This window comes from Camelus ferus, chromosome X (assembly GCF_009834535.1).
Source record: "Camelus ferus isolate YT-003-E chromosome X, BCGSAC_Cfer_1.0, whole genome shotgun sequence".
Taxonomy (NCBI): domain Eukaryota; kingdom Metazoa; phylum Chordata; class Mammalia; order Artiodactyla; family Camelidae; genus Camelus; species Camelus ferus.
The window spans coordinates 46,039,319-46,110,305 of NC_045732.1; the positions used below are offsets into that span (position 1 = coordinate 46,039,319).

At 51.4% G+C, this 70,987-nt stretch overlaps 1 protein-coding gene and 1 long non-coding RNA gene across 2 annotated transcripts in view; both read right to left on the reverse strand.

Moving 5' to 3' along the window:
• Window positions 1–13,660: 13,660 nt before the first annotated feature.
• LOC116661977 lies at window positions 13,661–35,473 on the reverse strand. The gene is made up of 3 exons (XR_004317939.1): window positions 35,300–35,473; window positions 15,204–15,314; window positions 13,661–14,186 (listed from the first exon to the last, which is right to left on the reverse strand). It is a non-coding gene; the product is annotated as an uncharacterized LOC116661977 (long non-coding RNA).
• Window positions 35,474–64,775: 29,302 nt separating this feature from the next.
• EFNB1 (ephrin B1) overlaps window positions 64,776–70,987 on the reverse strand; it is a 12,952-nt gene continuing 6,740 nt past the window's right edge. Inside the window, exons 2-5 of the mRNA XM_032474488.1 lie at window positions 67,899–68,176; window positions 67,051–67,143; window positions 66,718–66,846; window positions 64,776–66,607 (exon numbers count right to left, since the gene is read on the reverse strand). Of these exons, the coding sequence (XP_032330379.1) occupies window positions 66,192–66,607; window positions 66,718–66,846; window positions 67,051–67,143; window positions 67,899–68,176 (916 nt within the window). The 3' untranslated portion in view covers window positions 64,776–66,191. The remainder of the gene's footprint in view (window positions 66,608–66,717; window positions 66,847–67,050; window positions 67,144–67,898; window positions 68,177–70,987) is intronic.

The following is a 70,987-nucleotide window of genomic DNA, read 5'->3' on the forward strand; positions in this document are numbered from 1 at the left end:
CCTGAGCCACCTGCCATTTGAGCCCAGAGTATAAATCGGCTAATCGGTTTGAGACTTGCACATCCGCTAATGAATTTCTCTTTATTCCCAGAAGGTTATCTCCGGAGCTGCCTCACTGGCAGGGGGCCAAGCAGGGAGTTCCTGGGGCTTGGGGCAGCTCTTTGCATCCTCCAGCCCCGCTTCTACCCACGCAGCCCCTTTCGGCCCCTCCCAGCCCCTGTCCTCCATGCCGCTTGCTGGGTCAGAGAGCTCACAGGGAGAGGGGAAGAGAGGGGATCAAAGGCAACCAGTGCTCCAGGGGCCCCAGACAATGGCTCCCAACCTGGCCCCTCTCTTTTCTCTGTGCCACCCCAATGCCCAGCTCAGCGGCTTTTCTAAGTCTCTCTGAGAGGCTCATAGGAGTGATGGATAGAACACTGGCTATGGGCTGAGGCCAACCTAATTAGGCTCCATCCCTGCTCAGCCTCTTGTCTCCCGCATGGTTTTAAGGGACTAACACAACCTCTCAGGGCTTTGGTTACTCCATCATGGAGACCATTATGCCTGCCTCATGGGGTTGTTTGAGGATTCAATAAAATCATGTCAGAGAATCCCCGAGCCTCCTGCCTGGCACATAATAGGTGCTCAATTCGTGAACCTTATCTCTGTCTTCTCCTCTAATATCATCCAGAGAGAGGGGCCAGCCATTCATGGCCTCCAAGAAGGAAATATCAAAACTGGAAGCTGGAGGGGAGGTGTAGCTCAGTGGTAGAGCACATGTTTAGCATGCATGAGGTTCTGAGTTCAATCCTCAGCACTTCCATTAAAAAAAAAACCTAATTATCTCCCAAAAATTAAAAAAAAAATTTAAGACTTAAAAAAAAAAGGAAGCCAAATGAATCTGGGCAAGAAATGAAAATCTTTCTGTTCAGGCCTGCCACCCCACCTCCAGCTTTGACTTTTAATGTCAAAGCAGCTCCCCCTCCTACCTGCCTGGACTTCAGAAGAGGCTGTGGGCCCCAGAGGTGAGGGCTGGATGGACTGACCTCTTCACTTCCAATGCATCTTGTGGCCTCAGGACTATGGGCACAGTTCTCTGAGTAACTCCTGGGCACACGGAGGGTACCTAGGCAAGGCCCCAAGTCACCACTCTTGGGGAGAGAGCTCCTCCAGTGTCAGGAGGTTACGGACGGCCACAGCAAACTGAGGCCTCCCCATCAGACCTCAGGCCCGCCACTCCCTGTTCGTGAGCTCAGCTCCAGGGTTGTTTCCAGGTGTGCCTGGTGACGCTGCTGCAGGAGGGGCAGGGGTCAGGCTCCCCAACTAAGCCTCAAGCTATGCAGTTGATGTGGCTAAAAATGTTTTCAAACCTTTGGCTTAGAATAACCTCTCGTGGGTCCTTTCTGCTGTAACATGCTAAGATCTGATTAGGGCCTTGCCAGGAAGTTCATCTACTTATCTAACCTCTACCTTATGCATCTTCCGCTTCTGCTCACCCATAATCTTCAGAAAAGCTAGACTAGAACTAACTCATCTTCACATCCCATCCAGCAACGTGGAAGAGATAGGCAGTATGGACTAATCCTTTCTCCCTTCCTGCCCTCAGTGTCTCCATCTGTACCATGGGAAGAAATGGATTCCATATTTTCTGAAGGCCCTCCCACAATCAAATTCCTTGTGCAGGCAAGAGAGCCAGTCTGAAGGACTGGCAGGAGCTCCATATTAGATGCTGGCTCTGTCTTTATAAAGCTAAATTGAGTAGCTGGTTCTGAGTCAGGAGAAGGTGAGCCCAGTTCTGCCTAACCCCAGCCTCTGATGGGCCAGCCTCCCCTCCCTGTGACTCTCCCAGCAGGTGCCGAAGTCAAATGCACATTCTCCAGGGTGTTGATAGATACAACCCAGGCCCACAGAGGGCTCTCTGCAGCAGTGCAGCCCAGTCTAGCCCTGCTCTAGCCAGAGGCCCCACCAAGCCAGGGCAGCATGAGAGCCCAGCTGGTCCTCGGTCCCTGAGGAGAGAGATCTGCTAGAGGAAAGTGGTGAGGACTGCAAAAACAAGGAGGTCAGAGGAGGAGTTCCCAGCTCCTCCATAGCTAAATGCACCTTCCTTCCACCTACGTCCATAGAGACCTCAAGACAATCAGAGCTGACAGGGGATATCTAGTTCAGTCCCCCATAGTACAGATGAAGAAACTAAGGCCAGAGACAGGGGGAGGGGCTGCTCCAGTCTCCTGACCTTCCTGCAATAATAATAGCTGATGTTCACGCTAGAATTTCGGTGGCTTAAGTCCTGGCATATGCACTGAATCCAGGCATGCTCAGTGAGGTCACACAACAGGGCCATGAAAGAGATTCTACTATTACCCCCATTTTATGAATGAGGAAGCCAGGGCTCAGAGAGGAACTGACCCGCCCAAAGCAAGGCAGCCTGGAAGAATCTGGCTTTGAATCTAGGGTCATCTGCCACCTAGTTTACATTCTTAGTCATTATTGTCCCAGGGCTCCTCCTGGATTTATTCCCACCTCTGTTCCTGCCAGGTCATGGACCTGCTGATGCACCAGGTGCCAACAGAAGTCTGGCAGGACCTCAAAGCTCTCCAAGCTCAGATCCCTATCTTCAGGGTGGAGTAAGGGGCAGTGCAAAGAATATTTAATGATACAGAGAAATGCTTATAAGTTAATAATATACGGGAGATTCAGGGTACAAAAAAGAATGGCCAAAAGAAGACATCCAAATGGACAACAGGTATATGGATAATGCTCAGTATCACTCATCATCAGGGAAATGCAAATCAAAACCACAATGAGGTATCACTTCACACCTGTGAGGATGGCCATTCTAACAACCACAGCAGAAAATAACAAGTGCTGATGAGGATGTGGAGAAATTGGAACACTTGTGAATGGGTGCAGCGTTGGTGGGAATGTTAAAGTGGTGTAGCTCCTGTAGAAAGCAGTATGGGAGGTTCCTCGAAAAATTAAAAATAAAACTCACATATGATCCAGTAATTCCACTTCTAGGTATTTATCCAAAAGAATTGAATCAGAATCTTGAAAAAATATTTGCACCTCCAATGTTCATAGCAGTATTGACAATAGCCAAGACATGGAAACAGGCTACGTATGCATCAACAAATAAATGTATCCAAGCAACTGTGGTAGATACATACCATGGAGTATTATTCAGCCTTAAAAAAGAAGGAAATCTTGCCATTTGCAACAACATGGAGGAACCTGGAGGACATTATGCTGAGTGAAAAAGCCAGGCACAGAAAGACAAATACTACATGATTCCATCCATGTCATGTATCAAAAGTAGTCAAACTCTTAGAAAGAGAAAGTAGAAAGGTGATTGCCAGGGAGTGGGGGGGGAGGGGAAATGAGGATGTTGTTCAGTGGGTATAAAGTTTCAGTTATGCAAGATGGGAAAGTTCTAGAGATCTGTTGCACGATGTAATGCCTATATTAACAATACTGTACACCTACAAATTGGTTAAGAGGGTACGTCTCTGGTTATGTGATTTTACCACAATTAAAAAAAAAAGAAACAGAATGGGCAGTGTGATCTCTTGTGTAAAAGAGGGGATTGTCTGTATATGTGCAGAAGAATAAGAACTACTTGAAAGAAAGATACCTAAAAGTTAACAGTGGTTCTTCCTGGTTAGTGGGATTAATAGGTAGTTTTCTTGGTAATAGTCTCTTTGGTTTTCAGATTTTCTAAGGTGTATATGTATTGCTTTTATCATGCTCCTCTCCGTCCTCAGAATGAGAAAGACAAAAAGAAACAAACCAGCCAAGAAAACTGGCAGATGCTTTGGAGCCTGACACACGGAGGCTCGTGGCCGTGCCTCCACCAGCCATGTGACTGTGGACAAGCCTCCAGGCTCTCTGAGTCTCAACCGCCTCCCCTCTGGGATGCGTGTAGTATCGTATTTCCTTGTCTTTGCTGTAGAGCCAACTTATATTTTCTTTTAATCCTTCAAGGGAGATCAAGAACAAAAGTGGAGAAACTGGCATCCTTAGCCCCAGACAAAGCCACCAGGATGCAAGCAAGCGCTGGTGTGACCATCAGTCTCAACCAGAACTGCTTTCTCCTGCTAAACTAAGAGAAAGGGGAGGATGTCGCTGGGACGTCTTTACGGTTTCAGTTTACCAACATGGAAAATGAGCACTGTGAGCAGGTCCGACCTCAGGACCATGGGGCTGGGGACGGGGGAGCTCCTGGGCTGGGCAAAGCCTTCTGCCCCTCCATGGGATCCACCTACTGGGCCACAACAGCCCTCCCCTCCAACTCAGAATAAAACCTGTGCCCTGCTGGAGTAGGAGTGGGAGGGGAGGGGAGGGTGGGCCTCAAGATGAGGTGGGAGGAGGAAGCACAGAGTGCATTGGAAAGGACCTGCATGGAGCGACCCTCACTTCTGCTGAACCCTGCCAGCCAGGCAGATGCTCTGTCATCTTTGATGCCATGCATGCTCCAGGTCCCTGGTGCCCTGGGCTTCAGCTGTGTAATCTCTGTGGGTCGCTCTCCGCCAGCACCACAGGACGACAGGGCTCTATCAACCCTCCTCAAACTGCCCCACTCACTGCTGGGAACCAACACCAGCCCCTACTACCTTCCTTTACTTTGTGATGGAACCTTCAGTTGCTAGAGTAGGGGGCAACTCTGTGCCCCATGGTGGCCAAGCTGCCAGGCTGCCTAGAGGAAGCACAGCCATTAGGGTACCGAACCCCGACCCTGCAACCCTCCAAACACCTGTAAGCGGACTGGCAGGGCCTCTGCGGTGATTCTGGCAGTCCCTCCTCCTGCAGGCAAGCTAAGCTCTCCTCCACCCGCTGGAGCCTCCCTCTGCTCAGGACCAAGCAGGCCTTCAGAGCTTTCTTACATCCCCCACTCTCAGACACCCAGTTGTGTTCCCTTCCAGAGACTGAGAATCTAACTTTTTAGCCTCTCTCCAGGGGGAAAATATATATATATATAAATAATAAATAATATATAAAATATAGATATATATATATATATCTCCACATGGAGAAATTCTCTGCTGGCATGTTTCTGGACATTGAAGGATCTCATTTTCTCCTGCTTTTCCTTAGATGAATTGTAGAACATTAGAGCTGGAAGAGATGATTACATTCAACTCCCTGACCCCAGCCCTCCCCAGCCACATCCATTGTACAGAAAGACCTACTGAGGCCCCCAAAAGGGAAAGGCCCCACTCCAGTTTCGAAGCCAAGTGGTGGTTGAGCTGGAACCAGAATCCAGAGCTCCCAAGTCAGGCCCTTTCCTTAGCCCAGGTGGCCTTCCTCACCCTCAGCCCTAGGGCCCCCCTTCTAGGGCACTCTCAGCCCTGCTGTGAAGCAGCAGGAGGCTGGGGAAAGCCCCGGGGCTTCTCCTGGCCAAGGAAGTCAGCGACTCTGGCATGCTGACCCCATCTCATCTCTCTCCCCTACCCCGAGGGGCTCAGTCCTGCCCAGCGCAGGTCTGCACCCCCTAGTCCTCCACTTTCCTTCTGCACCTCACACCTTGGTGGGGAGGCAGCTGGAGGAAAACTGAGTTGCTTTACGCCTCTGGTTCACAGCAGCACTGACAGTTGCCCTTTCTCTCCACCTCAGCGCTGTCTCGCAGGCTCTCCCCACCTCTCTCGCTCTCTCTCAAACATACAGTATCGCTCTCCCCCAAATCTTGCTGTCACCTTCGTCTCAGTCTCCCTGTCTCTGTCTCACATACACAAACACACGCTGCCAGTCTCTCCCCATTCTCAGTTTGTCTGCTTTGGTACCCTCTGCTTCTCCATATCTCTTCCACTGTTTCCCTTTCTTCTGCTCTCCCGGTCTCACTCACTTGCTGGGGATGGGGCAAGGGAGGGGCTCTCTCTCGGTCTCCTGATCCATTGTGTACTCTCTCTGCATTCCTCTTTCTCTCTCTCTCTTTCTCTCTCTCTCTCTCCATTGTTCCATGAGGGCTGAGGATGACCATGGCCTAATCCCTCCCTGGAGTGAGCAGGGGCATCTGGAACAGGTGCAGGTGATGCTTTCAGAGCCCCAGACTCCTGCCTGGGGTGGGGGATCCAGCTGAATGAGGGCAGGGAGGAGGCGGCACTAGGCTCAGCTCTGCTTGGGAAACCCCCTCCCCCATGTCAGGCCCTTCCTGAGTGGAGTCCTGGGAACCGTCACCCCAATTAAACCCCAGGGCCTACCGAGAGGGAATAATGTGCCTGGCACTTTGTTGGCCCCCAGAGGCCTGGGAGTTGGTGCCATCCACTCCCCACTTCACAACTGGGTGAGGGCTCTGATAGCGTCTGAGTGGACCATCCCTGGAAACCTCTGGCGGGGGTGGGTAGAGCAGAGAATCTTCTGCCTGCTTCATAGACAAGATCCCCGAGTTCCAAGATGTCAAAGGACTTGGCCCAGAACAGACAGCCAATGATAGGTTTAGAGCCAGGGTAGAAACTGCTGAGCAAAGATCAGTGGCTCTGAAATGTCCTGCTCGAACTCTGCTTGGACCAAGGAGTGAGCAGGAGCTCTCTAATGCAAAGGCTTTGTCAATAAACACTGAGGCCCCACTTTGAGTAAGAACCCAGGGAAATGCAAGAACAGACATGAATACACTCTAATATCTGGCAAGAGTTTGACTGTTTCTGAAGCACTCTCTCATTCGCCACCTTCTTAATAACCAAAGTAAGTGGCGATTAACCTTATGCCCAATGTCAGCTAGGGAGTAGATAGCAGAGAGAGGGTTAGAGCCATCCTACAACCCTCAGTCCTGGGCTCTGTCTGCCACCCCCGCCCCTTGGCAGCCAGAAGCCCAAGCAGCCCAGACCCTCTGCCACTGGGAAGGTTGGTGTTGGCCATGGTTGAGGTTACCCTAGGGCCAGCTCAGGCTGTACTCACAGAACAAATCTCGGTCCATCTCAAGCAGGCAAAGCCCAGTGGGCAGGGTAAGAGGGCGTTCTCATTCCAGGACCCAGACCCAAGGAATTGGTCACTGCAGTCTCGCTTGCAATTCTGAACGCAGCCCAAACTGGCCTAGAGCTGGCAGAGGAGCTGCTGTGGGGAAAGGACAGAGGCCTCCTCTCTGAGACCAGTGCCAGGGAGAAGTCCTGCCATGGCCCAGAGACCCCTGGCCTTGATTCCTGCCCCCATCCTCAAACTCTGGTTTGTAGAAAAAAAGTTACTTGCTTACTGCTTCTTACTCCCCTCACTGTAATGTCAGCTCCATGAGAGCAGGGCTTTTCGCATTTTGTTCACAGCTCCATCCCCAGTGCCAGCAACAGTGGCTGGCACATAGCACGTACTCAATAAATCACTGAGTAATTATTCAATGAATAAATAAATATGTTCAATATATGCATATAGTAATATGTTGCTATAATGAAAAACCATTAGCAGATGAATATATGTATGCATCTGTGTGACTGAAACATGCTAGAAACCAGAAATTGACACAACACTGTGAACTGACTATACGTCAATAAAAAAAGAAAGAAGAAAGAGAGAAAGAGAGAAAGAAAGAGAGAAAGAGAGAAAGAGAGAAAGAGAGAAAGAGAGAAAGAAAGAAAGAAAGAAAGAAAGAAAGAAAGAAAGAAAGAAAGAAAGAAAGAAAGAAAGAAAGAAAGAAAGAAAGAACTGAGTGAATAAATGAACAAATGTTATACAAGAAGCCCTATAAGTAGGGACAGGGAGGGTTTCATAGCCAATGATTGGCCCACCTCCTTCTCCTGGGCAGAACAGGAGAGGGCAGCCTTTTAGCAGAGTTCAAACTCTGCCCACTCCAGAGCACCTAGCACAGCTCAAAGGAGAAGGTGTAAGACCCCACCTTCTCCTGAAGGCTCGGACCAGCCTAGAAGATGAGGAACGAGGGACTTCCTGGGTGTTCCCACAGAGCACAGTCAACAGCACACCCTGTCCTAACTCATAGCCTTGTAAGGTGTCTGGCTGAGCCCATTCCACAGTGGAGGAGACTGAGGCCTGCAGAGAAGAGTCAAGGAGCAGACCAGGGTCACTCTGGGTTGGTGTGGAGCAAGGCTTGGAGGCCAGGGCTCCTGGCTCTCCTGCTGGGCTCCGGTAGGAGTCAGAGAAGAGAAGGAAAAGGCAGGAAGGATGCCCTCAGGACTCCCCATCCTGGGTGCCCTCACTAGACCTACCATCTTTGGCATATTTGCCACCCTCTATTTAAGACCTGTATCATACTTCTCCCTCCCTTAGCAGCTGTCATAGGGGCCAAAGTGGCTGTGACTAAGGACTTCCATTTCTGCCCAGGCCCCAGGCTTGACCTTCTCTTGTCCCAGCCCTAGCCACACATCCACACTTTCCCTCTCCCCTCCTCAGATGGAAACCCTATCTCCCCTCACACTTGCTCCCTTTATATCTCTCCGTTTAGTTTTATGGGGCGGCTATGGCAAGAAAGAATTGGGGAAGGGGGTGCTGCGGCTCAGAGACTGTCCTTTATTAGTTCTCTCTTCACGGGAAATGAGGGGCTGCAGCTGGCCGGCGATATGGGTGGGGTGAGCCGGCCTCTGGCTGCTGGGAAGACTGCACATCTGGGGGTGGAGGCCTGGAAGGGAGGCTGAGATGAATTACCTGTGTGTGCTGGGGGAATCAATTGGGCATGCGGGCACGCTGCCTGCCCTGCTGGAATTAGGGAGCAGGGCTGAGGGCGCCAGCTGGAGACCCAGGAGCAGGCAGAGTCCCATAGATGGGGCAGGGGGGCAGGTAGTGTCAGAGCCTTAGGGAGAAAGCCCTGCCTCCTTGAAAAAGAGAGTTCTTCTCATACTCAGAGGATCATCTCAATAAATGGAGCCTGCCCTTCTCCGTGGCAGTCTTCTAGCCACACCATCAGACCCCGTATTCCCCATTTCCCTGCCCCCCTATCCCAAAGCCACTTCCAGCTAGGCCCTCCCATCTCTGTTCCTCTGCCCAGGTGGCGTGGGTGCTCCATGATGCATCCTGGCTCCTTGCCCGACACACGCATGAGCACACACACAGAGGCACAGACACATACGCACGCATTTTCGCTTTCTTTCTCTCAAAACATTCCTCCCTTCCTGCCCCATTCCAAGACCCTCATCGACAACTCTGCCACTTATTAGCTGTATGTGACCTCGGTTTTCCTCACCTGGAGAATGGAGCTAATTCTTCCAAAACAGACCGTTTTGAGTTTTGGAAATCATTAAGAGGTACTACGTGGCCCTCAGCGTGTGTCCATTGCTGGCCATGGGGTGGAATGGGCAAAGCCTGGGCTTTGGAGTAGACAAGAACAGGGTTCAAATAAAATGTCTGCAACTTTACTAGTTGAGTGAACTTAGATATGTCACTTTTGATCTTCCTGGACCTCACTTTCTTTATTTGTAAAATAGGAATAATAATACTCACCTTGTAACATGGCTCAGAGACTCTATAGTGAACAAGTTGGGAAGAGCAAGCCCTTTCACAAGTTGGGAAATGTGCTGCCAGGAGGTAGGGCCCTGTCCCCCTGTCCTGATGATCCCTTCCTCCCTGCCCTCCCACCTGGGGTCCTGAGAGGCCTCAACAGGAATGTGTCTCCTTAGATTCCAAGGCACCAGGAGAGCTAGGAGGCAGCTAGGGGTCAGGAAGCCAGGTGGGCTGACTGGGGCCTGAGCCTTGAAGGTGGCTGCCTGCCTAACTGCTGGGGACAGTGGAGATAGCCTCATCCTTCCCACACCTCCCCACCCCTGCCCCCATCTCTGCAGCCTTGAGTTTGTTCAGGTCCCTTGCTCTCCAGGAGGCAGCCTCCTCTCTGACATCATCTGCAGTCAATTCCCCTGAGGGCCATCCCAATTTTCATTTCCTCTCACTAATCCTCACACACAGTCCCTTTGCACAGCCGGAACAGCCTCTGTCCCGGGGCTGGCCCCGCTCACCAGATACTTGTTGCAGCTCACAAACCTAGGTTTCTCAGCTGAGAGGGCCTTGCAGAGTTCATCATCTCCCGTCCTCTTCCTCCAAGGCAACGATGGGGATGGGACATGGTAGGGGCGGAAGGAGGAGAGCCAGGACCCCTCCCACCCATCCAACACCTCTGTGGTAATTAGAAAAGGGCATCCCCTGTTGGCAGATGCGGTGGGCACCAGTGTGCACATGATTGGTAAAGAGAAGGCAGACTGGATGTTAGCCCCCATTCATACCCTGGGTCAGACACCCTTGTGCAGTTTGCAACCTGTACAACCATACATGGTGACTCTGGAAGACAGCCTGAGCCTTAGAATGCATGCTCAGAATGCCTAGACTGGGCTGTTTTAGAGACCTTGCTGCAGAAAAAGCCAGGAAGATTATACTAAGTTCTGGAACAGTTCAAGAGATGGAAAGGCACCAAAGTAACATCCTCTGTTCACTTCATGGCAGGCTGCGTCTGAAACAAACGTGTGGACAACAGGGCCGTCTCTGGGTTTCTGGCGGTTAGAGAGGGGATGCAGGGATAAAGGCAGGCTGCAGGGGGTCAGAAATAAAGTTCACAATGAGAACCAAAGAAGTAAGCCCTGGGGTTCTGTTTGGAGAACAGGAGTCAAGGGTTGAAGTTCCGGCAGTGTGGTTAGGGTTGAGGATCAATGGAAGAATGGAGAGGTCGGTGCTGTCGGTCTGAGGAGAGGGCGAGCCAGCCATCCTGTGTCAGGTCAGATCACTATTAGAGTCGGGTCAGTGGGTGGTGGCCTACCAGGTCTGCGTGAGAGCGGGTCCAGTTTTCCCAGTCCAGCAGTGCCCGTTCATCTGCCTCCTTCCTTCTAGCCCCAGGATCCCAAGGTTGTAAACAATCATTAGGACATTAGAACACACCGGTTTAGCACTTTCCCATTCCAGCTCCCCTGTGCCTTGCAGGGAGAGAATCTCTAGCCCTTTCAATCTTTACCCTGGCAGAGCTCCGTTCATCTTTCAAGCCTAGTTCAAATGTCACCTCCTCTGTGAAGCCTGCCCTGAACCCCTGCCCTGATATCCTCTCAGTTCTCATGGCTTCTTGGACTCCGTCACCACACAGATCACACTGCACTGTATCTCTCAGTTTTCGGTCTGTCATCCCACTTGACTAAGGGCCCCTGAGAGCAAGGCCTCTGTCCAATTTGCCTTTGAGTCCCCAGGGCCTGGCACTGAGCCTGGTGCTGGGAGGAGCTTAAGAAATACATAGCAGCTGGATGAATGAAGCAAAACGAATACGCGTCCACACACAGGTCATAGGTTGCTGGGTCTGGGAAGCGCAGTGAACTTGACAACTGAGTCAGGGAGTAGAGATCCCTGACTGTTCTCACCGCAGGCCTCCAGGCCATGTCTGATCAGAATGAAGACATGCAGCAGGGGATGGGGGATGGGATGGGGCAGTGGCCTGGGGAGGGTGATTTCTGCTCATCCTTGGCCCATTCTCCTAACTGTTTTCCCTCCATCTGGCCTCGAGCTCTGGACAAGCTCCAGGAAGCCAATGCAGAGGCTAGCCAAGTGACATCTGACCCACCCTTCTGGTGGGCACCATGCCAATGTCCTGTCTTGCTTGTGATGTCAGAACACACCCAGCTGCCCCTTCTTCTCTGGCCATCTCGGAGGGCTCCATCTCTCCCAGTACTCGAGTTCCTAAAGGGCCCTGACTGGGGGCCCAAGCCCTGCTCTATACGGCCCCTCCCACTCCCTTCCTGCCAAGCTGGGATTGAGACAGCCTGACCAGGCCAAGAGAACTGAGGCCAGGCCCCCTGGCCTCTTGGATTCTTGATGTAGCTTTGCCACAAAACTGATGGATGACTGTGGTCCAGTGTCTGGCCCCTGCTGACCCAGTATTGTCCCCGCTGGTGTGTGAAGGTCCCTGAGAGGGACAGCGCCTCCTGGGAAGGCCAGAGGGAACCCACTTGGGTGCAGAAACATGGCCTTCACCACACCCGGGGCATCTGGAGAGCTTTTAAGGAAGGGATCAGGACTGGGCACGGATGGTCCCACAGGCGGGACTGAGGCAAGCAGCGTCCGGCGCCCATCCGTCCACCCGCCACCCGCCTGCCCGCCCGAGCCTGCACCCGCCTGGCCACAGGCTGAGGAGGCATAATCATGCTGGGCTATTTCAGACCTATTATCTCAGCTCAGCTTCTGCTTCCTGAGCAGGCCCCGAATTAGCCTGGCGCTTTGTTCTCAAGTGCATTTGTCAGATCGCTTGGCCTGTACCTCGGGAAGGAGGGAGAGGAGGGAGGGGAGGGCCGGGGCGGAGAGGGGGCGGAGAGGGAGCCGGAGGAGGAACTCGACGCTAATTAAGTCTCATTAAAAAAAAAAAAAGACGACAATGAGGAATAAGGAGAAGAAGAAAGAGAAACGAAGTGAAGGGGGAGGGAAGGCTTGCTGAGGAAGCAGAACAGCCGCCGTGAGACACACACACACACACACACACACACACACACACACACACACACACACACACACACACACACACACACAGAAACGCCCAGGCACACACACGCCCACAAGAAGACACACAAACACACAGAGCTCTCCTTCCTGGCAGCCTGCGCCCCTCTTCCCAACACTCAGCCCTGTCCTGGCCCAGCCTGGCCAGGATAGAAGTAGGCACAGAAACCTGGGCCTCCCTGCCGTCAGTGCCCAGGGCTGCTGGGCTCAGGATGAAGCCCGGCCCTGCTTCCAGTCCTGGCTCCACAGATCAGGAGCTCTGTGGTCTTGGTCAAATCCCCTCTCAGGCAGGACCTCCGTGTCCACGTTTGTCACAGGAGGTGAACCCTTAGGCCCACTTCGCAGGGCTGGTGGGATGAATCAGGAGCCCTCTGTGCAGAGCCTGGGCACAGAAGGGCTCCTCTGCTCAGGCATAGCTCCCCCACCACTGGCCTCTGCCTCTGGCCAGTGCCCTCCCAGGCTCAGACCCAGCTGAGCTGTTCTCAGAGCGGAGGTAGCAATGCCCCATGGCTGGGGGCCTGCTGGCCAACCTGCGCTCCTGCCTCTGTTGGCCTGTGCCCCATCACCAGCTGCTTTAATGGAGTATTGCTTGGGCAGGGAGGCCTCTGTGTCTCTACAAAGGTCCCAAATATTCCTAATGAACTAACTCTAACTTGTGCTCTCTCTCTCTCTCAGATTCTTGGTCTCTTAATAACCTACCTCTCCCAAGGCATCCCCCTCACTGGCTGACCTCAGCCCTCCCATCTGCAAGACAAAGTGACCTGCACTCCCCAACCCACCCCGGGACAGGGGCTGCCTGCTGTCTCCAGGCAAGAGAGTACTTCACCCTACCCAGAGGGAGGGGGCCTTTGCCAGCTCCCAGCGGGTCTTTCAAAGATTTAACTTCAATCTGTGCCTTTGGGGCTGGCAGTGACACTCTTCCTTGAGTTCAGAGGCATGAATTAGATGCCATTTCCAAAGCTCTTGTAGCCAAGCATTCCTAAAAACCAGCTTGGTGGCAAGAACCTTCATTTGGGAGTCAGATGGTCCTGGATTCAGATCTCTGCTCTGCAAATCACTAGTCATGGGACCCTAAGCAAGTTACCTCTCCTTTCTGAGCCTTGGTTTCCTCCTCTGTAAAATAGGGTTCATTTCACAGGTACCTCGTAGTATGCCTGCAAGGATGACATGAGATCATGTGCGCAGAGCACTTAGTACTGCGCCTGGAACATGCTAAATGCGCAACATATTGGGCTATGTTTTAATTGAGATGTAATTGACATAAAACATCATTAGTTTTAGGTGTACAGCATTATGATTTATTTATATACATCTATATTGTGAAATGACTACCACAATAAGTTTAGTTACCATCCATCACCACAGTTACAATTCTTTTTTCCTTATGATGAGAACATGGTGGGCTATTATTATTACCTGCCCCCACTTCCATTTCCCCAAATCTCCCCTACTCCATCTGGCCCAGCCCAGACCCAAATACCCTCAGAGCAGCCCAGATACTCCTATGCCTGGTGGGGCAGAGGAGGCGGAGGGAGTCCCCAGTCAGGGGAAGTTGGGCCAGGACTGCAGGGGTCCATGTCACCCCCAGGCACGTCTTGGGGATCCAAGATCACAGGGGCCTGGGCACTGAGGTCAGGGACCGGGGCTTCAGCATCAGGAGTAGTCAGCTCCGGGAGCAGGAATGGGATGGCATGGGGTCTGGTCCCCTGGCTGCCAGTCTCAGATTTGCCCACGACTCCATGTGCCCTTGTCTGAGTCCCTGCTTCTATAGGGGTGTCAGCTGGCACCCCTTCCCCCAGCGGTGAGGCTGCAAGAGCTCCAGGCTGCAAAAGAGGAGGTCACTGTTAAGGCTTCATCTGGGCTCAGGGAAGTCAGCTGGCAGGCCCCAGTCCCACCGCCCTCCCCCCGCACTCCTCCACTCCCCTCTCTGACAGAGCTTTTTCTCGAAGCCACTTCTGCAGTGCACCCTTCAAGCCTTCCCCCCCCCCCACATTCCTGTGCAAGCCTTCCAGCAGTCCCAGACTGAGCTGGGGGCTCGGGTGGGATATGCACTGTGAGCTGAGTTCCCATTGTCCACAAATCGGGACCAGCTGTGAGCAGCCTGAGAGCCCCGGGCTCGTGGCCACCCCCACTCCCACTATAGTTACAGAAGAAGGGAGTGGAGGGAGCCCACCGCCTGCCCGCCTGCCCGGGGCTCCCCCCCGCCCCAACACACACAGCATGATCAGCTCCCTAGCCAGAACAATCAAGCATTATGAATAAAGATGTGCAGCTGGACAGAGAATTCCTCCACACCCACCTGGCCCACCCAGCAGCTCCCAGCCTCCCTCCCCCAACCAGACCCTCTCCACCCAGGGGTACCCCAACCTGGCATGCGTTCATGCAGAGACCAGTTTCTAGGGGCACAGGACTACCTCAGTCTGGCACTGCCTTCGAAAGAGCAGCCTGATCCTCTGGAAAGAGGTTGCTTGACCCTGTCACGTCATAACTTGGGTGGGCTTGTGTACAAAGCTGCTATGACCTCGGCCATCAGGACTGGTGGGGAAGGAGGAGGCCAGACCCTGGGGAAGCTGAGGCCAGGAACTTGATTCCAAAGCAGGAAGCTTGATCCAATGGGGTGTGGACCCTGATCTTAGTAAGCTCAGTGTTGGGGCAGGTCCAGTGACAAGAGGCTAGGGGGTGGGTGACGGTCTGTTGGTAGCAGAATCATAGGATTCTAGATATTCTGCACTAACAACAGCCTTCTAGTCAGGTCCTGAGCACACGGGAAATTGCAACCAAGGCTTTGTGTGGGAAGTGGGCTTTGGACAGAGCATCAACCCTGGGAGAAAGAGACGTACATGTTCCACTGGACAACATCGTAGTTTGGACCCATGTCTTCTTGGGGATGGCATTGAAGCCACAATGGACATGTTTGGCTCAGGATTCTCTCCAAGCCCCAGGCACTACAGCTGATAAAATAAGAGAAGTTTCAGATCCTTTCCCATCACACTGCCCCTCTCTCACTCCCACCCCTATGTCTTGCCTCTATCCCAACCTCCATTCCCTATGCCTAGCCCCAAAATCCGGTGGGACTGAGGTGGCCCAGGTCAGAATTAGCTTCAGACCTGAGGGCTGGGTCTCTAGGTCTATGATCTCAATCCCGGCTGTGCAATGAAATCACCTAGGGAGCTTTAAAAAGTCCCTAAGCAGCAGAGCATGCCCCAGACCAACTGAGTCGAGATCTCTGGGGATAGAATTCAGTCATCCATCACTATAAAGTCCCCCAAATGAGTCTAACTGTGCAGCCAGAGTAGAGACCACTGTGCCAAAGAAGAGCAGTTAAGAACAGGAGATCTGTATGGGGAGGGTGTGGCTCAGTGGTAGAGTGCGTGCTTAGCATGCACGAGGTCCTGGATTCAATTCCCAGTACCTCCATATAAAAAATAAGTAAATAAAGAACAAGAGTTTGAAAGCAGAGACAATCAGAATCCCAACCCTGCCACTTCCTTGTGTAGAAGATTACCCAACCTCATCAAACCTCAGCTTCCTTATCTGAAAAATCTGACCTCCATGATTGTTGTGAGGATTACACAAGAAAACACACACCAAAGATCTTAGCATGGTACTCAGTAAACATCATGATTAGCCAGAAGGGCTGATTCAGGCAGAAGCTGACACATAAATCGGAAAGTCATCCCTCTTCATCCAGAGTCTTGTAAACTTAAGTTACAGGTTGGCAATGTCAATGGTGGCAAATCCATCAATGGTGAAGGCATAAAGTATCAGGATGGAGGAATTAGAAACCATCAAGTCCCATCCACTCATGTTACAAAGATGGAAACCAAGGTGTAGGAAGGGAAGGAGACCAGAAACCTGGTCTCCCAACTCTTGGGTCCATGTGTGTGCTCAGGTCAATACACGTTTATCTACTATGTAGATAAGTACTGGGCACTGTATTGTCATGGAAGAAGCATGGAGGAGAATATGTTGGAATCCCTGCTCTCAGAGGGCTCAGAGCTGGGCTTGTAGATCTGTCAATTACAAAGGATGGGAAGTGGTCAGTTCCATCTATATAGAAAGTTCTCCACTTCTCTCCAAAGAAGACTTCAACAGGCAGAGATGGGCCATGGAGGTGTTTCAGGCAAAGGAGACATGGGTAAAGACATTGAAGGTTTTGGAGCAAGGGTTAACCTTTCTAATCTTTAGGAAGAAGAACTTAGCTTTTGGGTAGAGGCTGGAGAAAAAGGTAGAAGCAGGGAGGGGACTGTAGCTCTAGCTCAGGGTTCAACTGATGACGATAAGATTCAGTCCTGGGGTGGAGGGTATACAGTGATAGAGCGCGTGCTTAGCATGAACAAGATCCCGGGTTCAAACCCCAGTACCACCATTAAAAAAAACCAGAGAGACACACATTACTATATTTAAAATAAACATCAAGGACCCACTGTATAGCACAGAGAACTATATTCAGTTTCTTGTAATAACATATAATTGAAAAGAATTTGAAAAGAAAAAATACATATATGTGTACATGTATAACTGAATCACTCCGCTGTACACCTGAAACTAACATTGTAAATCAACCACATTTTAATAAAAAATTTTTTAAAAAAGATGCAGTCCTTCTGTTTCTTCTCCAGTCCCCACCCCTCAAGGCTGATAACCTCATCTCATTATGCATCGAGAAAATGAGCACCATCATACAGAAACTTCCTTTTATCCCCATAAATTCCACAGCCCCCTTGCTCCTTCTTCCTCCATAACGGTGGAGGACAAGGCCCTTCTCCTGTCTCAAACCAGCCCTTCAAACTGGACTCCAGAGCCTACCCTTCTCACCTTCCCAAGGCTTTTTTGGGTAGCTCTTTCTACTCTCGGTTTCATTCCCTTTAACAAAGGCACGTGTTCCATATCTTCATTCTTAACAAAAGTAAAGGGAGGGGAGGGTAGAGCTCAGTAGTAGAGGGCAGGCTTAGCATGTGTGGGGCCCTGGTTTCAATCCCCAGTACCTCCATTAAAAATAAAATAAAGGGTTGAGGGAAGGGAAAAGGAATATTTTTTAAAGACAAGACTTTCCTTTGATCCACATCTCCCTCCAGCTCTGGCCCCACATCACTGCTTTCCTTCCCCAGAGGATTCTACCCTCCCCTCTAGCTCTGCTTCTCCACTGTCCACTCATCTGTCAACCACTGCATTCTGGCTTCTACACTCACCTCTTACTGAAATCACTCTTATCAAGATCACCAAAACCTGCCAGATTACCAGATCCAGCAGACATTTCTTGGAGCTGACATTACGACAGGCCGGCCAGTGCAGTGGTTAAGACAGGGCTTCTGGAGCCAGCCTGCCTGCATTTGAACCCTGGCTTTACTGCTACCCAGCTGTATGACCTTGAGAAAGATACTTAAACTCTCTGAGACTCAATTGCCTAATCTGTAAAGTGGAGGCGAGCAGCACAGCACCACCATCGTTGGGTGGATGTCAGGATTCAGTGACGTCATACCTCTTCGGCAGCTGCACCCAGGGCTCCACATGAACTGGCTCCATCCGTGGCCTCTATCTGACCTGACTTCTCAGCAGGCATCCTAACCCTTATCCTAATCCTAATCCTCCTCCTTCTGTAAAAAGTATCTTCTCTCAACTCTGGGACATTACACTCTCTTGATTTTTCCCCCACACCTCATGGGCCCCTCTGTTCACCCCTCCTCTCTCCAAATTCCCCTCTCCTCTCTGTACTTTCTTCCGAGGTGAGTGCATCCATTCCCACAACTTCAAATGCCATTTATGTGCTTCTTTCTCCCCAGTGTTCATGTCCATCCCAAACCTCCCCAATCTCCAGCCTCATTTTTTTAAATTGAAGTGCAGTCAGTTTACAATATTGTGTCACTTTCTGGTGTACAGCATAATAGTTCAGTCATACAGATACATACATGTATTTCTTCTTATATTCCTTTTCATTATAGGTTACTACAAGTTATTGAATATAGGTTACTACAAGATATTCCCTGTGCTTGTTGTTTATCTATTTTATATATAGTAGTTAATATCTGCAAATTTCGAACTCCCAATTTATCCAACCTAATGTAATCAATCACCTACTTGTTAGCTTCCCTTGAATGCTTCAAGAAAAATCCAAATTAAACATGTCCAAAGAAAATGTCTGCAGTCAGCCTGAAGCCTGCCCCTCCCCTAGTCTTCCCATCTTTAGTAAATGGCATCATCTACTAGTTGCTCAGACCCAAGCCCCAGGAGTCCTCCTTGATTCTTTCCTTCCCCTCACTCCCCAAATTCAATCTGTCAACAGATTCTGTTCTACCTTGAATGTATCTCATCTATCCATGTCTCTCCACTTGCCCTGCCATCACCATTTCTCTGACAAGGACACTGGACAGCCTGTCCCTTCTTCTGCTCTCTCTCTTATCCTGCTACAGCCCAGGCTCCTCACCATGGCCAGAGTCACTGGGTTTTTTTAATTATTTTTTTTTGGGGGGAGGGAGGTAATTAGGTTTGTTTGTTTGTTTGTTTAAATGGAGGTACTGAGGATTGAACCCAGGACCCTGTGCATGTTAAGAACGTGCTCTACCACTGAGCTATACCCCTGCAGAGTCGCTGATTTTTTAAAATGTATTATCAGACTATATCTCTCTCAAATTTCAAACCTTGTGGTGGGTTTGCTTGGAATAAAATGCAAGTTTCTTACTCTGGCTTACAATCCACCCCCTAAGATGTGGTCCCTGCCTCCCTCTCTGACCACATCTTGTCCCACTGGCCCCCTCCTTCTCTCCACACCAGCCACACTTATCTTTTCTGATCCTTAATATACTCAAGCTCTTCCTGGCCTCAGGACCTCTGCAGTTGTTGGTCCTTCTGCTTGGAAAGTTGACTCCTCAGCGCTTCAAACTGCTGGCTCTTTGCCAGCCTTCAGGTCTTAGACTAAATATCATCTCCTTAAAAAGGTCTTCCCCGAACCCCCTTACCTAAAATAGCGCCCCCCTATTTTTCTCTATCTCAGCCATGCATTGATTGCCTTCATATCTCCTTCTGTATTTATTCATTTGTTTCTTCACTGTTTCCCTCACTGGAATGTAAGCGTCATGAGGGCAAACACCTTGACTGTCTCATTCACTGTGGTTTCCCCAGAATCTGGCACGGTGACTGTCACTGAAAATGCAACAATTGCTGAATGAATGGATGCATGAAGCCAAACAGAAAATGGGCCTAGAGAGGAAGGGATACATTGGAGAGATACTAAGGAAAGTAGATGTGATAAGGCTTGGTGATGGATTGGAGGTGGTGGGTGAGGGGAAGGAAGGAGACAGTGATGACTCCCAGGTTTCTGGCTCTATTAACTGAGTGATTGGTTGTACCATTTATGAAACTGGGCCATATGGAAAGGGACCAGTTTGGGGGAAAAGAGGATGCCGGCAGCTTGTTGCACTGAGTCTGAGCTCCCTGTCTGACATAAAATGAACATGCCCAGTAGGGGCCTTGTGACTTGAACTTCAGTCTGGAACTAAAGGAATGATCAGGACTAGAGATAAATAATGGGACATGATCAGAATGACTGGAAGTGGGAGAATGGACTTTACTGCTCTGGAGAGAGCAGAGAGAGAGAAGACCAAAGACAAAAGCTAGAGCCAAGCTACCCATGTATGGCAAGAGTAGAGACTAAAAAAGCCACATGATGCAAGAGACCTGGAGCCATTTAGTGTCTCCAAAGCCAATGGAAGAGAGAATGGCAAGCAGGAAGGGACAGGTGGCAGGGTCAGATGTGAGACTGGGAAAAGGTTATTGATTTGGTGACAAGGAAGCCACTGGTGATCTTTAAAAGGGCAAAGTCAAGCGAGAGGGTGAGAGGACGTAAAGCAGTAGACTGAGGAGAGTGGGAGGTGAGGATGCAGAGATACTGAGGGTAGACAACATTTCCAAGAAGTTTGGCTGAGAGGGGAAGGCCAGAGAGAAGATGATAGCTTAAGAGGGAGGCCGGGTCAAGGGAGGGTTTCTTTGAAGGATGGGAGAGTGCTGAAAATCCTTGTAGGCTGAAGAGGAAATAGCACTCAAAGGAGGGGGAGAGATGGAGATACAAAAGAAAGGGAATAATTGATGGAGTTAGAGGTTAGGTATGGAGCAGAGGCTAGACATATCTTCCTAGGAGACAAAAAGGAGAGAGAGGAAGAGAGGGAGGGAGGGAAAGAGGAGAGAGAGCGACTGGGAGGGAGGACATACAGAAAAAATCTGAGATGGACAACCTTTGTCTTAGCAAAATTGGAAGCCAAATATTGGGAGGGGTGTAGCCGTGAGGCTGGAATGGAAGAAAAGTGGAAGATGGGAATGGCAGTCCCCATGGGATGAATTAAAGGACTGGAACATCAGCATCAGCAAGAGCCTCCTGTTGAGGCTGGCAAACTTAGAAGGGCTAGGAGCTAACTGGCCAGGACTGGGGACAGTAGCAGATGGTGTGCAAAGCTGGAATGGCTTCACATCATGAAGGTCATGGCTGGCACAGGGTCTAGAGTAGACAAATTAGGGAGGTGAGGGAGGCCTGAAGAGGACTGAGGACTGGGAGAATATGGTTGTGGATGGGGATGAGGGACTAAAATGCTCAGGAGTTGAGGGGACCAATTTGGTTTTGTTTGTTTGTTTGTTTGTTTTTCATTTATCCAACAAATGGTTACTTAACTGCCCAGTCCCAAGTACTGGAACCAAGACCAGGCTCAGAAGGGTTGAAGGAGCCAGTTATCTGAGGGGTGGGAGTAGAGGGGCTGAAGATTGGAAATCTTGGGGCTGAAGCCTTCCCAAGTAATGGCAAGGCTTGGGATGTTGCCAAACCAGTGTGAAGCTTCTACAGAGAGGATGTGTGGATGATGCCATGGAGGTTGTAGGATGGCTGCGGGCCAGGCGGAGTGGACATCCATGAGGATGCTGAAGCCAGTGGGGGAGGCAGCAGGTGCCAGGGTGGAGAGAAAGGTCTGGGGACTTGGTGGTGTGAGAACTGAAGACTGACCAGTGTTTTCTGGTCAGCAGTGGGGCTGAGAAAGAGGAGAGGGTCTTCTAGTCAATAACATATCTTTCTTGGGAAGAGGGGGAATTTAAAGTAGGCACAGGAGCCCGGGCCATAAACAGCCATTGCAAACCTGGACAACACCAGTCTCCCTACTGCTCCTCAAAGCCAAGCTGGGAAAAGGTGAAAGCAGAGCATCCACTGGAGAGAGTTACCAAAGGGAGTTGCAGGTTTCAGTTCTGATCTGAGGGTAAAGGGAGTTTTTTGGAGAAAAGATGGAGGTTGGTGACTTTGTTTCCAATACAATGGGCTTCCATGGAGAACACTCAAGGTTGTTGGTGGGGTAAGATCAGACTTGGAAAGGAGGATGTGGGATTGGGGTGGCACCTGAGAGAGCCCTCTGTTCTTGGAACAGTCACCACAGGGGGTAGATGCAGGGGTCAAGGGAGAGGTCCATCAGGGAGGTAATACTGACCTCTGGGAGTATGACCACAGCAGCTGGTCCACCATCTTCCCAGCAGAACCAGATGCAAGAGGCAACAGAGAATAGGGCTGGCTGGGTCCCCGAGGCAGACCCACACCAAGCGTGTCAAGCCTCCCACATTTCCCTGGAGGTTTCTCAGCTGAACCAGCCGCTTGACTTCATTTGTCAAGAAGTTGGCCCAAGTAGCTCCTGAATAGAACTGAGGTCGGGTTTTGGTGGTGTTGGCAGAGCACCATATTGGCACAGAACGGCGTACGTTCTATTTGGTTGCTTTTCTCTCTGAACCTCATCACTTTCTTCCTCACCTGAAAAACCAGAGTAAGAATGCTTTCCTCACAAGATGGCTATGACAATTAACTGAGAGAATGCTCTGAGAAGTTTTTGTAAACCTTTTAGTCGCTGCAGAGATGTCAGTCAGGAGCATCTCATTACCACTGAGAGGAGGGCTATGGCCCCAAGGCACTCTGATGAAGGCCAGTGGACCCATTAGCTTGTCTGGCTGTCCAGTGGCCCATCTTCCTTCTTGTCAGTACAGGAAGCTGTCAGTGAAGGGCCTGTGCCAAGCTGGGAACCTGCTGCTCCCGGGCAGGTAGGAATCCAATGGAGAAAAGGATGGGAAACGAGAATGCTGGGGAGAGGGAAGCATGTATTTGGCTACCATCTAACCCTGTCCCCTGGGGACTCCAGGACCTGTAGGATCTGATTTCTTGCCTTTTTGGCTATTTGGGGGCCTCTGGCTGGCCAACTAGATGCTGGGCAGGAAGTCCAGAAGACCAGCCTGAGCTGGGAGTGATTTCTACAGGGGACCCTGAGGAGCTGGGAGAATGCAGTGGGTGGGAGAACACTGGGCTTAGCAAGGAGGGGCCTGCAGCCCTGGGTGACACCACGGGGGAGGGAGGGGATGTGAACGAAAGAGCTGAGCTGGAAATTGGGGAAATCAAACATAAACCACCTCAATAAACCTGTCAAGGCCAACAAACTCCCTCTTTTGTTCCCATTGCCTGAACTGTACTTGGCTTGGAAGGGGACAGCAAATTAACTCTGGTTCTTAGGCTGGGCCTCTGGCACCACACTGCCCAGGCTGGAATCCCGGCTCTACCACTTACTAGCTGGGAGACCTTGGACAGGTAAGTGAACCTCTCTGTGCCTCACTTTACTCATCTGTAAAATGAGGGGAGGGAGTTGTGGGATTAAAGGACTTAACATTGGTAAAGCAGTTAGAATGATGTCTGCCATATAGTAAGCACACTTAATGTTTCTAGAGCTCTACAGTCTGGGCAGCAGAGGTTTTACAGAAAAGGCATTGGACTTGGATTCTGACCGATCTGGGGGCAAATCTTCCTTTTTTTTTTTTTTTTTTTTTGACGTATTCAAGCCACCATATATTCTTTTTCTTTAAAACTGAAGTATAATCAGTTTACAATCTTGTGTCAATTTCTGGTGTACAGCATAATATTTCAGTCATACAGATACGTATATTCGATTTCATATTCTTTTTCATTATAGATTACTACAAGATATTGAACATAGTTCCTGGTGCTATACAGTAGGTCCTTGTTGTTTACCTATTTTATACATAGTAGTTAGTATCTGCAAATCTTGAACTTCCAATTTATCCCTTCCCACCCTCTTTCCCCCCGATAATCATAAGTTTGTTTTCTGTCTGTGAGTCTATTTCTGTTTTGTAAATAAGTTCATTTGTGTCTTTTTTTTTAGATTCCACACATGAGTGATATCATATGGTATTTTTCTTTCTCTTTCTGGCTCACTTCATTTAGAATGACATCCTCCAGGTCCATCCATGTTGCTGCAAATGGCATTATTTTATTCTTTTTATGGCTGGGTAGTATTCCATTGTATAAATATACCACAGCTTCTCACTTGACCTCTCTGAGTCTCAGATTCCTCACCTTTAAAGCAGCGGGTGGACTAAACTCTTAGCCCACAGGATGGTCTACAGGACTAGATGAAGAAATGCCCATGGTTGTGACTGGCCATCCCCAGTACTTAGTAGGTGCTCAATAAATGACAGCCTCTGGAAATTTCCCAAACATCTAGCACCATTTCCCAGAAACTTCCTCAGATGCCTAAATAATCATCAGGACAGTGCAGGATCCCTTCCATATGCTGCAGCCTGCCTGGTTCCTATCTTTGTGGGGGTTGGGGAAATCCAAGGGCCTGACACTTTTCTGCAAGAGCTTCCTGCTTCGTGCATCTTAGCGCAACTCTAGAGTCTATCAGAACCACCTGGAAGGCTTATTAAAACACAACTTGCCAGCTTTACCCTTAGAGTTTTTGATTTAGTAGGACTGGAGCAGGGTCTAAGAATTTGGATTTGTAACAAGTGCTGCTGCTGCTGGTCCAGGGAACACACTCTGAGAATCCCTACCTTAGCACAGCAGCTATATTGTATGCACGGAAGGCCTGGGGAAGTTGTGCAGCTGCAGATTCAGATTGAGTGGGTCTTGGGTTGAGCCTGGGATTTTGTATTTCTAAGAAGCTCCCAGGTGCTTCTGCTGCTGCTCCACTGACCACACTTTGAGTGACAAGTGCTTGACTCTGAGTTTCTTACCAGCCTTTCCCAAGCAAAGGATTGGCAGGTAAGCGGAGGCAGACAGACCAGGGAAGGGGAGGTTCACGCTCACAGCCAGAAGTTCAGCCAAAAGGCAGTAGAAGAAAGAAGGTGGCAATATAGTGGTTTTGCTGGCAAGGTGAGGACAACAGTGAGGGCAGCTGGGCTGGATTCTGGGAATGGCAAGTGACCTGCATTTAAGGAACTAACAGAAGTGTGCATGCATGCACACATGTGCAAGTGCAAGTGAGAAAGAAAAAATTTTGAAAGAATTTGATATATTTTTTCAAGCATCCAAGTAGTATCTTGGGAAAAATCAAAACTTTGTTGGACTTCCTTACACGTACTTTACGGGTTAGTATTGTTTTTAATTTTAATTATATACAGCCAGTGGGGGGCAGGGGCTGTGCAGTCTGTTCAGAGCTTAAATCCTCTAACGGTCTTAAAACTCAACTCTGGTGGCCACTGAAGTCTCTGTCCCAGAGCCTTGGGGCCTGAGGTTGTGGCCAGGCGTGTGTTCTGCTGGCTCTCCTTAACTTCTCCCCAGGATCTGCAGAGGAGATTCAACTTTCTTAGATGGAGTACAAGTCATCATCAAAGGGGATTCAGGATTCTTAGATGAGGTGCAAGATGTCCCACCAGAATAAAGAGGGTCCAAGGGACTGGAGAGATATCAGCGTCACTGGATTGAGGAACAAAGGAAAGGCACAGGTTCTCCATGGACTCTCCAATCAGCACACACCCACACCAGCAACCCTTGGTCACCTGCACCTGCCAAAGGCAAAGAGGCTTAAGATTCCAAGTTACACCAACCTGCACGTGAAGTCTAGTCCTACCTCTTCTTAGCTGTGTGACCCAGGACAAATACCTTTCCATTCTCAACCTTGGATTCTTTTCAGTAAAATGGAAATAATAACAGTTCCCACCTTTAAGGGCTCTTGTGACAACTATAATAGGGTGTTTAGAATAAGGCCTGGGACATCGTATGCCCTCAAAAATGGTGCTGATTATCATTATCTAATAGTCATCCTAGTTATAGTAATGGCACCATCTCCATAGAAACAGAGATGAGTTTGGGCACCAGGAGACATCAGTTCAAGGAGACAAAGGGGCAGATGTGAGAGGCAAGTTGTGTTCAAGACGTGTCTAGAAGGAGCCTGCCAAGATTGCTCAGGGACACCTCCCACTGTCCAGTCCTGCCAAGTCATGTGGGGACGGGTGACACCATCAGCCAAAACCCAGAATGAGTCCTGAGTGACCTGGAAACCCCAGTGATGGAACAGAAATCCTTGAGGACACAGGGCCTATTTTCATCTCTCTTCCTAGTTGAAAGTTGTTAAAACAGAGCTCTTTTTCCAAAAGAGCACATCTGTATTCAGATGTACTTGGGAGTTCTGAATCATCTGAATGGTTCTCATCGTCCCCAGGGCACCAATGTCGGCTACAAGGATGGCTTGAGAGGGTGATGAAAGGTGGCCTTCTGGTTCCTGCCTCCACCCCACCCCAACCTGTGCCAGCCCATTCAGGCCAGCGCGTCCCCCCTTAGCGTCAGCAGGAACCCCTTTCACCAGCTTCTTCAGACCTTGAAAGATTCATTCTCCCAAACACAGAGAACTGAGGGAGTAACAATTTATTTGTCTTCCTGGTTTTATCACACAGACATCCTGGGCTGCCAGTCGAAGCTTCTGGCTAGCATGAGACTGGCCAAGAGCACATGGAGCTGCCCCTGGCATGGCAGCCCAGACCCGGGACAGTCTTTCGGAAGCTCTGCGGCTGATTCTCAGATGCCTCTCCAGCTCTTCTCTTCATGGACGCTGGCTTGGGATGGGAACCATGGATCATGCCCCATCCCTCCGTGTCCCAGAAATGGCCAGTGACTAAACCAAAGGTGCCCAGGGATTTCTGGGAAAAAAAGCCAGGTCCCCAGCCTACCAGCTCTGTCTTAGAGCTATGTTACTGGATTTCCTCAAACTTTCTCCAACCTTTCTCCAAGTGTGTATGCAGTGCCTATTAAATCAGTCTACTTGGTCTGGTCAAAGCCCTCCTCCCGCTTCCTCCAGGCCCTCCGTCCTGCACCACAGACCCCTCTCCCCTCCAGCTTCAGGGCCTAATCCCTAGTGTCCTTTTCACATCCACACCCTCCCCCTCCCTCCCAGCCTGTTCTCCAAAGGAATGGGCCTCCTCCAGCCTTCCCATCTCCTGCTTCCCACCTCCCTCACCCCCAGCCCTATAGAGTGTCATAAATTCTAACGAAACCCCATCAGGGGAAGAAAAGGAGCAAAAAGTGCCTAATTGGCAGGGGCCTCGATGCTCTTGGTCCCTGTGGTGGGATTGATAAGGTTCCTGGGAAGCGGTAGGGGTTTGGCAAGAGGAGGGGGGAGGCTGGGGGCCTGCCTGCCAAATGTAGCCAATTAATGTCAGTGCTGCCTTTCATGCCAGCCAATTAAGTCCCACATACTTGTCACCAGCCTCAGGAAGGGGGGCAGGGAGGGGCGGGGCAGGGGGTTTCAAGGGAACAACTAATTTCCCTGCAGCCAGAATAATGCAGCCTTCAGAATGGGGAGAGGGTGCAGGGAAAGCTAGAAGGTGGTCAGGGGTTGCAGGGGGCAGGCGGCAGGGGAGGGGGCAAGGTGAAGAACACTGGGGCTCTGTGGGGACTTTGTTCGGAGCCCTGGGAGAAATGGAAGATGGGATTGGCTTCAGGGACCAATCACTGCTGGGAACTGGGAAGGGAACGCACTTTCTCACTTTGTGCCCCGTGCAAGCAGAGCCAGGCACTTGCCGGTTATGTTGTTGAGTCTTCACAACTCCCGGGCAGCTCAGAGAGGTTACGGAAGCTGCTCAAGACAGAACAGTTGTAAATGGCCAGAGTAACGTGCTATTAACCTGGCAAGGTCCATGGTAAATATACCTTAAGACCCTTGCAGAGCAGGGCCAGTGACTTAAGCATCCAGGAGCCCTTGCCACCCACCTCTTCACCTTCACCAACTAGGCAGAGCGTTCTAATTGAGGGCAGCACAGCCCAGGCTACCAGACAGCAGGCTAGGGTGGGAGATGGTGAGAGACCTTTCAAGACAGGGATAAGGACAGGGAACAGTGTCTCAGTGAAGGAGTATCACTGTGAAACTAGATATCCCCACTGTTAGCTCTCCAAGGATGCAACCCGCTACAGATAGGAGGGACATTTCCAGATAGTCAGAGGTACCGAGGTGGTCTTGGCAGCTCTTCCCTTGAACATTTGATGGTTAGGGAAGTTGCCTGTCTTGCTGGCTTGGGGGAGAATTCTGAGAGCTCCTGAAGGAGAGTCCAAGAAAAGCCTGGTCATGGCTCAGGAGCAGGCTGGCAGAAGGCTTCAGGGACAGGGAGAAAGAGGCCCCACAGAGGCCCCTGGGAGTGAGCAAGGCTCCTGGGGGCAGCCCCTGGCTCAGCATCAAACACTCACCCTTGGGAGCCAGTCTGTTCTCATGCTTCCCTCAGGGAGAAAGTGGCTGAATGAGACAGAGCCGAGTGCTGATCTTGGCTCCACCACCTGTGAGCTAAGTGATCTTAGGGGAGTCCTGGCCCCACTCGAAGCCTCAGTTGTTTCATCTGTGAAATGGGGAGAAGCAGAATACGGACCTCCAGGGCTGTGGAGAAGCTCACGGAAGAGACAGTTTGGGAAAGGGTTGGAACCTATGACTGACAGGCCAGGTCAGAGATGCTTCTGAGCAGGCTGTTGGGGTCAGGGCAGATGTGCCCAGGAGCTGGGCCACGCAGTGCCACCAGCTGCCCCTCTGCCCTGGGTGCAGGCAGAGGCACCACAATGCGCGCATTGTCATGCAGATGATTTGCCAGCCCGCCCACCCCCAGTGGGCCCACTAATGACCCTGAGAGCTGGTTGGAGGCTGGGGCAAGCTAATTACATGGCCCCAAGCCCGCCAAGACCCAATAATTACACAGCAACTTGTACAGAGAGGGTGGTTAATTGTGTGACAAGCTGTGAGGGGAGGGCTAGGGCGCCCCTCGAGCTAATGAGCTTCCCCCAGAGTCCATGGGGCAGGGCCAGGGTGAGGGGATGTGGCACACAGGCCCGTCCCATTCCCAGCCCCCCATGGCGCCTGGCTCCCGGGAGGGTGGCAGGGCGTGCCGGAGGGAGGCGAGCAGTGATTAAGAGCCAAAGCTCGCCTCGGACCTGTCTCCTCTTGCCAAGTCTTGCTCAAAGCTGCACCTGGTCAGGTTCTGTGGGCCTGCTCAATCAGGAGCCATCCCCCTCTCCACACCTCCATCACCCCAGGGTGACTTCAACTCTTCCAAGCTTCTTTCCTGCCCCTGTCCCCGACTGGTTGGCAGACTGGCCATGGCCAGGAGTCAAAGACAGATCTGGGAAATCCTTGACCATCAGAGCTAGCAGGATCCTCCAGGATCCACTCGCCTATCCGCAATCCAGCTCTGGCTCCTCACAGGGGTGAGAAACCAAAACCCAGGTCAGCCAGAGTCCTGGCAAGCTGGTGAGCCACTCTCTCACCTGCCCGACTGAACTTGTTTCTTTTTAATTCAAAGCAGTCCTAGATACTCTGAAGGCCTTGGAGTCAGCCAGTTCTCTGTTCAAATTCAGCCCTTTCACTTTTGAGCTGCATGACTTTGGGTAAGTCATTTGATCTCTCTGAGCCCAGGTTACCTACCCCACCTAGAAAATGACAAGGTTACAAGGATAAAACAAGTTAATTCCAGTGAAACCTAGAGCTCAGTGCCTGGCATCATGTGACCACATCTAGTGTCCTCCTTGTGCAGGTTCCTGACATCCCACCTGAGACCGAACACCACAGAAGAGCCTGAGGCCCCCCACCAACTGTCCCCACCTCCTTTCCAGGCCCAGCCCCCACCTCTATACACCAGAGGCCACCCCAACTGCCCGAGCCCACCCCAACCACCAAATCTTCCCTGAATACTTCTTTCTTTTCCCTGAGACTGGAGCAAAACTGGAGAGGTTTTTGCTCTCAGGGGTGTGAGGGCGGGGGGTAAATTATCCCATCTCTCTCCCCTTCAGATGTGGCACCCTGTGGGTGTAAAGCTTCAAGGTGGAGAGAGGCCTGGGCACCTCCTTCCTCCAGAGGCCGGTTTCTCAGACGACCTCCCCCTCTCTAGCCCGCCCCTCAGCTCCTGACATTTTTGGACCCCCCCAAAAAACAAGCAGGAGACAGAAGCATTGAAGTGGCTGCTGACAAGTTGGAACAGCTTAACAAATTACTACTAATAAACTACTAGGGGCAAGAGGAGGGGAGGCCGGAAGCCAGCCTGCTCCCAAACAGCACCTCCATCTGTGCCCTGGTAGGCCCGGCCACTCCCAGCACAGCCAGAGGCTTTCCCACAGGAAGGCCTCCACAGGGAGCCTTTCCAGTCACCCCATCCCCTCCAACACCAGCCCTGAGATCTCAGGTTCCTCAGGCCTCAGAACCATGGGGCTCCCCAGGTCAGAGGTCCTCACCTTTACCGAATCCCAAGGCCCCAACCTCACTCAGCCAGGGGAGGTAGCAAGACCTGAGCGCTCTCATCCCCAGGCTGTCTGGTTCAGGGGCTCAGGTTGGAGGCCCCCGACTTATTTGCTACCCGGCCATCCTACCAGCAAGTGTGTGGGCAGGATTCCCTCTGTGGGCACAGCTCTGGCCGCTGACTGAGACAAATCATCTCTTCTCTTGGCCTCGCTTGCTTTCTTGTCTTTCACACAGAGGCTGCCAATCCCCCAAGGCCCCAGAGAGCCCTCCGAGGGCTATCCTACGCAGGAAGTAAGATCATGGACAGGAAAGCACTGCCTCAGTTTTCAAGCGCCATACCTGGGTTGGTTGCTGGAATGGCTGCTGAGTATTATTATAATTATTGTTATTAATTCTTGCCCGTTCTGTATTCTTCACCTCTGGCCTTACTTGGACTGAGCCAGTGGGAGGCAAGGGATGACCGACTCTACCAGCAACAAGGAACACTTGCAAAGTGCTTTCACTTACATTTTGTTTAAGCTTGATGCCAGTGCTTCAGGGAGGGGTTGCTATCCCCTTTTAGAAAAGATACAGAGGGGCGGTTGGCCTCAGACCAGCACGGGCTACAGCCTTTCAGGCTTCTCTTCCCCAGGATTCTTTGCAGCAGTCATGGTAATACTTCTGAGCTCAGTAAGCAGGCCCCTAGGGGAGAGACTTGGGCTAGGGTGGAGGGGAAGAGGCAGGCCACAGACAGGCTCAGACTGAACACTCAGGCTTAGAGAGGTTAGATAATTTACCTGAGGTCACACAGCTAAGGAGTGATGTCACAACTGCAAATCTATGTCCTTCAAATTAGCTCATTTAGTGGGCCTGGACCTGGCTAACCTGGACAGGCAGAGGGCCTCCACAGTGGAGACTCAAGATGCCAGGTTTCAGAGTGGTTCCTGACCACAGGGTGTGGACTCCATCCTGGAGAGCCCTGGAACAGGGACATTTTCAAGGGGAGCTGGGCACTGCTGGGACCGACCATGTGCCGAAGCCTGTAATCTGATTAAGCCATTAGAGCCGCTGCCCCAAGCACGTGCTGCCAGGCTGCCAAGCCCTTCAATTAATCCCCAGATTAATCTGCTCCTTATCCCTGTCCCCTCCCCTCCACCACACCCCCCGCCCCCCAGCCCCAAGAAGTTGTTCCGGTCTGGAGGGGAAGGGAGGCTAGCCCCAGGGGCTTGTGGAGCTAACAGCATGGGCACCAGACAGCTCCCAGGTGGCCATCATCGCTGACCCTCAGAGAAGGGGGGCCCAGTCTGCTCTGACTACTTCACCTTTGGTCTGTCTTCTTCTGCAACCCACCTCAGACCTTCCACTCCTTAAAGTTCCGCATTCATTCGACAACCGATTCAACTCTTAGTGTGTGCTAGGCACTGATCTAGTGGTAAAGAAGATGACAAGGTCCCAGGGGCCTCCAGGGCAGGGGAGGACAGAGAGAAACGCACAGCTACTAACTTCCCTGTGTGCTCTGGACTGTAGCAGGGGGCCCACCAACAGTTGTTGAAGGAGGTCCAAGGGAAAAAGAGGGTCACTCCAGGTGGAGGACACCTGTGCAGAAGTACAATGATGCAGTGTGAAGACGTACAGTCTCGGGTTGGGATGAGGATGGAGAGAGGCAGAGGCTAGTGTAAGACAAGGCTGCGAGTGGGCCATGGCCCATGGTGAAGGCTCTACATGTCTACGTATGTGATGGTGTGAGCCAAGCATCAGTGGCCATGTGTGCACATCACTGGAGGCATGAGTCTGCATCTCAGCTTGTGCACATGTGCAGTGATGGCCACGGGGATGGGCATTTGTATCTGAATGTGTATCTGAAGGCTTTTCCTTTGCTGATGTGCCTAGGTGTGTTTGGTCTCTGCAACTATGCTGCCAGCACCCCAGGGGCAGGGACTGGGGACTCCTGTAAATTACTTGCCTACCAAGTGCCAAGGACCCACAGATTCTGACAGAGAATCCCTAGAACCTATCTCTCCATCAAATAGGCCTGACGAACTGGACGTCCCAAACCTGGGTTCGTATTCCCTTCTTTGGAAGGCAGGGGGAGGTAATTACTTTTATTTATTTTTCGACAGAGGTACTGGGGATTGAACCCAGGACCTCGTGCATGCTAAGCATGTGCTCTACCACTGAGTTATACCCTCACCCGCCTTGTATTTCCTTCTTAGACAGGGCCCTTCACTCTGCTCTAACTAACCCTAGCCAGGGCCAAACAAGCCTGGGAGGCTGGCAGTGATGGGGCCTTTCACCTGCCTCTCTACTGCCATCCTGCCCAAGCTCCCCACCTGTCTCACCAAGATTGCTGTAGAGTCTCCTCATGGCTCTCCTGCTTCCTGCCTTGACCTAGCCAGAGCCTAATGTCCACATACCAGTCGGGGGTCGGCAGGGTGTTCCATTCAAACTAAGTCAGATCCTGTCAGAGCTCTGCAGTGGCTCCCACCTCACTCAGAGTAAAAGCCATCGTTCTTTTCATGGCCCTCACTATAGCACGGCAAGATATGCCCTCCCCTGCCCTGTCATTACTTTTCTGACCTCTCTCCTAACTCACCCTCTTGCTCGCTGCCCTCCAGCCACACAGCCCTCCTTGTTGTTCCTCCAGCAACCAGGCCCTCTCCTGTCTCAGGGTCTTTGACTTGCTATTCCTCCTTCCCGGAGGGCTCTTCCCTCAGATATAGACAGGGCTCACTCCCTCTCCTTCGTTTTTGACTCATATGCCTCCTGTCACCCTGTCAATGAGACTCACCAGGACCAATCTACTTAAAATTGCAGATTACTTCCCACCCTACCCTGGCACTCCCTCTTCTCTGTAATCTAGTCCCTTTGCGCTCCATAGCACTGATCACATTTGAAGGCACTGTATGATTTACTCATTTATTATGTTTTTATGTGTCTGTCTCCCCTCACTAGAATGTAAACTCCAGGAGATCTTGGTCAGAGGTAAGCACGGATGTTGCCCCGGCTCCTAAAATAGTTTCTGACATCTAGTAAGTACACAATGAACATTTGTTGAAAGAATGCATCCTGGGGAGGAAGCCCCAAGGGCCAAGTTCTGCCTAAAGCTGCTTTGAGATCCAGGAGTTCCAGTCCTCATTCCCAATGCTACCCAACCCTTCTCCTCCCAATGAGATGCCATTTGGTTCTTCAAAGGCCCAAGTGGGATGAGAGTGACTATGCGCACAAGTGCCCATGCGTGCATGCGCGCTTTGCCCGGATATGGGCACTGAAATCAGGTCCTTTGGCTCCATTGCTGGCCCACAGAACTTCAGAGAGCCCCCAGGCCCTGCCCTTCCCCTCCCAGGTTTCTCTCAGCTGCTGTTCTTGTTCCCCCAATAACTCCCTTTTCCTCTCCAGGCCCCGTAGCTTTTGTCTTTCTTTCCTCAAGGTCTTCATTGTCCCTCCTCTGACTCTCACCCTGGGTGCCTAGGCTTTGGTCCCTACCCTTAGTGTTTCCCTCAACCCCTGTACCTCGCCCCTTGGTATGCTCAGATCTGGATCCTTTCCCTCATCACCTCCAGCCACTATGCCTCTGCTCTCAAGGTCTCTCCTGTCCCTCTCCCATCCTTTCAGGGACCCTCGCTATCTCTGCCCCTCTCTGCTTGGTGTCCCCAAGTCCTGCCCTCTCCCTGCAATGCTCTCCCTTCCCGCTTGCTGGCAGACACCCAGGCTTTGGCTCTCATAGCCGCTATGTGTTTCTGCCTGGCCTTTGTGCCACCTGCGGGCCCGGCGTCCCCAAGGGCTCTCCACACAGCCACTCACTAATTAGGTCAATTATGAGGTCAATTATCTAATCCTCTCCAATCCAGCTCTGCATTGCTCCACACACTCACATCCTCAGGCACGTTCAGAAGCCCCAGGCAACAGATGCTCTGGCCCTTGCTACCTCTCATGTGGCTGCCCCTGGCCTGGCCTCCTGGCTAAGCAGGTTCTGCTCATCACAGAAAATTTTGGAAGGGATGGAAGGCACTGAATAGTGGCTAGAAATACAGTGATTCCCAAAAATGATGTGTGAGGAACCCCTCCCTAAGCAATGCTGATGTCACCCACCCAGGGATGTGACTTCACTGGGGTCAATTCCAGTGCCTGGACGTGTGTGTGTGTGTGTGTGTGTGTGTGTGTGTGTGTGTGTGTGTGTGTCTGTATCTGTGTTGGAGGTTGGGAAGTGGATCCTGCCTGGAGACAACAGGATGGACAGAAAGAACTCTAGGACAAGGCTCCTTAATCTTTTTGTGAAGTCACGTGCCTCTTGAGCATCTTGATGAAGGAACTGGGAAGAACTGGTTTCCAGACCCCTGGAAATGGGCCAGAGATCCTAGTCGTTAACGTGGATCCAGAAACTCTGATTCAATGGCTCTTCAATGGCTGATTCAATGGTGCCACCCCCCGACTCAGGAAAGTTCACCCCTTTAGGATGAGCTCAGGAAATCCTCAACTTTCCCCACCTCTTCCCGGAGCCTCAGTTTCCACTTCAGGAGTGTCTTGCCTGCCCACCCAGTTACCTGACAGCTGGTGCCACAAAAGCCCAGAGTTACTGTAGCTGCCGGGGCAGCAGGAACTGTCCCAGGGCCCTGGCATCTGTGGCAGGTCTCTGCTGGAGCACCCACCCTGCAGCAAGGCCTCATATCACTGGCCATCTGAGCCAGGAAGAGAGCCAAGGAGAAGCAGACCAGATAAGGGGCAGGCAGAAGTGAGGAAATGAAAAAGGGAAATAGGGAGTCCAGGGAAGGGCAGAGATGAAGGCCAGAGAAAGACACTAAAGAGAATGAAAGCAAAGAAAACACTCAGTGGGGACAGTGCTTCCATTGTCAAGGAAAACCAAGAACTTCACCAAGTCTGATCTCTTTCACTGCACAGATAGGTAGATTCAGGTCCCAGAGACAGAAAGGGACTTGCCTAAGACCACACAGCCTATTGCTGGCGGAGATCCGAACACCCAAGCCCAGAATGTTACTGCCCCACTTCAGCTGAAGGGCCCTGGGAGGGGAGGGAGCCAAGAAGCACAGGGCTGACAGCCTTCAAATTTCTGTCACTAGCCAGGAAGATACTCATTACAACAATCATAACAGGGACATTTTAAAAATAACTTGAATATCCAACAAGAGGGGATTGATTCTAGTTTACCTCAAGTGTTGAATGCTTTGTAACAAAAGGAACTTGTTGATGAAATTTAGTATCAGAAAATGTTTACAATACACTCTAAAGACCAGTTCATAAAGCCAAACCAGTAAATACTGATAGGGAAAAAAAAAAAGACCAGAAAGAGGAAATACACCAAACTATTACCACTTGTGATCTCTGACAAGGGTATTGCAAATCATGGCTGTCTTCTTTTTGCTTGTTCGTATTTGCCGTATTTTCTTTAATAAGCATGTATTATTTTATAATGAGAAAAAGCAGTAAAATGTTACCTGTCAGATCCTTTTTAGCATATTCATCTCCAGCTCAGACTTTCCTCCCGACCTCCAGGCTCCGAAACCCACTGCTGGTTGTCCCACCAGCCAGCCAGGCCAGAGCCAGAACACAAGGCCATTGGCTCCTCCCCTTCCTATGGCTTATCAACTTTAGTTGTCCCCACCCCAGGCCCTTCCCAGCTTCCCCACAGCCACACCCAGCAGGGCTCCTGCAGCCTCTGGCCTGCTCCACCCCACCCAGCTCTCACTGATAATCTGGGCAACTTTTGTTAAAATGTTCATCCAATAATGTCTCTCCCACCTGCGAAGTCCCCATTGGAATGGCAAAAGCCCTACCTAGTCTCACCCGACACCACCCTCCCTACACACATGCCCTTTATTCACTTTCAATCCACTTCTCCTGTCTGCCCTCGTTTGGGTGCTGGGTTCATCTTTCCTGGCCAGCCAGAGGCTGATTCTTGTGGTCGGGGAGTAGACTCTAGCAGAGCCCAGCCTCCGGATGGAGGTAATTCCAAAGGGCAGCAGGGTGAGTCACAAAGTAGGGGCTGGGTGTAGGGCAGAGAGGACCGTGGGACTGTCTTGTGAGACTGGTGAGCTCAGAATACATACTCACAGGCAGCCCTGCACAGTCTGCATATGCCCCAGCAATAGCCAGCCCAGGGAGCCCTCACACCCCTGGTGCACAGGCCTGCACCTCCCACAGGCCCCACCCACACCCCCCACCACACCCCCACAACCCCACCCCTGACACAGAATGTGCACATTCTCTCTGTTCAAAGAAGCTTTTCCCCAGGGGTGGGTATAGCTCAGCAGTAGAGCTGCATGCAGGATGTCCTGGGTTCAATCCCTACTACCTCCATTAAAAAAAAAAAGCTTCTCCCCAGCCCTATCTCTCAGAGTTTAAAGACTTGGGGTGCACACCTGCAAACAAGCACACAACTTCACACCCTAGGATCTGCCCACCCTACAGTGGCTGTACCCTGCTGGGTATCGGGTGAGAAGCTTGGTAGTAAAGAGCTGGGATGTGGAGCCACACGGGCTACCTACACAGCCTGTCTCCCCTTGCACTGGCGTGTGGCCTGGTGTCAGTTTACATCACCTCTCTGAGCTTCTGATTCCTCAACTATAGAATCGGAATGAAAATAGTACCTACCTCATAAGGCTGTTGGGCAGAGGAAATAAGTTAATATACGTAAAGTGTTCAAAACAGTGTCTGTCATGGAGTGCTGTATAAGTGTTTGTTGTTATTATTATGACATGTCATAAAAATGGATACCTATATGCACACAACTCAGAAACTTTTTGCAAGAAAGAGGGGGGGTGTGTGCGCGCGTGCATGCGCGTGCAAGCTCACGCATGCGCACGTGGGACCTTATGAATAAGTGATTCTCTAAGTGGTATGATTTAGAGGGGACTACCCACACCTCACCCTTAATCAACACCATTGCCCGAAATTCCACCAATATAGCATATATCATCTGAGTCTTGAAGGCCAGTTCTTTTCAACAATCCCCTATTAAAATGCACATACCCCTTGGGGGGGTGTTAAGCCTTATCAACTAACACCTTAGTTGTCAGCTAACACCTTAGTTATCAGCTAACACCTTAGATATCAGTTAACACCTTAGTTGACAGCTAACACCTTAGTTGACAGCTAACACCTTAGTTGACAGCCAGCTGAGAGCAAGACCCTGCAGGACGGGCTTTTGGAAGAAGGAGGACAGGGATAGTAGAAATAGAGGGGTTTTGATAGAGTCGAGAGGAGGGCACCAGGGCCAAACCCCACCAACTTCCCAAGGTATGGAAGGGACCGACTCCTTCCTTCTAGCTGATGTCACCAGGTGTGGGTGGGGGTGAAGCAGAAGGAAAGGGAGATCATATGCCAGACGTTCCCCACAGCAGCTGGTGAGTGTTGGTACAGCCAGCCTGAGCCTTCCTGCGAAGGTGGGTGGAGGTTGGGAGCTGGAATCTCTGTGTCCTACTGCCTTTCCAGCAATTCCAGCCCCTTCTCTACCCATCAATCACTTGCTGGGGGGTTAAACTAAGGGAGTTGAAGGGAAGGAATACAGGTAGATGGTCTCGATGACCTCCCCACCCCCAATTCCCACCACCCAGAACCACTGCTCTGGAAGCCTTGGGCTGGTCTCTGATTGGGCCCTAAGGGGCCACTTCCCTCCCATTGACCTTAGAGGTCAGCACTGCCAGCTCCTGCTCAGAGCCATCCGTGTCTCTGGCATTTATCATTCCATCCAAAGCCATTCCTGTTTCCTGCCTGGACCACTCCTGTTGTAATGAAAGCCATAAGCTCATTAAGTTGGGGTGAGGAAGGACTTCCTTTGATTTGTCCTCAATTTACCTCCTTCAAACTTCAAAGAGGCCTCCCACATCCACAGGACTGAAGCTTCAATGGCCCAAGTAGAGGACCCTCTGTTCACAATGCTCATGGTTGGAACATTTAAACTCAATCCATTTCTACAAACGTTGGAGACCAAGGATTCTTGGAATGATCATCTCTAGAAAGATGATCAGAGATCATCTAATCCCCTCTACACTCTCTGCTTTCCTGAACTCCCACCCATTACTCAGATCATGCAACTGAAGCCCAAGGAGGTTATTAGTCCCTGATATATATACACATGCTCATAGAGTGGACAAAGCTCTTGAGCACAATTCCCACATGGCACCCCCAGAACAATCCTATAATGCATGATTATCATGCCCAGGTTAGAGAAGAGAGAATTGAGGATCAGAACTGCTTAAGACCTTGCCCAAGACTTCAGAGCAAAGATGTGGCAGAGGTGGACTCCAAACCAAGTTTTCAAAGGCACTTTCTGGGATGAGGGAGTGGTTAACAGCACGGCCTTTGGAGCCAAACAGATGTGGGATTGAGTTCCAGTTACGCCACCCCCTAGGGTGTGGACCTGGACTTTTGGCAAGCTTCCCAAGCCTCAGTTTCCTCCTCTGAAAACCAAGAGTTATGACTACCACTCTCATGGGATTGTCCTTAAGAGGAAGGGAGCTGATGCCCTGTGAAGTGCTTATTCCTGCAGTCCACAAATATTTAGTGAGCATCTGCTTTGTGCCAGGCACCGCTTTAGGCCACAGGGATACAGCAGTGAACAGAACCAGACGACAACCCCTGCCTTCATGGAACTTACAGTCTAGCATGGCAGAAGTGTGTGAGGACGTAAATGAGCAAGATAACATCAGCTAGCGATGTATGCTCGAAAGGAAATAAAACAGGGCTGTGGGATAGGCAGGAGGTGACTTTAGACTTTGGTGACTTTTGAGCTGAGACCAAAATGAGAACAGAGTCTCGGGCAGAGGGAAGAGCAAGTGCAAAGGCCCAAGGTAAAACCCTTGATCCCCTCCACATTTATATCTCTTGCCCTGACTGTTCTACTGAGCTCCAGACAGCTGCCTTCCTTGCTTAGATGTCTAACAGGATCTTCAAGTTAACGTGGCCAGAGCAGAGATCTTGAGTCCACCCACAAACCATTTTTCCCCAACTGCATCCCAGCTCAGTAAATGATATCACCATCCAGCCAGTTGCTTTAGCCCCAATCCTGGGAGTTACCTTTGAATCTCTTCTGTTTCGCACCTCCTACATCCAATCTGTCTACAAGTCCAGCCACTCTATTCCCCCATATATTCTAATCCATCCACTCCTCAGCACCCCCGCTTCCATCAATCTGGCTCAAGCCACAATCCTTGCTCACCTCCATGGACCTCCCTTCACTCCCACCGTCTATTGTTAATGCAGAGAAACCAGAGTGAGTCTTTGAAAAATGCCAATCAGATCAGGTTACTCTCTTGCTTTCCCACTGGCCTCTCTTCTGGCTTAGGAGAAAACCCCAAGTCCCCCACCCTCTGGCCTGCAGGGCCCTGCCTATCTTGGCCCTTGCCTGCCTCTCTCACTCAGCCCTTGCCACTGCCCCCTTGCTCGTTCCCCTCCAGTCCCACCAGCCTTCTCCTTGCTGAGCCCCCAGGCATGACAGAGCCCTTAGAATGGAGTAATCACTCGGATGTAAGGTGGTGGGTAAAAAAAAGAGGGAGAAGGAAGGTGGTTGGGGCAGGGAAGAGAGAGGAGAAGGAGGGACACTGGAAGCTCAGACTCCAGACACAGCGGCTGAGTGAAGCCACGGCCTCTGGCCTGGGAGAGGTCTGGGTGAGCCTCCTCTGTCTCCCACCTCTCTCCTGACTGAAGAAGGAGCCCACCTCTTCCTGGTCCAGCCTCACAGGCCCACTTCTCCTTCACCAGGATGGACAGCTGAGGCCACAGGCATAGATGAGTTTGTCAAGGTGAGATCCTGGAAGGAGAAGAGGAGGACTTCCAGGGAAACTGTGGAAAAGCCTGGGAAGGCGTCACAGGGAGAAATGAGGGCCCAGAAGGCCCCTGGAGTTCTGCAGAAGCCCAGTAAGGAGGGACCGGACGACCATGTCAAAAACCAGCAAGTGGCTGGGGTCCAGGACCAAGCTCGGAGAAGATGACTTTAGTCATACAGACATGGCTGGCTTCCTCAGTGAGAGGGGAGTGGAGGGCAGGCCAGGCCAGAGGACAGGGAGCTAGATGCTTGGTGGTGAGAGGGGGAGGTGAACAGGAGGTCGGGAGTTTGAGGATCCTGGAGGAGAGGATTTTTTTCGGATGGGGAAAACTGGGATGTCTTTGCAGGCTGAGGGCAGGGAGCCAGCAGAGGGGAGAGAATTAGTGGAGTGCGGTCCCTGTCCCCAGGGAAGGGGCTGGTTAGACTCAAGAGGAGGGTCACGCCTTCATCTGAGGAGGGTGGGGGTGGGGAGGGGAGGAGGGCAGTTGAGAAGGGGAAGGGGGAAAGGGGAAGGAGGGAAATGGGGCTCAAGCTCGTGGCCATCGGCTTCCTGATATATCCCTTCCTTTCCTTGCCCTGCCAGCCGTTAACCATCAAGGGCAATGCCAGCCAGCTGTTCCCCAGCTCTGGCATTTATCTTCAAGGGATGATGGGGGAAGGGGGTAGGCAATGATGTGGGGTGCTATAACCACCCCATTGTTCTGCCCTGGGGCCTCTGGGCACAGTGGACTCAGGTGACCAGGACAAGTGGAGCTTGTACCTGATGCAATCTCTCTCCCTGACTCCCTTGCCAGATTTCCAAGTCCCAGATCAGCATGTTCGACTGCCAATTCCCACAGCCACCCCCTAAAATCCCACCTCTGCCTCAGTGTGCAGGGGAAGCTAAACCTGGCTGGAGACTGGGGACACTGTCGGGGATGCCACTGGATGGTCTACTGCTGCTCCAGGCCCACAGGTTCTGTGCCAGGACTTTTGCACATATGAGCAGCCACAGTTAATGCCCCTAAAGATCTTATGGGCAACATTGTTTTATTATGCTTGTTTTACAGTTGAGGGAACTGAACTTAAAGAGATGCCACCATTTGACTAAGGTTACCCAGAACTATTCACCAAGAGAAAAAGTCCCCAGGAGTTGTCTGTCCTAGATCTTAGTGTGTGTCCAAAGGCAGCAAGCAATAGTCACAGAAGCAGGAAAGGCACTCTGAGCTCATCTTAGGGCCACCAGTCCCAGTGCAAATGGGAAAACAGAGGATCTGGCAGGGAGAGTGACTTGGCCAAGGTCACACAATGAATGGAAGTCGGATCTGTGTCACCTGGCTTCCTGGCTGGTCAAGCTACCTGGGTCAACTGGCAGCATCAGGATCAGTGCCAGCCCAATGGGGCCATGGAGGACGAAGGATAAATGAAGTCATGGAGAACAGCCAAGAATGCGTGAAGTTCAGTAGCCTAGGAGAGCAGGGACATGTCTGCCTGTTCCATGTCCTAATAAAATACCCGGCATGAGAGTCAGGGCACAGTAAATGTATGTGGGACGGACGGACAAATGGCTAGGTGGACACATGTCTGGAACAAACCCAGAGGAAGGCCCAGCCAGGACACTCCACACTGGTCCCACATCTTCTCCTGCAGCCAGGACCCCACTCCCCACCCTGGCTGCCTGCAGGCCAGACCCCAGGGATCTGACTCCCCCTAAGCTGGAGAGGGGTGAGGAGGAAACTTTGCGAAAATTGGCCTGGGGTTTTGATGGAAAAACCCACAGAGGCACCATCAGTAAGTCCCTCATTCTTCTTTCTGACCTCACTCCAGGAATGTCCTCTGAAGCCCTCCTTTACCCTGTCAACAAAGCAGAAGCCCCTGCTCCTGTACAAATGTGCCCACCACACTGCTTTCCTGATTGGGGCGCTAATAAAGCAAGCCCTTTTCAGCCCCCAGAGCCTACAGGGCACAGCTTTGTGGCTGGGGCTGACACGTCTGACCCACCTGTCTCCAGGGCCCCTGGCCTGCTTAATTCTCTGGGGCCCTCCCTCCTTCCCATTCTTCCTATCCCCTTCTCACCCACCTTACCTGCCCATCCACCCCCTGCAGGTGCTCAGGGAGGACGAGTTTCTGCTCTGCAGCAGGGATCAGTAGGCACAAGTCCTCACACATGGACACCAGCCCACATCCTTGCTCACACACAGGCACACACACTCCCCAGGTTGTGCACACTCAAATCAATGCCACTGGACACACGTCCTGGAACGTGTCACTCCCCAGGCACACACACAGACTTGGGTCAGAGATAGACACACATTCAACTAGACCCAGGTACACACCTCTCCTGCCAGGGCCAGGCTGTGAGGTTTCTTCACTGGGTGGACCTGTCTTTGTTGATGTGAGAGAGAGAACAGAGGCTGGGCAGGATGGCAGATATAACTGTGTCTTTTGTGGTTGGAAAAGTTCTAGGATCCAGAGAAAACAAGCCAGGGTTTGGACCTAACTCCCCTCAGCCTCCCATGCCTTTACCTCTCAGTTGGGACTTCTTCCCCAAACTCAGCTCCCTGCCCAGGGCCCAGCTGGTGTTCTGGCCTAACCTGGCTCTGCCCAACCATGTCCTCTGGGAACCACACATGTGGCCAGGGCTCAAGTGACAGGCCTCAACTGGCCCAACCTGGGAAGCTGTTCAGTTGTGGAGGAGGACCCCCCCAGGTCAGAGGTCATCTTGTGCTCCCCTCCTGAGAGAGGGCAGCCCAGAGCCTCCAAAACCTTTGCCAAAGAGAAGGCAGGAGGTTCCCTCAAAGAGGAAGCCATATTTCCCAGGATAGCCAGGCCCGGCATGGCTCCTGTTAAGAGGAAGTGAGAAAAGCTCTGCGTGGGGCCGGCAGAGCTGTGGGTAAAGGGTAGGCAGCACTTCTTGGCCCCTGCTCTGCTGAGCCCTCACAAAGGATTCCCTAAACCCCTCACTGCCCGCACCCCCACCCCATCTCTCCCATCCTGCCTCTCCTGTCTTCACCATCCTTCTCCTGATCCTCTCATGAAAAATGGATGGAGCTTTTATTAAACTGTTTTCTCTTCAAAGGAGCTTTCAATTTTTAATGTTTTGCTGGGGTCGGGGAGACAGATTGGCCCAGACAGAACGTGGGTGGGGGCAGAAGAGGTCTGCCCTGGACTGGGGGAGAGATAGGGAGAAGGAGGGGCTCTAGATCTGGCTGAAGGTCAGAGAAGCCGGCAGCAGAAGAGATGAGTCTTTGGGGGTGGAAATACTTTCTTGGGTGGGACACAACTCTGCCCTTTTCCCCACTGCTCTCCACCTTGGACTGGGAGATCTTCAAGGGAAGTGGACCAACTCATGCTGAACACCTACTGGGTACCAAGCTAGCCATTTGATGTACAGATGCCCCACTGACTCACAACCCCACTCCAGTGATGGGAGACAGTAAAACAGTGATAAAGAGCAAAGACTCTAGAGTCAGCCCACCCGGTTTCAAATTCTGATCTCGCTGTTTGCTTGCTATGTGTTGCTGGGCCCATCACTTAATGCCTCTGAGCCTCAGCTTTTCCCACATGTCAAATGGGGGAAGGAGTAACTGTCTTGTAGGATTGCTCTGAAGATGTGGCGAGATCATGTAGATCAAATGCACATACATATCTAACACTTAGGAAGCCCTGGCTACATCCTTATGGTGATAGTGTGATCATCATTGTCTACATCTCACAGATGATGAGGCTGAGTCTCTAGGAGCCTAGGGGTTGACATTTAAAGTTGCAGGGCCACTAAATGGTGGAGCCATACATCACACTGCCTTTGAAGGGTAGAATTCTGCCTTCTTGAGCACTCCCTATGGCTGACACAGAGTTGGCGGTAAGAAAACATGTGCTGAATAATTATTCCTGCTGTCTGAAATTTTGCTCTTTATGCCAACCTAGTCTCAGTTTACTGTGTCCCCTTAGATGAATCCCTTTACTGCTCTGGTGATGGAGATCCCAGTCCCACACCTCCATCCTGGGCTGTCTTGGCAGATGTAGCCAGTGTGGAAAGGGGAGGGATGGGAGGAGCTCATTTTCTTAGCTGGGAGAGTAAGCCCCCAGTTGGACTAGACAGCCCAGGACAGGGACCCACAGTCCCAACTCCATGGTGCCTATCACTGTGTCGGGTATTTAAGTTTGGTTCTGCATTAGAGTATGTCCTTTTGTAAAAATTTCACTTTTTTATTGTAAGATTGTTGTTTGCTAATTACAAAAGTCACACACGGTCATTATAGGAAATTTGGAAAATACAGAACAATCTTTAAAAGAGGAAGAAACCTACTTTGAATCCATAATGACTACCGGGTTGATTTGACCTCAACTAGTCAACATGCCCCTCTTGGAATTCTGAAGCTGGAGGATCTGGTTCAATACGGACATTGGGGTGCATGTGTGTGGACAAAGGTGGCAGGAGACCCAGCTGAATTCAATTCATCCATGGACCCTGCGGTGCTCTAGGTACTTCCAGGAAGGAGGAGATGAGGACTTTTGTTCTAGTGTATCTGATATGGCTCCAAGTGAAATGATGAAAAAAAAAAAGTTGGTTCTAAATGATAAACTAGAGAAAAACCCATACTCCTAGTCACTGGTTTTCCAGGTACTGGTCATTTTGATTTACTGTGAGATGTTTTGGCAAATTTTTCAATAACTGAAAGCATTTTTAGTGCATTGTTCATACAGAGGGAGGAGTTTGGGTTTTGTTTGTAGGGTTTTATCTCTGATTTATTTAAACTATTCTTTCTGGTCAGCTGTACTAGGGGCATTATCTCATTTTGGTGAAAAGATCGATGCATGCAGAGTCAGAGAAACAAATACTCTGGGCCTGCGATCCAGACTGCCGCCACCCAGGAGAGAGGCCCAAACCAATTTTTGAGGGAGGGCTCATGTTGGAAACACCAAGGGGCTCGGACAACATAGACCAACACTGAGGCAGCAGTACATGGGCTGCAATGAACCATTTGCCCTGATTCCTTCCAATGGCTTCAGATATGTCTCCTTCATCTCACATCTCACCTAGTGTGCCGTGTGTGGACATTATGCCCACTGGCGTTTTCCTTGCCAATACTTTCAAGCACCATTACCCAAACAAAGCTCAGGCTAAGCCCTTCCCTGTCCCGGAAACCACATAGCACTTCAATTCTGACAGTGAGCAGCATTTCCCAATGGGAGCAAATGATTACCACGGCACAGTCAAAGATGCTAAGCAAAAGCCGCTTACACTGAAAAGGGGTGGATGTTGAAATTGGTGAGAACATGGGCTACAGAGAAAGTTGGCATCAATTGCCAAAATGCTTATTTGAAAAATTTAAAGCCAAATCACTTGAAAAGCAGATTATATTACATTTTTAAAAAGTTTTGTTTTATTTTTTGTTGCTGCTGTTTTTGGGGGGAGGTAATTAGGTCTATTTATTTACTTATTTATTTTAAATAAAATTACTGGGGATTGAACCCAGGACCTTGTGCATGCTAAGGACACAGTCTACCACTCAGCTATACCCTCCCCCTATATTGCATTTAAAGGTGATATATTCATTCTAGGTTGCACAAACTTAGGGAAGTTGGAACCAACAGATGGAAACATTTCAGTTTCGACTTGTTTGCTTTGAGGGGCAATTTGCTTAGAACCAGCAGTAAGATTTCAAAGTTCAGGGAAACATTGCTGAACAACCCAAGCAGGAAGAGCGAGTCGCAAAAGAAATCCCAAAGTATTCTTCCCCCCGGATACAAATGGAAAAATCCAGAAAACAAGCAAACATGCTTAAGGGCTCCAAAAAACTTCCCCATAGTGCCTGGAAATTACTATTACATGGAAAACCATTGACTAGAAATACTCCTTTTCAACCAATTTATAATTTCAACTAATTTGCCGTTATCACCACAAACTTGTTGAACAAGTTTGTTTCTGACGTGCTAGCATATCCTCGAAGGTATACTGGTCTCAAGTCTGAGATGAGGCCGAAGACGGCTGGCGAGCAGACACCACGTCAGGAAGCAGACAGAACACTTCCTAGCTTTGTACCCTGTGATGCAGCCACTTCCCCTCTCTGAGCCACAGTTTCCTCTTCTGTGAAATGGGGAGAAATGACCCATCCAGACTCACTTCCAGGACTATTACAAGAACCATACAAGACGGGGGGGGTGGGCGTTAAGAAGGTGTGCTTAGGACAAATGAATTTATTTATGGAACAGAAACAGACTCTCAGACATAGAAAACAAACTGATGGTTACCAAAGGGGAAAGGAGGTGGGGAGGGATAAATTAGGAGTTAGGGATTAGCAGATACAAACTACTATATACAGAATAGATAAACAACAAGGTCCTATATATAGCACAGGGAACTATATTCAATATCTTATAATAATCAATAATGAAAAAGAACACACACATATATATATATATATAACTGAATCACTCTGTTGTACACCAGAAATTAACACAACATTGTAAATTGACTATACTTCAATTTAAAAAAAAAAAAGTGTACTCAAGAATCAGTCTACCTAGCTCTGCCACCTAGATTGACCTTCCTAGGCCTCATTTTCCCTATCTACAAAATAGGGGCCACATCTTTTTCAGTTGACATCTTACATGTAAAATGCCTGGCATACAGTCAATGTTCCATAAATGTTTGTTCCCACTGTGGATGGAAGACTTGGAGACTTATGATGCATGGTCATGATCTTCATATCTGTCTCCCCACACAGTGCAGGAGCTGGGGGAAGGCCGGGACGCACCCATCTAAGTATCTCTCACCAAATGGAGACACAGGAGTCACCATGGCATGAAGCTTTGAGTCCTTCTCCCTCATGAACCCTCTGGCTGGCTGGGTCTCTTAAAAAGATCTAAATGAGTCCATGTATTCATTTCTGATGAACAGAAAGAGGAGATACAAATCCATATTAGAGACATCTGAGGCACACACTTCTGCCACCCTGACCATCCCTGCCCTAGCCTGAGCCACAGCCCCTGCAGAGAATGACAGGCTGTGGATGCCCAGCCCTCCAGTTCCAGCTCTGCTCCTGACTTGGAAGACTTGTGCCTTCCAAGACCAAGTGCCTGGCCCTCTCTGGGCTTCAGTGTCCTCTCCTGAAACGTGAAAGGACTGGACCAGATCAGTGCTTCTCAGCCTTAGAATGGAATCCACACATCTTCCCTCTCCAGGACAAAAGTTTCAGCCCAATCAGCTCCTGAGAAGAAATTCTTGGACAACTCCACCTCTAGATCTGCATGGCCCCCACTGGAGAAACATCTTTAGAATTGAACATAGGCTATGAAAATGTCTTCCAATTGTGAATTATAGCTATCTTTATAAGTGTCAGAAAAATAGCGTTCAGATTATCATGAAAAGAAGAACATAAAACTTCAATGCTCCAAGAACCTGCAACCCCTGAGAATACATTAGCAGATCCCCCCCAAATGTACAAATCCCAGGCTGAGCATCCCTGGGCCAGATGTTTGCCAGCATGCTCTGGGCCTATGCCTACTTTTATGGGCTCTTGACTGTGTATCTGCCTTAATTCCATGGACCCAGATGTCCCCCCTCTCCCTGTCCCTTCCTGTCACTCTCAGCCCCTCTGGCAGGCCAGACAGGCCCTCCACTTCCCTGCCAGGGCCCCCAGAGCAGACATGTGGTTGGAGGGGAAGACAGGCCTAGGCAGGAGTCAGCTTTCACCCTGCACTGGGGCTGGCCAACCGGGTGGAGATCCCACATCCAGCAGAGGAAATGGAGAGGACAGTCTCACCCTGAAACTTCTGCTGCCCCAGATCCCCTTCTAGGTATCTCCCAGAAAAGAGCCACTGGGTTCCCAGAGCTCCTTCTCCTTCTGTGGACACCACTCTCCTTCCTTGTCAGATGAACTCACCTGGGGAAGAGGGAACTTGTTCTACAGGTGCTGCTGACAAGGGAGGGAGAGGGGGTGGGGCGGGATGGGCAGGAAGCCAAGGTCGGCCATATTTCCATCTACTCTCTTTCCTCTGAGAGGCTGCTGAGGGCAGGGGGAGCCCTAGACCAGCACAGGGGGCAGGGGTGGGAGGGTCTAAGAAAGGCACTGGGTGCCAGGCTTGGTATCTGTCATAGACTGGCTACGGTATGACCTCACCTCCTTGGATGTCAGTTTACTCATCTGGGAAGTGGGCGGGATCCCTGTCATTGAGGCTGGGAGGAGATTATGGGGAAGAAGGCCCTTTGTTTGGCTCTTTTTTTTGTGCAGGGTAATTAGGTTTATTTAATAGAGGTACTGGGGATTGAACCCAGTACCCTGTGCATACACTGAGCTATACTGTACCCACCCCCCAAGAAGGCCCTTTGAAGACTGTAAAGCACTGGGCCCTGAGCACATGTGCACATGTGCACATGGACACGGAAGAAGACACCCCAGCATGATTTGGCCCCTCCCGTCTGTCCCAATGCTTACACTTGAGTATGTGTCAGACTCACCTGGAGGGCTTGTTAAAACACAGATTGCCGGGCCGCACCCCAGCAACGTCTGATTCAAGAGAACTGGGGTGGAGCCCAGGAATTTGCATTTCTGACAAGTTCCCAGGTGATACAGATACCACTGGGCCTGAGACTGCAGTTGGAGAACCTCATGCAAAGGATGTCATGTGCAAATGGTATCTGTGTATGCTCTTGCTGTGTGTGTTACTCTAGGTCACAGTTACTATGAACCACAGGGGCTGACCAGGGAGAGATCTCTTAGATAGCTTGCCCTCTCCCTGAGGATCCCCCTGTGCAGAGCATGAATGAGCAATCAAGAGTTAGCCAGGAACCCCTCCCCACACACGTTCAAACGTATTCACACGCACAACCATCGTGTACACACGCTCATCTGACACCTGTATAACCTAGTGGCTAAATACCAAAGACTCAGGAACAAAGCTGCCCAAATCTGTCAGTTCCCCACCAACCCCCTTCCTAATGTGTGAACTTGGACAAGTCACTTGACCCAGCTGGGCTACAGTCTCCTCACCAATAAAAATCGGGGTAATTATCATGCTTCATAGGGTTGTTAAGAGACTCAATGTGATAATGAATGGCAATCTCTTGGAAAAATGCTAAATGTTAGCTATTTTTAGCAGTGGGCACCAAGCCCCCAGAAGAAGCTCAGTAGGAAAACAAAACAAAACAAAAATCCAGGGCAGTTTACAACCATGAACAAATTCACTTGTGTCAAAGCAGCCTTGTGGCTCAACAACGATCCACTGGGGAGGCAGGAGACCTAGACCCCAGAGCCAGGTGTCTCTAACTCACTCCCCAGGTGCCCATGGGTCAGTCCCTGGCCCTCCCTGAGCCTCAGCATCCCCATCTGTCCCATAGGGGCTGACTTGAAGCATTTGTCAGGGCCCTCTTCCAGCTCTGCCACATGGTGGGTTCATGCCCAGTGGTGCATAGCATAGGCAACAGCCGCAATGCCACAGGCCCAGCGCATGGTCCAGTTTCAGCCTTTCTGGAGCTCAGAGAAGCTGCTCACCCTCTCTGGGGCACAAGACTGCCAGCAATTCTCCCACGGCCGTCTCTTCCATCAGCTCCTCCAGCGCAAAGAGACTTGCAGCTGCCAGAGGCCTGCGAAGGGATGCCAGAGAAGACTCGTGACAACCCCTTTACCTCTGGGCCCCGCACAAGAGCAAATGGAGGCTCTGGGAGGTGGTTTCCCGCCCAAGGTACCAGGACTTGAACCCAGGACTGCCAAGCCCACTGGCCCAGGCTGTGAAAGCCTGTGTGAATCAGACACAGGAAGAGTCCCCACATTACCTCTGCTTTATGTCTTCGTGTTTGGGCTGAATGTCACCTTCTCAATTAGGTCTCAAGCTAGCCCCTGACAATCCTAACCATCCTAGTCGTGCTCTGTTTTCTCTTTGTCTGTTAGAAGCTCGAATCACCTTGTAACATAATATATAAATGGCTTATTTATTACGTCTGGTGTTTATTGTGTCTCTGAGGGTGAGGAGGTTTGTCCATGTTGTGTATTGCAATATCTCCAGTGCCTACAACCATGCCTGGCACTTAATGAGTTCTCAATAAATATTGGTTGAAAGAGCAGCACATACAATCGAGGCTCAGAATGGGGCAGTAGAAACCACATCTTAGCTGGTCTCCTTGCCTTTGCCCTCTACGCTGCTCTGAGGCTCTCGGTGACTTTCCCAAACCCCCAGCTGATCATGTCCGTCCCCTGCCTCCAACCTTTCCAGGACTCCTCATCAGCCGTGACGTGAACTCCAAATGCCTTGGCCCTTCAGGATTTGGCCTCCTTCCCCCTCAGCTCTTAGGCCACCCGACACACCCCTTGCCTTCCAACCAGAACAGGTTATTTGCAGCTTCTCCCCACTGGCCCGGTTTCACCCGCCTTTGTGCCTTTGCCCATGTGATTCTGTCTGCCCTCTGGCACCTCTGCAGCCTAGCAAAGTCTTAATCGTCCTCTATCCTTTGCTCGACTCTTCATCTTGGAAGCATTTCTCAATGAGATGATGACTTAAAGTGTTTCCTGACTCTTGCTGACCTCCTGCCCCTGCTTCTGTGCCTCCCAAACACCCTGGAGAGGCCTGGGTTCCAGCATCTGTCCCCATGATCTCTAGTCTTCATGTGTGTCTCACTCAGTGAGTCAGGAGCCTGTTGAGGGTAGGGACCCATCATACCTTAGTTGCCTCTGTGTGTCCCCAGTGCCGGGCCACAGAGTAGCTGTGTGATGACTGCGTGCATGAATGAATAAGGGTCCGCAAAGGCATTAACGAACAGCCATGAGTATCTCAATTTTCAAAAGCCCTAAGGGAGAATGAACATTTCCTTATGGTAGGCTTGTTCAGGCTAAGACATGAAGTTCTTTTTGCCTTGGGCTAGAATTATATCACCTCCATGAGGCAACCCTGGTTATCTTATAGAAAAACCAATCATATCTTTCATCTCACTGTCTACAATCTATGCCTATCTTCCCTGCCTCTGTCTGTTTATCTCATCTATCCTCTATACACACATATTCCCTAGATACTTGCCTGTGTACCTACTTTTCAACTGTCTATCAGAGGCACACGGCGGAGTGAGGATACAGCTCTGGACTCAAACAGTGCAGCTTCCGTCCTAGGTCTACCAAGCCATATGACCTGGCATGAGTAACTCAGCCCCTCTGAACCTCAGTTCTCTCCTCTGTAAAAGAGAGATAATGATAATGGTCCCTTTTGCATTGGGGTTATTGCGAGATTAAATAAGCTAATTCTTGGTAAGCACCGGTAACAGGAAACATTCACTACATGATGATGATGGCTCTTACAACAGTGATTTAAGGGGGAGGGTACAGCTCAATGGTAGAGCGTGTGCTTAGTGTGCATGAAGTCCTGGGTTCAATCCCCAGGACCTCCACTGAAAATAAAAATAAAATAAATAATTATCCCCTAAAAAAGTCTGTAAGTTAAAAAAAGAGTTTTTTTTTTTTAAATAGCGATATAAAATAGTGATTTGTATCACCAGCTTTTCATCAAATGATTTGGGACAGCTGAACAAATGTCATAAAATAGAAAAGGATCAAAATATGTACTTGAGAGAAATCATGATAAAGAAAAATAAGGTAGGAAAATACTAAAGCCAGAAGTAAGATTGACACACACACGCATGCACACACACAAAATGCCTTCTCTAAATTTCTATACAGCTACTAGAGCCTACATTTGGCTCTCAGCTCCCCTGGTAGCCACATAAAAGAGGGAAACATCATCAATTATAAGCTTCACAGCATCTGTAACATCGAAATAAACCAAGTGTTCAGGGAAGCATGGCTTTCCCTGGTCAGAAAAGAAATCACATCTTCCCCTCAGTCCCTCACAAAAAGAGGATACTGGGAGAAGCGACCACCCGGTGTCCTCAACAACAACCCTGCAGCCAACGAGGACCAGGCTAACTTCCTCACAATGTTCCCTCCAGCTACCTGCTACCAGGACCTGGGGCAATTCTCCGAGAATAAAAATAAACAAGGCTAGCCACCATTTACTATATGCCAAGCATGGAGTCCTCCCAAATAAACTCAGGGGGTGGGCACTGTTATTATCCTCACTTTACGGAGAGTCAGGTGAAATCACTTGCCTGAGGACACACAGGCAGGAAGCGTTAGGGCTAGATGCAAACACAGGTCTGTCTGTTACCAGAACCAGATCCATAACCACCATACTTTTACCAGAACCAGATCCATAACCACCATACTCTCCTGCCTCCGGAAAGACCACAGTGTTGCACACCAAGTACCCAGCCCCTGATGAGCTGCCTTAAGCTAAGGATAATAAGAGACTCCAGGAGAGAGGTGGACCGTCTGCTCTGCAGACAGCCCACCATAAATATTAGTTCTCTGGAATGAGCTCTTGATAAGGCTGGGGCATCAGGGGCTTCAGGGCTGAGTGATCTGGAGGGATCCTAGAGTGTCACAGTTGTGAGTCATTAATGCTGGGCAGAGCCCTGTGCTTGCCCGGAGAGCCTGGCAGAGGGGAGGGCTTAGATGAATGGAGAGGGCCTAGGAGCAGTTCACACAGAGGCCCAGAGGGATACCCATGGGTGAGGACAAGTGTTCCCCTGAAAACAGTTCTGAATCCCCTCCAATGTGCAAAGTTCTCTGCTATGGAGCCAGGCCTGCAGCCGTCTCTGTCTGGAACATTTTCAAAGCAGGCGTTACCAATTGCCACTGTGGCCATTTAAAAACTCTCAATAAAACACCCCTAGAACATCTAATTTAGGCAGTATAGCTTCCTGGTGAACCCTCCAAGATGAATTAGTTGCAAATTGCACCCCCAGGTAACTGAATGATTTGACCTGTTGTATTAAATTGTTGGGGAGAAACCAACTGAATGCTGGGGGCTCTCTGCCAATGCTGATGATCAGGGTTTTTGGGTAGTTGATCTTAAGGCCAGCTTTCTGACAATAATTGGGCAGTAGGATCAATTGTCTGTTGCAGTCAGTCCTAGAGCTTGACAATAAAACCATATCAACAGCAGAGAGAAAAATACTGATCTTTCTGTTCTCATTTGCAGGGGGACCAGCCCCGGCATCTGGTTTACCCAGAAGTCCTATCGAGTCACTCAAACTCAAGTTCAGAAGTAGCGGGGGCGGGAGAGAAGGTAAAATCCATACACCTCTCAAATGTGGTATCTGATTTCCCAGGAGACCAGCCTTTCCTGCTGGTTCTGCTTTATATTTTTTAAATGCAAAGTGTTTAGTAGACAAGATCTTCCAAAGCTTTCAAAGATTGAGCACAGGGGGAAGAGAGGAGTGAGGAGGAATAATTCCAAAAGACAGTGCTAGGTGGTGAAATGGTTAAGGACCATTGGCTCAGGGCACCTCTAAGGCCCCATACAGCTCCACGAGGGTGGTCACAACTGAAGTGTCCCTCTAAACCTCTCCCTGAACCCCCACACCTACACACAAACCCCATCCCTCTGGGTACTTATTTTGAATCCATTGGCTTTGGAGATGAGTTAAAATAAACACCTGGAGAGGTGAAATCTGTGTGTGTCTATGTACATGCAGGGATTTTTTTTTGTGTGTGTGGTGGTGGTGGTGGTGGGGAGAGGTCATTCCAAGTGGGGGGAACCTGCCTAAGCCAGGGCTTGGAAGCAGGTGAGTACCCTTGGTGTTCTGGAAGCAGTCATTGCGTTCTCAAGGTGATTCGTGTGAGGAGGAGGAGGAGGGCAGCTTAAGGAATTTAGACCTTAACCTGTAGGTTCTGCAGAGACTGTTTCTAGGGAGGCAAAATGGCCAAGTTGTTGAGGCCAAACTCTGGAGTCAGATTACATGGCTTCAAATGCTTGCTCAGTAGGGTACCAGCGATGTGAACCTTGGCAAGTTGTATAATATTGGTGTGCCTCAGTATATTGATCTGTGAAATGGGAATGATCACAGCGCTACTTACCATGCAAAACTGCGATGGAGGCGAGATGCACTCTCTCACACATGAAATGCTTAGAAGAGTGCCTGGCACAGAATAACCCCTCACTTGGTGTTAGCCTTTTTTATTATTAACAAATTGGATGATAACAGAGGGCTTCTCCGACTCCAGGCATGGGCCTACATGCTTGACGTACATGCTCTCAGCATTTCCTCCCAACCCCATGAGATAGGTCTGATTTTTATCCTTACCTTACAGAGGAAGAAGCTGAGGCAGAGAGAAACTCTGTAACTACTCTGGATCTGGAGCTGAAGAAGGTCAGGCTGACTTCAGTGTAGAAGACAAAGGTGGTGTGGGACCAGGAAGGAGACGGAGGCAGGGGTCTGAGTGGGAGGCGGGGGAGCCAGGCCACTAAGAGCTGGGAGAAAGCAGAGATGGAGGGGTGACATGGGCCCCTGCTGCCCAGGAAGGGCTCAAGATCTCATGAGACCTGTCTGGAACTCTATTAATCTTCATGTAGTTTTGTCCCAGAAGCCTCATGTCTCCCTACCGAACACAGCAGGTCTCAGACCTCACCAAGGGGTGGGACGTGAGGACCATGTGTTGATCCTCCAGCCAGGACCGACCCAGCCAGGAGATGGAGGACCTGGGAAGAGCTGTTGGAACCAGGGGCCACTGACTGAGTCAAAGCTTTGGTCAGTCTCCTCATCCAGGGCCCTCAGTTCACCCAGCAATGAATTATGGAGGCGGTTCCATGGTGTTTCTGAATAGCAGTGAGTGAAGGCGTGCACGCCAGGGGAGGTAGAAGTGAAGGGAGAGGCAGAGGAAGGGGCCTGGTCGGGGGTGAGGGGATGGGGACACACTTCACCGGCCTGCCCCTCCTCAACAAAGCCAAACTGCTGTCAGGCATTGATCATGCTTGCGCCCTACTGCTGTGAGAGGGATGGGAGACACGGACAACCTAAGGACCAGCCCCTCGTCCTGGCTACTGATATTCAGGGTGGCAATGGAGAGAGCAGCTACCAGAGGACCATACACCTTTCTCTAGGGAAGGGCTGGCTGAAGGCAAATTCTTTCTGGCTCCCAGCATCATTGACCCCAACCCCTTCCTCTGCTGCCCCACCCCCATTCTGGGCAGAGCGTGCTGTCGGCTCAGGATCCCTGGTGAAGCCTGAACAAACCCAAGCAGCTATGCCCTGCCTGGGCATCTCTGGGTCAAGTCAGAGGAGGGCAGCATTCGGCAGTCCCTCGCATGCAGCTGTGGTGGGAAACCTCTCTCACTAGGAGCTGCCCACAGGATGGCAAATGGAAGGGGTTTTCATTGAGGGTTAGGAAACCTGGGGCTAAGTCTCATACTCACCACCACCTGCCCACGTGGCTGTGGGCAAGCCTTTCCTCCTCTCTGGCCTGAGAGAGTCAAAGGTCTCAGCTCTTTCTTTCTTTTTTTTTTTTTTTTTTTAGCCTAAAAATCCATCACACTGACTGTGCCCTATTGGTGGGTTACATCTTCATCAAAGCATCCAAGGACTGACACTTCCTCAGCAGAGCAGGGTGAAGTATGGAGGGGAGAGAGACCTTGGCAGCAGAAAGCCCTGAGTTTGAAACCCAGTGCTGTCACTTCAAGCTTGTGTGACGCTGGGCAAGTCCCATGGCTTCTCAGTTGTACCACGTCTGTATCAATAATCAGGGATGGCAGGAGAGTATAGCTCAGTGGTAGAGCACATGCCTGGCATGTGCAAGATCCTAGGTTCAATCCCCAGTACCGCCATTAAAAATAAACACATAAATAAATCTAATTACCTCTCCCCCCACAAAAAAACAGGGCTAATAGCACCTCCTTGTAGGGCAATGGTAATGAGGATTTGATGAGATGGTATATACAGAGCACCCACCATCACTCAGAAATCATCCTCCCTGCTCAGCCAGCTGAAGAGCTGCCTAGCAAAGTGGTGGCTGGTAAGAGCCAAGAGGCTGACCAAGACTGGGGAGGTGGGCAAAGGACAAAGCAGGGAGCTGGGATGGGGATGGAGAGAGGCAGATGGGGCCTCGGGAAGGGGAGGTAGAAGAAAAGGGGAGCCTCTGAATGGGAAGGAAGGGAAAGAGGGGGCAGGAGAAAGGAAGTTTATTATTCTTCCTGCAGACCAATCATGGGGCTCCTAGAGTGTCGAATTCCAGCTCCTGCAGCCAGATGTGACCTGTTCCTGTTATCATGGAATATTAATCAGAGGGGCCCTTGGGTAATTGGGGAGTTTTGATTAGAAAAATAGCCCTTACAATAATAAGCAGGCAGGAGTCTGGGGAAACCCACCCCCACTCCTGGTCGCCCACCACTTACGCTCCATACTTCTGAGGCTCGGGGACCTGGACTGAAGAGTTGGGGAGTGCAAGGAGGGGGATGGTACCAAAACTGGTTGTGGGGACCAGGATTGGACCCGGCGGGTGGGGGTGGGGTGCAGGAATAGGTGGCTACCAAGGGGACTAGAGAGTGAGGGGTCTGGGGCCTGGCGCTGGCCTAACTTCACTCACCTCCCCATCAATCATCACATTAGCTGTTCCTGGGGCTTTGCCTTCACCAGGCCCCCTCCCAGTCAGCCCTCCGCCAGCACCGCCGCCTCAGCTCTGGCCCTGCTGGGACCCCAGCTCTGTTGCCGGCTGCACATGGCCCCTGGGCTCTGTATATTTAGATGGTTAATGAATCTTCCTGTTTGGCTGGGCCTGGCGAGAGCCTGAGATGGAGGGAATGAAGGTAAGAATGGAGAGGAAATTCAGCACAACTACCCTGGCCCCCAATCCCACCCCCACCCCCAAATCCCCAAGGGACCACAATTTGAAGGAAGATCTGAGTTCTAGGCCCAACCCTTGACTTGCCCTCTCCTGGGCCTTGTCTGCCTCTTCTCCATGTTGAGGACATTGGACTAAATTACTTTTCACCAAACTCACTCAACACCTACTATGTGCCAAGCTCTGGACTGGTTCCCAGAGATTCAGAGAGAAAAAGAATAGAGTCCTTACCCTTGAAGAGATTATGGTCTAATGACAGAGGCATTCATACAACTATCTCACATGGAGAGAGTAATTATAATAATTGAGTTGACTGAGTGGTTGCAACATGCTGGGCCCTGTGCTAAAGGCTTTCTGTGTCTCACCTCACAGCATCTTCTCAACAACTCAATGCCATTGGTAGTATCAGCAGCCTTATTTTCAGATGAGGAAACTGAGTTACTGAGAGGTGAAGAAGTCCGTTAGAGAGTACAGTTTTAGGCTTTTGATATATAAAATATATATCATGATTATATATATCACATTATATATCATGATATACATTATATAATATAGTATGATATATTATATATCATTATATAATATGGTATATATCTATAATATTTTATAGATATAATAACTAAGTGGCCTTTCAGAAAGGCTGTACTAGCTTAAACACCACCAGCCTAACGAGTATGGAAAGAAGCCATTTAGTGTATCACCTTTCTTCCCAGTGTCTCTGCATCGGATCTGGGCCTCTGGCTGCTGGACCCTGGCTGGAGATGGGCCTAGATTCTGGATAGGAGAGACACTCACTTATTCAGGGGTGCATCAGTGCTTCCTTGAGCGCCAGTTTCACTGCCCCAAGGCAACCCATTCTGATGGGAAGTGGTGGCTCCTGACATCGAAGGATACTTACTGCTTTTTACGAAGCAGTTTTGCTTCCATCCCTCCATTCCCAACAGAGGAAGAGGAAACCCAGGCCTTGAGAGAAGAGGTGACTTTATTCAAGTATGGGTGGCAGAGTCAGGCCTCAAATGCAAGCCTCCTGACCCTAACTCCAAGCTCCAGTCGGGGCATCACAGACTGGGTGCTCCTCCTCTTGGGCTTTTGGGAGTCAAGGCCAGGCCAGCCATGCCCTGGGGCATTGAGCTTGAGATGGAAAGAATGAGGGCAGGAATGGGGAAGGGCGTCAGCACAACTGCAGCCCAAAGCATGGAAAGGGCCCAGGCTGTTCAGCTCAAGGAATCCAGAAGGCTGCCCCCCCCCACCACTGGACTCCCACTAGGGCCATCATGACCCAGGCTGAGGCCAAAGAATCTCTGGTCACTGAGCCTCCAATTCAAGTGGCCACTCAGAGACCAGACTGGAGTGGACTTGGCTGCCTATGGCTGGGTGACAGTAACAAATGCTGCCTTAGGACTCAAAGGCAATTCCCAGGGCCCTGTTCTCAGGGCTTCCTGTGTGTGCATTCACTTCATCCTCACTGCAGTCTCACGGAATTCCTGCTACTCCCAGCCTCATCTTACAGAAGGGAAAACAGGAACACAAAGGGGTGTTAAGTAACTCGCTCAAGAATTCCTAGCTAGAAAGTAGCAAAGCTGGGATGTCAACCCTGGCAGCCTGATTCTAGAGTCTGGGCTCTAAACTATCACAGTGTACAGCCTCTGAAGCCACATGGCTAACATCAAGAGCACAGGCTGCAGGGCCCCACCTCACTCTCTCCCCATGCTGGCACTGCTACCTCACCCCACTAGCATGGCAAAGTACCTAAGCATTTGGACTCTGGAGTCAGGCTTCTTGAGTTCAAGTCCTTGCTCTATAACTTCCACCATGTGCTGTAGGTAAGGCACTTTCCCTCTCTGAGCCTCCATTTCCCCAGCAGGAAAACAGGGCTAATCGTGGTTCTACCTCAAATGAGGACACCCCCCCCACCCCGCCGCACCCTGAGACCTCACTGAGACACGAGCTATCAATGGAGCAATGCATGTGACTGACTGTTGAGCAGGGTGCCTGGCCTGTAATAAGTACTCAATAAATGTTGGCTTTTATGGTAGGATAATATAATAAGGCCTTGACTCTCCAGATTGGCTGGACAGGAATGTGAGCAGGTGGAGGACAGGGCCAGAGCCCTGGAATGATGTCCCAGCCCAGCCCAGCCCATTCAATTCGACAAATGTTTCAAAGGTTTATTGATATGGCCTCTGTGCTCAGCTCTGTGTTAGGCCTCCCTCTAGGTGAGACACAGAGACGAATGAGTCACAGTTCCTGCCCTCCAGAAGCTCACCATCTACTGGGGGAAACAGACACAGGCAACATAGTGTAAGCAGAAGAACCGTGAGCGCCAAGAGGAGAGCGCCAACTTTGTCCAGATTTGGGAGTCAGAGGTGTCCCTTAGGAGTTCATAGGCCAGAAGCAAGGGGACCAGCATTTCTGGCTGATGGAAGTGCTCAGAGGCTTCAGGGTGCCCCTCCTGGTCAGGGACCAGTGAATAGGCTTGTGTTATTGGGGTGTAAGGTGAATGTTGGGAGGGGTTGCGGTGCAAAGCTTAATTAAGAGATGGGCAGGGGCCGGATCACCCAGGGCCCCTACCGCCATGCTGAGGAGTTGAGGGATGTTTGACAAATGTGAAAGGTAAGCAGAGATTGACAAGATCAGGATGGAGTTGGGGAAAGATCACTTGGGCTGCTGTTTTGCCAGAGAAAGGGACAGATGGAAGCAGGGAGAGTAGTTGGGAGACGATTGCCAGAGTCCAGGCAGGAGACGAGAGTGGTTTGAACCAGGGTGGCGGCGTTGGGGGTGGTCAGAAGCGTGCAGAGTCACGAGCTGTTTCAGAGGCTGCACTGAAGAATAACCCGGAAGTTTCTAGCTCGGGCCCATCTGTGGCCAGACCTCAGCTGAGCTGGGAGCAGACACCTGTGCTCTGTAAACTGGTCTCTTTTTCCCCTTTGGTGTTTATTTTCGTTTCCTTGTAAAGTTCAATTCAGAAAATTCCAATCTTGTTTCAGCTGAACTGAAGAGAAGGGAGATTTTTCCATCTCCCAGCTGGGATCTGGGTTCCCGGGCCCTCCCAGGGCCTTCCAGGGCCTCCCAGGGCCCAGGCTTTGCTGGTGGCAACTCCAGCAGAGTAATGCTACACAAAGCTGGGAAGATCTGTGGGGCTAGAGCCCAGGAGAAGGCTTGGAATGGCTTGGCAGGCCTGCTGTGGGAGGTGAGAGCAGTTTAGCCAGGATCAGGGGGCTGGAGAGGGGGTGGTGCACAGAGAGAGAAGTGAGCAAATCCTGCCTGTTTCAAAGGAGAATGGCTCCCTTCCCTGGAAAGTGCCCCTAAGTCATGGACACCTCTGGCCTTTTCTTTTCTGGATTCCACACTCCCAGGCTCCACTGAGGGGTGCCTTGGTGATTGTGCTGGAGGGAGGGATCCCAGAACAGTCAACAGCCCTGGATGGGGGTGGGGAATGGGGTGGGGGAAGGGGGATTGGGAGGCCATGCAAGGGAGGTGCGTGAAGAGGCAATGGGCTGGAAGTCACAGGACCTGGGCGAGGGCCAGTGCCGGTAAAGTCTCTGTGTGACTGTGAGCGGTTCCTCCTTCCCTTCTCTGCGCCTCAGTTTTCCCATCCATCCTACAAGGGGGCTGGACTCGAAGGTCTCTAAACTCCCTAACAGCTTGAAAGATTCCATTCTCTTCTCTGAATCTGCCCAGGGGGAGGCCTTGGGGGCTGGGGCACCGGCAGGGGCTGAGAATTCCATAGCAATTTGCATGTGAAAGCATGTTACTGCCATGGCTATTAGTGTGTGCAGGAGGGCTGAAGACAGGGCAAGGACAGCTAACTGTCAGGCTGTCCGGAAAGGCTGCCTGGGTGGGGGAGGGAGGGAGGCCCTGGAGGTGTATAAGAGAGACTGGACCACCACCTTGGGTTCCCAGGGAAGGGCGGACCCCCACAACCTCTAGGGCCCCACCCAGACTTGAGAAGCCAGATCCTGCGACTAGGCCACGACCGAGCAGGTGTAGCTCCTACCGAAGCCTCCAAGCTGTTGTGTCCAGGATCGACTTCAGAGCCACATGAGGTGCTACAGGAGAGGGACCCCCAGGGAAAGGAGGGGGACCTGGTCGTGCATTTTCTTTTCCAGATATCTGCTCTGACCAGGCCTAAACCTCCCAGGACCAGATTTTCCTCAGCATTATAATGTGTCATTTTGGTCATTGCCTCGTATAAACTTAAGAGTTTGTCGATATAAATACTGTGTATCTACAGGTTTGTTTGGTTCACTCGCACACACAAACTCTGGGGGATTCTGGGAGAACAAAGCAGCTGTGTGCAAAGACGGCCTACAGCTGTGGCCTGTGAGGAAAAGGCACTGGTTCTGAGGCGTGGCTCTGTCAGTACCCCCTGAATGCCCTTGAGTAAGTCTTTTCCCATATCTGGGCCTCAGTTTCCTGGTAAAGGGTTTGCTCCGGAAAGGAGCTCTCAGGAAAGTCCTAGCTCTACCATTTCCAAGCCTCTGACCTCATATTCTACTGAACAGCCGTGAGGGCAGCGAGGGAGGCCACTGGCCAGTCCCCCGGAGAACAAGGGCTCTGCCCAGCAGAATCCAGCCGGTGGAGAATCCCTGGTGCTGGGTGGATTCCAGGGTCTTCTTGGCTGCTCCTGGGACCCTGGAAGCAAAGGAACCACCTGGAGCTTCTCCCTAGGGCCCCCACCAGAGGAGGGAGGAAGCTCCTCTCTCAGAAGCCAGCCTTTCACCCACCGCCCCTGGGGAAGCTGGGAGATCAGCCCATGAGGCCACAGGGGTAGGTAAGGTCTGAGGACACACACCTCTTCGACTTTGGCTTGGGGGTGTGTTTATCATGGGTACATTTTGCCCAGCCCCCAGTCCAGGTAGGACTGGGGCTGGAGGAGGCAGACTGGGATTGGAGCCTCAAGATAACTTCTGATGAGGATGTTTAGGAACTTTGCAAAAGGCCAGCTCTGGTCAGTACTGATGGGAACAGCTGGGGCTTTGGGGTCCACTCTCAAAGCAAGAAGGATCCCTGGGAAGCCCAGCCCTGGAGCCGAACTCCCCACTCCACACCTCATGGGAGAAATAACAGCTACCATTTATTGGTGCTTACAATGTGCCAGGCATTCAACACTTATTAAAAAAAATTGATGAATGAATGCATGGAAAGCTAACTTTAGTAGCCAAGTTTTGAATCTGTGTATCCTCCACTCTGCCTCTCACAGCACTACACAAGCACTTTAAGAGCAAACCAGGCCCTTAAAGGCCATTCTAGAGTGTGAAGTTCCTGGGAGCTGGGACCTTGTCCATCCTGTTAATCACTGTACCCTGGTGCCCAGATCACTGACTGGCATATAGTAGGTGCTCAGTAAATCTTCTCTAAGTAACTGAAAATATCGAGTCCCACTCCTCATGACCCAGACAGGGAAACTGAGGCCCAAAGAGGCAGGGGCCTGCCTGGCCCTGATCAAAAAGAGAGTCATGGTAGAGCTGGGACAGGCCCCGGTCTCCAGTCTCTCAGCCTGGAGCTCTTTCCCCTGTATCAAAAGGCCCCCTGGCCAACTCCTCCTGCCCTCCCTACCCCTTCACACATTCTTTATCCCCCTACCCCCAGCTTTCCCTCTTTCCTTTCTCTTTGCCAGCTGTATAATTAACCATTGGAAACAGAACCTATCATTACTGTCTCCCTTGTGCCCTTAAATTGCTTTCAGTTTGGGCTCTGTGACCCCTGTCTCGGGTGGGGGCTGGTATCCCCCTCAACAGCCTCCCAAAGGGGGAGCCGACCTAACAAGCACCAGCTGGGGTCCCAGCCCCCCCAGATCCGATGGCCAGCTGTACAGGAGGCCGGCAGCAGATGGGCGAGGAGGGTCCCCCAGCAGGCTGGGGCTGACTCAGCTGGGGTGTCAGTGGGACTGTGACGTGCCCAGGCAGGACAAGAGACCAGGCAGGCAGGCAGGCTGGATTTCCAAGAGTGATTGATGCCAGGTGGCCAAAGGGCCGCTTGCTCAGCAGGGCCCAACCTAGGATGGTCCCAGTAGGGCCTGCGTCTTTTCTTGGGTTCTCTGGCTTACTCTCATGCCCTTGCCTAGAGCTGGCCACATTTCTGGTGCTTCATGAAGGCTTCCCGGGAGCTTAAAAAAGACCAGTGCAATAAGTCCCCCTGGCCTGCCAGCTCCCTGAGGCCTATCCCCTCAGGGAAACTGAGGCCTGGTTAGCATCTGCCCGGCTTGGCTTCATTGGTGATCTGGGCTCAGTCTGTGGAGGAAGTCAGGCAGCCCCACCCTCACCTGGGAAGCATCCTCTATCCCTGACTCACCGGTAGTTTGGGCCCAGCTGGGACAGGAAGGAGAGCTGAGGGTGGGGCTGGTCTGGGGCCTTACCACAGGAGGTTCACACCTCCTGCCTCCAGGGAGCTAAGCTTGGTCCCTCCCTGACCCACACAGATGGTAAGAGAATGGGGTAGCGGGTGGCTCCTGTTCTTCAAGATCCCCAGGGAAGCCCACTTGCTCTGTCTCACCTGAGACAGAGCATGGAGCAGGGGGATGCAGTAAGTCCCCTGGCCTGCCAGCTCCCCAAGGCCGAAGGAGAACCACCTTCTAGCAACTTCTATTTGCTCCTGGTGTAGTAAAAGGCCTGGGCTCCAAGCTGAGTGCTCGCGTTCACTTGAGATGTTTTTGGGCAAATCGCTGCCCCTCACAAGGTCCCAGTTTCCTCATCCCAAATATGAGGCAAAGAACTTCCCACCTTCCAACATCACAGGGAAGTTTCTGAAACTCAATGAGATAACAGGCGTCAAGGTGTTTTTTAAAAGTGGCAGGCACTGTCCAGGTGAAGGACACTGTTACAATAGGGGCACTGTCACAAGAGCACTGTGTGGCTGGCACAGCATGGGCCCTGAGCTCAGAGCAACAGCAGCCATGGCACCCGGGATGGGGCAAATGACAACAGCAGTTGCAGAACTTCTGGGCTGTTGGAAAGGCTGCCTCCTACTTTCCTTTGCCCTCTCCCAGAGATTTCACTTCACACTCCCACAGCTATTCCCAAGGCGCCCCCAGGAACTCAATCCCCACTGATAGGGTGAGGGTAGCTGCTGTCCTGGTCAGAGTGGGGGAGTGGGGGGGGGCAGGGGACCACCAAAGGACGCTCAGCTGGTGAAGTGTGGGAAGGATTCAACCCAACCCGGTTCAGGCTCCCCCCTCAGGTAGAGACATCCATCTGGCCTGAACCAGCTCTGGTTAGAGACCCCTGGCCCAGGCAGGGGCCCCACTCTGGGCAGGCCGTCAAGCAGCAGAGGCCCCATCTGATCCAGGCACTTCCTTTGGTTAATGAGAAACCAAATAAACAGCCTCTGCCCCAGCTGGCTTCGGGAGCACCCCAGCCAGACCCAGCCCTGCTTGCTCCAGCCAGCCTCCCTTCCCTCCACCCTGCAGGTCCCGTGACTCTCCTCCCCCTGCTTCCCTCTTCCCTCACCCCTCACCGCTGTGCTTGCTCCTTGGCTAGGGTGCTGGGGCTTCCTGCTGCAGATTGTTAACTAACCCTCCCCTTCCTTCCTCCTCCTCCTTTCCTCTAGTGCCTTCTTATCCATTTTTAGCCATGGGGATCCCACTTGTCCTCTCCTGACATCTGTCTCAGCCATTTCCACAGGGAGTACCCCCCTATCCTGCCCTGAAGACCTGCAGGCTGCTTCAGGCCCTGCTAGCCTATATCCCTGCTGTGGGATTGGGGCCAAACCCTCTTTGGGGCCCTCACTACGCTCTTAGGCTGTCAGCCCATGGGAGGGAATCTGGGTGCTGGTGCTCAGGGCTGCTATAGTTTGAGGGCTTCAACTGTCAACCAGAAGCCCCCGAGGATGCCATGGTGAGAGCTCTGGTGTGTAGGAGAAGGAAGACTCTTCTGGCTAAGAAGTGAACTGGACAGCCCTGAAGTAGCTTTAGTACCCAGTGGGCCACAGCTGCAGCCCAGCTCTTGGGAATTTATTTCTACCCACCTCCAGGTGTCTTGAGGCAGGGCAGGGCTGGGCCTGCCAGCAGGTCTCAGATCTCGCCCCAGCCAGGTAGTGGCAGTACTTGTGGACACACCCAGGTCCCCATGGGAACATCCCCTCCCCCATCAACACTCTCCAGCTGAGCCTATTGCCAGACCTGGCAGATGCCCATGGCCTATGCCACAGCGGTAACAGGACAGACAGGAGGATATGGTCACAGGCTCCAGCGGATGAGAGGGCAGAGGAAGTTGTGACAAGTGCAGGAAGGGCACAGAGCACTTGAAACATCTTGCTCCGCTAGGACGGCCACCATCTTCTGACACCTGCCCAGATCACCAGTGTTTTGGGCACAGGAAATCTCATACACACACACACACACACACACACACACACACGCAGTGTCTCTCTCTCACTCACTCACATACTCACTCAGACACATACACTTCATTCCCCAACATCATGACACCATTTTACACCCATTTCTCCATGTGGTTAATTTTTTTTTTTTAGTTCTCATTTTTTTCTAAGAAAAAAGCAACAAGAAAATAATTCAGAGTTTATACAAAACATCTTTACATTATTTTTTTCCAAAAAGACTAGTATTTACACAAATGGCAACAGAAACAAAAACAAAAAAAACCCTTCCAACTGCCACCTGGAAGGGGCTGGCTGTCTCGCTCCCTCTCCCACCCGGCACTGGGGTGGGCAGCTGGCCAGGAGGCAGTGTGGAGGTGGATGGTGTAAGGCCCAGCTCCTTCCATAGCCACTCTGGGAGCTCCTTCAAGGCACCCGCAAGTGGCAGTCTGTTAGCAGCCGTGCTGGCAAGGAGCCGGGGTCAAAGTGCACGGCGTGCTGGCCCATCCCTGGGAAGCCTCTTCCTCTTTCCAAGCCCCAGCCCAAGATCGGGGGGTTGGCGGGGGCTGGATGGGGAGGGGTACCCACCTGTGCTAGAGCCCAGAAAAGGAGCAGGCCACCTGGCCTTATACCCGCTTAGTTCTCTGCCCTGGGCCTCTTTCCCCACCAGGCTGAAGGATGCCAAGGGTGAGGGGAGAACAGGGCAAGGGGGAGAGGGGGGAACTCCCAGCTCTGCAAGGCAAATAGCCACCTGGGCACCTCACCTCCCTCCACCCCCCATGAGGTCATCTGCCTGCAGCAGCTCTCCTGTTCCCCAGGCAACAGCCAATTAAGACGTTAATTACCGTGAGAGTGAGGGAGGCAGGAGATGCCCAAGAATCCCACAAGGAAGGGATTTTTTTTTTGGTGGAAGGGTGGCAGCCACTACCCCATTGCCAAGATCAGCACTGTAGAAGGAGGGTCAGTGGGGGAGGGTGAGACACCTTGCCCAACGGCACTCCTGTCTTCCCCTGTGGGCAAGAACAGCCCTGGCCTGCCCCCTCCCCCCTAAAATGCTACAGAGTTTATAAAAGAAATGCCATCCTATGCTTCCCTGCTGGCCACATCTTGCCCCAGGCCCCCGATACTGGGGTAGGGCAGGCTCAGAAAGCCTGGGGAGGGGCTGCCTTTTCCATTTTTCCATTTTCCTTCAAAAAAACAGATGAAAATGAGTTGACAGCTAAAAAATGAACACAAAAACATTAAAAACAGTGATGATAGCGGACAAGCAGTCCTGGGGAAGGAGGAAGGGGGCGGGAGGGGCAGGGCCAGGGGACATGTCCCTGCCTGCTGTCCATCAGCATCCGACCCTGCCCTCCAAGAAGGGGCGCCCCCGCAGAGCCCAGAGGCCTGGCCAGAGGGGGAAGGCACAAGAGCATGGGGGCTGGGGGCACAAGCACCCCCCTCCGAAGCCCAGGGGGCAGGGCAAAAGGGGGATTATAAAAGCCAAGAAACTACAAAACTAAATACAAAGGTGGGCACAGCTGGCAAGGGGAGGGGCGTGGGTGAGGAAGGAGAGGTGCAGTCCCGGCTGACTGTCCCTCAGGGCCGAGGCCACCGGGGCCCTCAGACCTTGTAGTAGATGTTCGCTGGGCTCTGGGGCGGCATCTCCTGGACGATGTAGACGGGGTGCCCGTAGTCCCCACTCACCTTCTCATAGTGGGGGCAGTAGTTGTTCTCTGTAGTCCGTAAGGGGATGATGATGTCGCTGGGCTCGGTGCCCGCCGTGCCACTACCCCCCTTGGGACTGGCCAGGGTGCTGAGTGAGAGGGCGGGTGCCCGCTGCTGCGTGTGCTTGCGGTGCCGCTTGCGCAGCTTCAGTAGCAGGACGGTCAGGAAGATGATGATGAGCAGGAAGATGACACAGCCGGCGCCGACAGCTGCGAACAACGCCACCTTGGAGTTGAAGAAGCTGTCAGGGTCTCCACTGCCGCTGCCTCCACTCCCGCCTGGGCCACTTTTCTCCTCCTGGTTCACAGTCTCTGTGGAAGGGGAAGGGAGGGGAGGGAGGTCAGTCCAGGAGCCCAGGGACAGGGCCTGAAAGGGCAGCCGAGTGATCCTTCTGCCCTCTGGGAGACACCCAGACACTCACCGTGTTTGCCGTCAGAGTCACTTGGGGAGCCCCGACCACCAGGGGCCTGCGTGGCCATCTTGATAGTGTTGTCTGCCTCCTTGCTGGGACGGCTGGTAGTCAGCTGCTCTGGTGTCACAGCATTGGGGTCTGGGGGTGAGGAGAGGACAGGTGAGGTTGGGGTACCCCAGCAGCATAGATGCCTCAGTTACTTAGCAGGGGCCAAGAACAGCCCAGATCCCAGACCTCAGATCCTCTACCCCTACTGGCCCCTCTGCTACCCACATCCCCATGCCCAGTCAGGAACATCTGTTGCACAAGCCTAGCTGGGGAGCCCTTGGACTGGGCGCTTACCTTGCCCAACCTTCATGACGATCTTCATGGTGCGTGTGCGGCACACACCTCCCTCCCGATTCTCCAGTCCCTCCAGGCTCCCATTGGATGTGGCTGCAGCAAGAGGCCAGAGCAGTCAGAGGGAGGGAGGGGTCTGCCCAGAAGCCCTACTGCTGGCTTAGCCGATAAGGATAGAAGTGGGAGTTGGGAAGTTGCAAGCAGCTCCTACCTAGCTGGGAACCTTTCTACTTCTCTCCTCCCACTAGCAACAGAATCTAGGAACTAGCCCCTCCCGCAAGGGTGCTGCTCCCCGATCATGACCAGGCCCTGGTGCTTCTTTCTCAGTGGAAACTATGTGTGTCTTCTCCTTGGGCGAAGCTGCTCAGAGGCAAAGCAATTTGAACTGGTATGCTGACAGAGGCTTCTATGCAGACTGGAAGGAATCCTAGATTAGGGGTCAGGAGAACTGGGTTGGAGTCCCAGTCCTCTCCCTAACTCACTCCCTGTGTGATCTAGGGCAAAAGAAGCCCCTTCACCCCTTGAGGCCTCAGTTTCCCATGAAGAGAAAGGCTGAAGCTCTACCAACTCTGCCCTTCCCAAGATTAGAGCTTAGGTGGGCAAAGAAAATAAGAGAGCACCATGAACCGGAGCCCTCTCCCACCCAAATCCTAGAGCCAGGGCGGGCTAGCAGCAGTCCCCTTGGTAAAAGCTGGGGCCTGAATTCTAAGACCAGGCTACAAGGAGAGTACACCAGTCTTCAAAGGGGACCAGATCAGGCCCAGCCTTAACTGTGTGCAGTCTATTTGTGCTACTCAGAAGCTCCCACTGCTATGGGACAGCAGAGAAGCACGTGGTAGGCGGGAACTCACAGGTAATGTAGTAGTCGTGGTGCTTTTTGAACTCCAGGCCCATGTAGTTGGGGCTGAACTCCTGGAACTTGATGGTGAAGCGGATTTCCTGCTCTGGCCTATTGCAGGTGACCAGCACGTTGGGGTCGAGCACAGTGCTGCAGGCAGCTGCCTGCTCAGGCCGTACCAGGTACAGCTTGTAGTACTCATACGGCCGCCCAGCTTCTGCTCGGGGACAGATGATGTCCAGCTTGTCTCCAATCTTTGGGTAGATCACCAGGCCCTTCCCGCTCAGGAACCTGCCAAGGAGGGAAGAGATCATCAGCCTCAGGATTGGGAGTCCCAGACCATCCCCAGGACCAGGGGAGCAGACGATGAGGGCCAGGCTGGGCCAACTGGGTAAAGATGGCGAGAAGAGGTATTCTGTCCTTCCTCCATCCTCAGGCTGGGGGTGGGGAGAGAGAACCACACTGCCAGCAGGGTGTGGAAGGGGTGGCCCATGGGCAAGGCTGCCAGGCTTTGACTGCTTGGCCGGGTGGGGCACTGCCTAGCTGGGGGAGCCCTTTGTCCTAATGTGGCATTTCTGCAGGGGGCTGACGTGGCAGATGGGCTGGGCACCAAGGTGTCAGGCCTGGGCTGCCTGGAGGTGGTAGCCCTGTCCTCCTCCCACCCCTAGCCCACTCATATTCCTTCACAGCCACAGCTGCCACCTCCCCAGCATATGTGTGTGTGCATGTGCACGTGCACATACACACACACACAGAAACACACGCATGGCAAGTCCACACATGCCCTGGCCACCACCCCCACAGCTCCCAGCCAACGGCTGGGGGTGTGCAACCTGTCTGGGACCCATGTCTTCTCCCCCATCATTGCTAGTCTTGGGCATGATGGGGAAATAGAAACAGGCATGGCCTGGAGCCAAGGGGTAATGGGCACAGTCTCTAGCCAGGTGCAGCTCCACACAGCTCTCTGCACTTCCCACTCTCACTGCCCCTTATCCTACTGGGGCCCATCCCACCTCCATAACGCAAGAGTCTAAATCCCCAAACTTGACCAGTCTCACTGCTAAGAAAAACAGAGGCCCGGGAAAAGGCGTCCAAGCAGGGACAACAGATCATCTAAGACAGGGCCCCAGGAACCTCGCTCACCTGCATTCTAATCCCCCCACCTCCATAGTGCCTCTGCTCCTGATCCTGAGAGGAGATGGACAAAAGTCTCCTGAGCCAGCTTTGTCTTCTAATCCAGAAGGCCAGGCACTGGGAAATAGCAGGGGAGGGCAGCTGTCCATGGCCACCGATTCACATCACCCTGTCCTTGCCTAAGCACACAGTAAGAAAGTGGTGCTCTCTCAGCCATGTCTGAGCCTGGGCAGGCTGGAGCTGGGAGTAAGGCAGTATGATGTAGGAGAAATAAGACAGATTTTGGAGTCAGATAGATGGTGGCTCTTACTAGCTCTGAGACCTTGGATGAGCTGCCTGATCACCCTAAGCTTCAGTGTCCTCACTTACAAACTGGAGGTGGGACGAGCCCCACCTCCCAGGACCGTGGAGGGGAGACACAATGGGATATGGAGAACACCCAACACACAGTAGGCACTCAACCATTTGACTCCTGCTTAGAAATAGTCTGGTCTGCTGAGGCAGGAGGCCAATATTAACACCAAGTAGTACCCATGAGCCCAGTCTTACTTCTTGGGTGGGAAATAGGAAAGGAAGATACAGTCCCATCCTCAAGGACTTTACTATCTGGTGTGGGTCAAAAAGCAAATGGCCCAAGCTACAGCCCAGACAGCAGCAGGCTATCTAGAGGCTATGTGCAAGGATGCTGGTTTAAAAGACAAGGGCTGAGGTGGGGAGGTGTGGTAATAGCTCAGTGGTAGAGCTCATGGTTAGCATGCACAAGGTCCTGGGTTCTATTCCTAGTACCCCCATTAAAAAAATAAGACAAGGGCTGGAGGCAGTGAGAGGCAGAAGACAGCTCATCCGACAGGATGGTCAGAGATGGTCCCCCAGAAAGAGTTGTATGAAAGCGGGTCCTAGGGGAAGAATAAGAAGTCAACATACAGCAAGAATGGACAGCAGTGGCTGGGACACAAAACCCAGGCCAGTGATTGGCCTAGTGATGGGTAGAGAGGGGCAGAAGAAGAGGTGGAAAAGCTCAGCTGGGGCCAGACTGAAAGGTGAGGGTCACAGCAAGCAGTGTGGGTTTTCTCCAACAGGGGTCAGACTTTTCTAGCAGGAAGGACAATGAGGGGCTGAAGATAGTGGTTCCACAGAACAAAGCTGATGGTGGAAGACTATGGCTCCACTTCCTGAGGGCCTACTGGGAGCTCAGTGTCCTCACCCAGGGGAGAGAAATGATACCCAAGGAGGTGAGTAGGGGAACTAGAGCAAGTAGATAAAGCAGATGAAGAACAGCAGCACTCTCTCCATGGCCAGTGAGGTTCCACCAAGCTGGGACCTGCCATCTTGCTGTGTAGGAAGGTAAAGGCCACAACCAGACGGCCTCCCCTCTTGGGATCTGGCTTTACCATACTCCAGAGGGCTGGGAAGAAAGCAAGCATGGGATGGAGGCCCACACAAACATGGGAGAGAAAATGCCCCCACTCCATGCACGACAAAAAGCCAAGAAGTTTCACTGAAGCCCCCATCATTCCCAAGGTACTTTTTACTTTCCAATCCTCATACTGGTTCCCTCCAGACAGCAGGATTAGACAACTTCTAACATCTTAGAGCCAGAAAGAACCTTCAAGACCCACTGAGTCCAGGCTCCTCATGTGAAGGAATGAGTGATCAGACAAATCTTTCAGTTGAAGAAGGGTGCTCAAAGCCTGTTGAAGGACACTAAACTCACCCAGGATGTTAACCCCTAGGGTTTTAAGAGGACCTAAAATATTGGCTGAATCCATATGGACAGCTGCATATCCACAAGACCCTACTTGGAGGTGACAGCAGATAGACACAGGGCCTGCAAAGCTCACTTTTCTAACTACTGGGCCCACCTTACTCACACCAGGGAGTCTTGTCTGCCCTGAGCGCAGTCTCCCATTGCCCCTCAGGCTCTGGAGCCCTGGAATCAGAACACAGGGCTTCCACCTACTTGGGGTT